General features: G+C 42.9%; 4 protein-coding genes across 12 annotated transcripts in view; 2 read left to right on the top strand and 2 right to left on the bottom strand.

The window, feature by feature from the left end:
• LOC111962710 (zinc finger C3H1 domain-containing protein) overlaps window positions 1-4214 on the bottom strand; it is an 18961-nt gene extending 14747 nt beyond the window's left edge. For all 3 annotated transcript variants that reach the window (XM_023986005.2, XM_023986006.2, XM_023986007.2), the window contains exons 1-5: window positions 3478-4214; window positions 2558-3046; window positions 2214-2401; window positions 532-883; window positions 146-363 (exon numbers count right to left, since the gene is read on the bottom strand). In XM_023986005.2, the coding sequence (XP_023841773.1) occupies window positions 146-363; window positions 532-883; window positions 2214-2401; window positions 2558-3046; window positions 3478-4030 (1800 nt within the window). In that variant the 5' untranslated portion in view covers window positions 4031-4214. The remainder of the gene's footprint in view (window positions 1-145; window positions 364-531; window positions 884-2213; window positions 2402-2557; window positions 3047-3477) is intronic.
• Window positions 4215-16036: 11822 nt separating this feature from the next.
• On the top strand, window positions 16037-27269 carry LOC111962709 (TBC1 domain family member 15). Of its 3 annotated transcripts, none has more exons than XR_011479719.1 (17): window positions 16037-16141; window positions 17934-18032; window positions 18110-18184; window positions 18578-18737; window positions 19341-19548; window positions 22820-22922; window positions 23117-23329; window positions 23645-23773; window positions 24071-24174; window positions 24432-24526; window positions 24943-25059; window positions 25286-25386; window positions 25519-25618; window positions 25846-25965; window positions 26166-26282; window positions 26423-26509; window positions 26628-27100. XR_011479719.1 is itself a non-coding variant. In XM_023986003.2 (17 exons), exons 1-17 carry the CDS (start codon window positions 16118-16120, stop codon window positions 26829-26831), a joined length of 1992 nt encoding a protein of 663 aa, XP_023841771.1. In that variant the 5' UTR covers window positions 16037-16117; the 3' UTR covers window positions 26832-27269. The 3 variants fall into 3 exon arrangements, 2 of the variants coding, with proteins under 2 accessions (XP_023841771.1, XP_023841770.1); XM_023986003.2 differs by having other exon boundaries at window positions 23645-23731; window positions 25868-25965; window positions 26628-27269; XM_023986002.2 differs by having other exon boundaries at window positions 25868-25965; window positions 26628-27269.
• Window positions 27270-32460: 5191 nt separating this feature from the next.
• On the top strand, window positions 32461-40221 carry tph2 (tryptophan hydroxylase 2 (tryptophan 5-monooxygenase)). Its single transcript, XM_023985996.2, has 12 exons — window positions 32461-32625; window positions 32757-32952; window positions 33788-33931; window positions 34015-34198; window positions 35958-36058; window positions 36839-36906; window positions 37139-37335; window positions 37653-37788; window positions 38077-38203; window positions 38346-38441; window positions 38520-38653; window positions 39153-40221. Exons 2-12 carry the CDS (start codon window positions 32764-32766, stop codon window positions 39325-39327), a joined length of 1551 nt encoding a protein of 516 aa, XP_023841764.1. The 5' UTR covers window positions 32461-32625; window positions 32757-32763; the 3' UTR covers window positions 39328-40221.
• On the bottom strand, window positions 40198-51911 carry LOC111962708 (apoptosis facilitator Bcl-2-like protein 14). 5 transcript variants are annotated; one of them, XM_023985999.2, is made up of 7 exons: window positions 51623-51911; window positions 50580-50649; window positions 49180-49477; window positions 48580-48708; window positions 47762-47820; window positions 41111-41416; window positions 40198-40944 (listed from the first exon to the last, which is right to left on the bottom strand). In XM_023985999.2, exons 3-7 carry the CDS (start codon window positions 49427-49429, stop codon window positions 40912-40914), a joined length of 777 nt encoding a protein of 258 aa, XP_023841767.1. In that variant the 5' UTR covers window positions 49430-49477; window positions 50580-50649; window positions 51623-51911; the 3' UTR covers window positions 40198-40911. The 5 variants fall into 5 exon arrangements, with proteins under 5 accessions (XP_023841767.1, XP_070299314.1, XP_023841766.1 ...); XM_070443213.1 differs by having other exon boundaries at window positions 48580-48705; XM_023985998.2 differs by lacking the exon at window positions 50580-50649.
• Between the last annotated feature and the right edge of the window lie 19237 nt (window positions 51912-71148).

Here is a 71148-nt window from a genome sequence, read left to right as displayed (position 1 = left end):
GAGAAAGAACCCCACATACCACATTGCAGGTGTTAAGCAGAGACTATACAGTTTAAAAAAGGTTCATATATAATTGAAGGAATCAGATAACCTAAAAGGAAATGCCTTGGGTGTGGGGCAAGGTCTCTCTCCCTGTCCGTCTTACCTTGCTCCGGTTGCGCGGCGGCTTAGACCCGCCCACCAGCTTCATGAAGCGGTTGTACTGCTCGTCCTGATTGGAAAGGTCCCGGATCTTGCGGATCTCTTCCTCCCTCCGGCGACGTTCTTCCTCCTCCTGTCTACGCTGCTCCTCCTGGTCTCTCTCCTGTTGGAGCTTCCACGTCCTTAGCTGCTGCTTTCGGAACGCCTGCTTTGCTGCTGAGCCTAGGGGATCAAAACCCATTTACTTTACATCACTAAAATGCATTATTAAAATACACAAGAACCAAGATGTGACCAATATTTCCAAAATCAGAATGTCATTGTGATGGAACGCTTGGTACCAACATAGAGGACAGTTTGGATCTGAATAAGCAGAAAGGCCCTTCTCACCTGGGCTGACTGTCTTCCTCCCTGGATACCCCTTAACCGGAGCTTTGCCCTTCTCCGCTGGAGGCTTTGCCCCAGCCTTGGTCTTCTCCTGGGGCTTGTTGGCCAGAGCTTTGGCCTTCTCCGAGGCAGCAGAGGCAGACCTGGTGGTGACTCTGCCCCTCTCTGGTGGTTTGGCACTGGAGGAGCTGGATGTCTTCTCCTGGGAGGGCTTGGCCTTGGTGATCTTATCTTTGCTCTCCTTCATCACTTGCTGTTCTTTCTGCTGCCACTTCCTGCTGGCTGACTGCAGGGCCAGGAGACGCAGCTGCAGCTCAGACAGGTCCTCATCTTCATTACTCCCCTTCACTCCAGGCTGCAGAGAGACAGAGGAGGGCCGGATAACCCAGATTCTAACTTGACATACACACAACTCAGACATTGTGTCAGCGGACATTTGGACAAACGTTCAAAAGAGCTGCAAACACACATCAAGTTAATATTTGTGCCTTGAATCACTTACTCTTGATCCATGCCTTAAGGGGATAGCTCGAGATTTTGGCTATCAAAAAAAAACATACCTAGAGTCAGATGAACTCATTAACCACGTTTCGATACTCAGTTTTTTATTCGAGTAAAGTCACACTGTATAAAAAATAATAATAATCACGACAGCTGTAATGGAAACAGGAAGTGTCGGTCCAATGTAAAAAATTACGACAGATCAGTTGTTTGCTCGACATGGTAGGATTTACGTCGGTAAAATGTATTTAGCTAGAAATGGCGGTGGAAACGCCTATATGCACAAATATTGATATAATAACCATCCTACCGAAGTCAACATGGAGTCAGACGATGATATGGCGTGAGGCCCTCCCACTACATCTCAGAAACCATGCAGTTTATTAGGCTACAGATTAAATTAATTATAATTCACCACCAAAAGTGCACAGTGATCTTGACGCTCCTTTCCAACAAATATCGATGGTATTATTCTGGTGACATGATGATCAATGCTTGACTGCCGTTTGACACACTCACTCTTATCCATAATAATCTCATCATGTAGACTATCCTACCCACAATGTATCTGCGAGCTGTTGGCTAGAGCGCAGGTGCCAAGACCAGAGTAGACACATTTGCTATTTAACGCAAATGTTTGTGACAAAACTATCGGTAGAGTTGAAAATGCGATGGAAACACATTGAAGTTTACATTTTTATTCAGTACATGAAAACTTAAGCGAGAAAGTACATTTGGTGTGCACTACGTCATCACACACTGATTTTTATCTGCAACAAGTCAGCTTGGTGAAAACACTACTGGTGGGAAAATGAACATATTTTCTTTATGTGGATTTTAGAATAGTCGCATGAAAATCTGTCGCCAATTGGATGGAAACCTAGCTACAGACACCATTTTTCTACCTCTGTGTGTAGTTTGAAGGAAGTTGAAGTTAGTTTCTGGAATTACTAACTAGTTTTAGCACAATAACTGGAAGTCTATGAGATCTGCTAGCGTTAGCACAATCAGCTAGCTGATCCCATAGACTTCCAGTCATTGCACTAACGCTACTTAGCAATGGCTCTAGAAACTAACTTCAACTTAATTCAAACTGTATGCAGAGACATAAAAATGGTATCCACAAGTTCACTTGACTCTGGGTAAGTAGAAAAGGTTTTTGCCTTTTTTAAATAGATTCATACCTTAACAGGGGATTTAGTAGAGTCCTCTGATGATTTGCTGCAGCACACACAGCAGACTTTTGTATCCTTCTCACCTTCTTTCTTCAGGTAATCTGATTCCCTGCTACAGCAAACACAACATATTTTTTCTTCCTTCTCCCCCTCTTTTTTGTCTGCCTCTTTCTCCACACCATCTTTTCCCTCCTCTCCTGAAAAGACAGAACACAACACACACAGGGTGTTAACACTGTGGCTAATAAAACAATACATTATTTATTATAGTCGAGTCAAATTTGCTTCACGGTGTTGCAACAGTTTGTTACCACATTGCTGCAGTGTTGTGTTATATAGTGGTTGTTACACACCTTTGGGAGTAGCAGCCGGGATAGCAGCTGGTTCAACTTGACCTTTTTCCACGTCACTGTCCTCCGTCTCTGAGTCTTTCTTTTCCGTTTTTGTTTTGAGCGCGTCAATTTCTGCAGGAGTGAGGAGTTTCTGACGTAGAGGTTTGAGATTGAACGCCTGAAAACCCCTTTTCTCCTCCATCTTCTCTGGGCCTGACGGGTCCTCTGCAGCATCCTCTGCAGCGGCTTCATTGGGAATACTGTTAGCGTCGAGTAATGGCTCGGTTTGGGGAATACTTGCAGAGACCTCAGACTCGTTCTGAGCAGGCAGGTCTTTGGGCTTCAGAACCAGGTTCTCTTCTTTTCTAATACATTCCAGCTCCAGCTGAATCTGCTTGTACTTGGTGAGCAGGTCCTCAAAACTCTCGTCAAGCCCATTCTCGATTTTGGCAACATTGTTGTTGTGCATCTGTTGGTTTCTTACCTGATTCCTCCCCATCATTACCTTCTCTATGGTCGGGGAGTGAAGGAAAGGCACGATTATGAGTTTGATGAGATGGGTAGGCTACAGACTTTGACCCTAATAGAAAAATGTATTTCAATCCAAAACCCATTTCCAGCTCAATAACACTAGGTATTTTGTTTTTGATTAATAAAAAAAAGTATTAATCAATTGTGCCTTGATGATAGGGAGGGGAATGCTGTGTAATGATCAAAAGTCATTACAAAATGGCAGATCTGTTGTTAGTTAGATGCATTATGACTACACTGAAATCGAAGGCCTATATGACTACACTGAAATCAAGGCCTATTCAAGGCTAGAAGCTACAACCAGCCAAACAAATGTTACAATGTGTAGTTACAATGTTAAGGTAAAAGCCTAACAAATGTATCACACTTTACAATTACATAGATGTCGTGAGATGAATGCCAAAGGATACGTTTGCTTCTCGAGGGAGATTCATTCTTGTTACTGTGATTCTCCCCGGGCCCATAACGACCAGGGGGAGGCCTACCAGCCTCTCTCCCTCCCCCACACCCGTCTCCCCAGCCTCCTCGTCCCCAATCCCCGCGACCGTCATCTAGTTTCCCCCGGTGCCGCAATCGATCCAGGGCTGTGTGACTTCGTTCCCAGAAACTGGAACGCGGGCTCTGGTCACAGCGTGGTCCCAGTGGCGGCCGGTCGGGTCCACTTGGTCCGCCTTGCTGTCTGTGGTTTGCGGTAAAGCCGGAACTGTGCGAATGAGGTCCGCGGTTGTATGGAATTAAAAGTCGAAAATCTGTAGGCTGGCTACCCACGACAGGTAGTACATTTCGGGCCGGTTGTTTCAATTTTCGTGTATTCCGTGAGGAGTTGCTGTTATTCATGCTACTAGGCCTCTTTTTACCCTGCTGCTGCGCAAACACATTTTCCTCGGTGTCATCATCGCAGATCTCTCCGTCTTCGAGCTCCCCTTCTTCTCTCGGAGACCGATTGATTGACTTTGAATCCATTGTGTAGTCTAATCGAGTGTGACAGTAGTTCGATTAATACGTAGACTCAACATATGTTTATAATTACAAAATTGGATTTATAAATCGGATGTTATTTCAATATTAACGAATATAAAGCTTGTTCGCTAACTAGCTACGCTCTTCCTCTTTCCCCTTCTGCCCCGCTGATCTCGCGATACTTCCCATTCCACTTGAACAAAGATTCTTCTTCTTCTTCTTCTATGAGATCATTGCAGTCCACAAACAATCGTTTATGTGCATGCCGCCACCTATTGTGCTGGAAAGTACGATCAATCATGATCTGCCCAAATCTGTTCTACCATGAAAATATATATWTTTTTTTAATTAATCCATACTAACTTCTACCACATCCTCAAGACCCTCCCCAACAATTGGCCGAGCGTCGCATGGGTTCGGCTCCATTGTAAATAAGAATTTGTTCTTAACTGACTTGCCTAGTTAAATAAAAAGGTAAAAAAAAAAAACCTACATCATGCTGAAACACGCCATCCTTATGATTGTCAACAACCATTTCAACAGTAACATTTTTGTTTTACTTTTATTTAACTAGGCAAGTCTTATTTACAATGACGGGCCTACCTCAGCCAAACCCAGACGATGCTGGGCCAATTGTGCGCCGCCCTATGGGACTTCCAATCACTGCCAGTTGTGATACAGCCTAGAATCAAACCAGGGTCTGTAGTGACGCCTCTAGCACCTTAGACCGCTGTGCCACTTGGGAGCCCATCTGTTAACCCCAATATCTCTTTTGCTGTCTCAGTGGAGGCTCCTCAGAGGAGGAAGGGGAGGAATAAAAATGGTAAAACATTTTAAAAGTTATCCTTTTCAGATTAAACTTTACTAAATATAAATCACATGGCACCAAATAATTAATTAAACCACACTATTTTGCAAAGGTCTACAGTAGCCTCAACAGCACTCAGTAGGGTAGCACATGGTGTAGCCGGAGAACAGACAGCTTCCGTCCTCCTCTGGGTACATTGACTTCAATACAAAACCTAGGAGGCTCATGGTTCTCACCCCATACCATAGACTTACACAGTAATTATGACAACTTACAGAGGACGTCCTCCAACCTATCAGAGCTCTTGCAGCGTGAACTGACATGTTGTCCACCCAATCAAAGGATCAGAGAATACATCTACTACTGAAAGCATAAACTACAGCTAGCTAGCACTGCAGTGTGTAAAAAGTTGTTGAGTAGTTGACTCAAAGACAGAGAAAGACAGTAGTTGAACAATTTAATTTATTCCAAAATGAAGGAGAAGCAAGAGAGAAATAAAGTGTCTTTTTTTTCACTTTCAGTTTGACTTACTTAGCTAGCAAATGCAGCTAGCTAGTTTAGCCTACTGAAAAACCCTGCTCAAACAGGGATGCTATGTTAGCTAGCTGGCTATGACTTTCCAACAATACTGGAACTCTTCCAAGTCAAGGTAAGCTTTTGGTTTGACTAATGTTTTGCCACCGGGGCCCGCCGGTGTAACTCCTTACAGACTGTACACTAACATTACTGCATGATTGTAGCGGGTTTACTAACAAGTTAGTTATATTAGCTATGCTGACTATGACGTTACTTTAGCTAATATGGTGACAACGATGTAAGCTGTATGTAGCGGTTTGCGTAGGTTTGGCTTTTTCGCCTGGTCACATAGAGCTGATGTGTTGTGCATTGAAGTCCACAAGTGAAGGGACATGGTGAGGAGGAGAGTGCATAGATGCGAGAAGTAAAACAACGTGGCTGCTATGAAAGTGAACTGTGTTAACACGTGATCAGGGGTGTATTCATTCCTCCAATTCTGTTGAAAAACATTTCTTAAATGGAAGCAAACGGAACAAAACAGGGATAAACATACCCGAATTTGTCCAATAGAAACTTGTTTGCAAATGTTAGACTAATGATAGGGAAAATTTGAGAATCATGTAGTAGCCTAAACTTATCACTTTTACATTGAACTGGGTGAATGAAATATGAATCCAATATGCCGTAATAGAAATGAGGCCATGCTCATTAAATGTTTTGGGGGGTCTTCCCTCATCTTAAACGGCACTGACCACCACTGGTCTCCACAATAACCTTCAACCTGGCATTTCTGCTTTCCACAACCCAAGTAATATTGTTAACACCAGCCCGACATTAGGTCCACTTACAACAGGAGCAGCCATGGAAGCTCCATCATTCCACACTGTAGTTCCACCAATCTGTCTTACAGCCTCTGCATACGATACATCAGGTATTACGGCTCAGGAAAAGACCCAGATGCAGACAGTTCAAATAATGGACGATTATTATATAAACAGGGGGCAGGCAAAGGACAGGTCAAGGGCAGGCAGGGGTCGGTAGTCCAGGGCAGAGTCCCTAAGGTACAGAACGGCAGGCAGGCTCAGAGGCAGGCAGAGGTCAGTAATCCAGGGCAGTGGCAAAAGGTACAGAACGGCAGGCAGGATCAAGGCAGGCAGACAGATCAAAACCGGGACAGCTACGAAACAGGGGCTCAAGAAAACAGGAGTACAAAAAACACGCTGGTAGGCTTGACAAGACGAACTGGCAACAGGCAAACAGAGAACACAGGTATAAATGCACAGGGGATAATGGGGAAGATGGGGCGACACCTGAAGGGGATGGAGACAAGCACAAAGACAGGTGAAACAGACATCATGACTAATTCTATACCTCTGAGCCTCTGGCATCCACCAAATGCTGCACTGTCCCCCCCCCCCCCAATTACAACACCTTCACATTGCTCCCACATTCACCATAATCATGTTACCCTCCACATTTGGCACATCTTTTCCTTTACATTGAACAGCTACATGTCCCATTCTTTAGCATTTAGAACGCTGCAATGGGGATGGGACAAATTCTCTGACATTGAAACTAAGGAATCCTACCTGTATTTTCCCAGACATAACCTTCTCAAACCTCAGCAGCATCGATAGGCTTTCACTTATTTGACCTTCTTTCCTACTGATCAACCTTTTGGTCTCAATCCCTATTACTCCCTTCACAAGGTTTTGGCCTTTCTAGGGAGTTTTTCCTAGCCACCGTTCTTCTACACCTACATTGCTTGCTGTTTGGGGTTTTAGGCTGGGTTTCTGTACAGCACTTTGAGATATCAGCTAATGTAAGAAGGGCTATATAAATACATTTGATTTGATGTTCTTCAATATCATCTATGGACATAGATATCGGGACTCTAGTGATGACTCCCCTCAATCTAGCATATCCACCGGGGAACGGTCTTTTACATTTTCAGAATCTTCTCTTGCCGAGTCTGGCAACCACATAATATTAACAATATACAATTTCCAATGAACCGAGCTAATTTGACTTCACCTACCTCCTTCTCTACGGCATTAGTTAGTCGGACAAGGTCTAAGTAAGGCCCTGTGGTCTCATTAAAAACTAACACCCCTTTCCAATCCAACACATCATTGCTCTTGCTTCCTACCTTGGCCCTCTTTATGCTTTCTTTACTAGACGCTCCACTGCTTTCTGTATCACAATCTCTCTTCTTCCCGTCTTTCCACTACCGACCATTCGGTTCCTTGACCCTCACCCCTGCTCCATACCATCAGAACGGACACCCATATTGTTCGCATTCCAGCACAGCTGTTGCTTCACCAACTTTTTCTCCGTTTCGTCCGCACTACTCCGCGCAATATGCTAATTAACAACATTTAACAAAACTGCAAATGGTTTAAAGTGGCAATCAGCAYCTGCTACAAAAATTGTTGCACTTCTAAATTAACAGTGGTGTACAAATACCCGAACCTTAAGTAGTTTGAGGTGTCTGTACTTTACTATTTATATTTCTGACAACTTTTACTTTAATACATTCCTGAAGAAAATAATGTACTTTTTACTCTATATACTTTCCCTGACATGCAAAAGTACTTGTTACATTTTGAACAGGAAAATGTTCCATTCACGCATTTAAGAAGAGAACATCCCTGGTCATCACCTGCCTCTGATCTGGCGGAACACTAAACATATGCTTCATTTTTAAATTGTGTCTGAGTGTTCCCCTGGCTATCCGTAAATAAAATAAAGAAAATGTCACTGTCTGGTTTGCTTAATATAAGGAATTTGAAATTATTTATACTTTTACTTTTACTTTTGATACTTAAGTATATTTAAAACCAAAGACTTTGAGACTTTTACTCAAGTAGTATTTTACTTTCATTTTCTGTTAAGATATCTTTACTTTTACTTAAGTATGACAATTGGGTACTTTTTCCACCACTGTAAATTAATGATATATACCCATTGATTCTTGAAGAATATAACTTATAAATGTCTCATGAGCTTAGTTCAACTGTCATACCACATCATAACCCAAAATTTAAGCTTGTTTTACTCCAATGTTCGTAGACAAAATACATGTAAACAAACACTATATAACCTCAAAACATGGTTAAAACTATAATTTTGATATAATGTATGGTCAGGCGTTTGCATCCATAGCTCTGTCTATGAATTTGAAAGTGGTTACATTTCTCCAGCCCCATCCCTTAGCTTTATACCGAAACAGGGGTAGGGAGTATGCTTTGTTTTTGTTTCTACTGCTGATTGCCACTTTAACCAAAATGCTCTCTTATCTCACAGAACAATAATGATGTAGAGATAAGTGACTCCTCAGGCTTCTTGAAACCTAATTGGGAATTTCCCATTACAGTGCCTCCCACCGGTCAGCCTAGGCCCATGTCAGGACAGCACCATCACTACGCCTAACAACCTTGTGTCCTACAGCTAGCTCTGTATAGGTTGGAGATACTTGAGGCAGTGGAAAAAGAGATGGAGAGGAAATGGAAGGAGTTGCAGAGGAAGTCTCCAGCACATACTGTGCCTTTGGAAAGTATTCAGACCCTTTTACTTTTCCCATATTTTGATAGGTTACAGCCTTATTCTAAAATTGATTCAATTGTTTTTTCCTCATCGAACTACACACAACACCCAATAATGACAAAACATGTTTGCAAATGTATTAAATAATAAACTGAAATATTACATTTACATAAGTATTCAGACCCTTTACTCAGTACTTTGTTGAAGCACCTTTGGCAGCGATTACAGCCTTGAGTCTTGGGTATGACGCTACAACCTTGACACACCTGTATTTGGGGAGTTTTTCCCATTCTCTGCAGATCCTCTCAAGCTCTGTCAGGTTGGATGGGGAACGTTGCTGCACAGCTATTTTCAGGTCTCTCCAGAGATGTTCGATCAGTTTAAGTCCGGGCTCTGGCTGGGCCACTCATTCAGAGACTTGTCCCGAAGCCACTACTGTTTTGTCTTGGCTGTGTGCTTAGGGTTGTTGTCCTGTTGGAAGGTGAACCTTCGCCCCAGTCTGAGGTCCTGAGAGCTCTGGAGCAGATTTTCATCAAGTATCTCTCTGTACTTTGCTCCGTTCATCTTTGCCTCGATCCTGACTAGTCTCCCAGTACCTGCCACTGAAAAACATCCCCACAGCATGATTCTGCCACCACCATGCTTCACCGTAAGGATGGTGCCAGGTTTCCTCCAGACGTGACGCTTGGCATTCAGGCCAAAGAGTCCAATATTGGTTTCATCAGACCAGAGAATCTTGTTTCTCATGGTCTGAGAGTCTTTAGGTGCCTTTTGGCAAACTCCAAGCAAGCTGTAATGTGCCTTTTACTGAGAAGTGACTGCCGTCTGGCCACTCTACCATAAAGGCCTGATTGGTGGAGTGCTGCAGAGATGGTTGTCCTTCTGGAAGGTTCTCCCACCTTCACAGAGGAACTGTAGAGCTCTGTCATAGTGACCATTGGGTTCTTGTTCACCTCCCTGACCAAGGCCCTTTCCCCACGATTGCTCAGTTTGGTCGGGCAGCCAGCTCTAGGAAGAGTCTTGGTGGTTCCAAACAACTTCGATTTAAGAATGATGGAGGCCACTGTGTTCTTGGGGACCTTCAAATGCTGCAGAAATGTTTTGGTACCCTTCCCCAGATCTGTGCCTCGACACAATCCTGTCTCGGAGGTCTACGGACAATTCCTTCGACCTCATGGCTTTGTATTTGATCTGACATGCACTGTCAATTGTGTGACCTTATTTAGACAGGTGTGTGCCTCCAATCAAGTTGTAGAAATATCTCAAGGATGCTCAATGGAAACAGGATGCACCTGAGATCAATTCAAGTCTCACAGAAAAGGGTCTAAGTACTTATGTAAATAAGTCCATTTTAGAATAAGGCTGTAATGTAACAAAATGCAGAAAAAGTAAAGGGGTCTGAATATTTTCCGAAGGCACTGTATAATCCAGAAAATGGAGCAGGAGATGTTAATGATGATGAAGACAATAGATGAGGAGAGGGAGAACCACAGGGTCAGGATACTTGAAACTGTGGAAAAAGAGGTGGAGAAAAAATGTATGAAGATGCAGAGCGCAGGTGAGAAGGGATATAACAGCGAGGAGCAATTGACAGAAAGTAGTTATCAAGGAAGAAAAAAACAGGGAAGAACAGGAAGAGAACAAATTGATAGAACAGATGAAAGAAAATGTCTAGATGAAATTAAGATAAAACAGGCTGAGGGATTTAAGATTGGCAGAGACATTTGACAAAGAGATAGAAAGGAAAAGAGAGGATGAAGATCCTGGAGAAGTTGGGGAAGGAAAAGAAAAGGTGGAAAAACTCAGTTCGGAGGAAGAAAAAAGAAAGAGAAAGAGAGGATTAAGAACCTGGAGAAGGAGAGGAAATAAACAGAAAAGGAGGAGAAATGTAAATTGGAAGAAGAGAAAAAAAGAGAAAAGGAGATATTGAAGATCCTTGAGAATGAGATTAAGGAACAACAACTGGAAGAGAAACTTAGGTTTGAAGTAGAAAAGGAGAGAATAAAGAACCTGGAGAAGGAGGAGAAATAAAAAGAAAAGGAGAAGAAAAGTTTGGATGAAGCAGAGAAAAAAGAACAAGATGAGAAGAAGCGACTGGAGAAAGAGAAGAAGGATAACAAAAAAGCTGAGAAAAGGTTGGCTGAAGCTGAGAAAAGGTTAGCTGAAGCTGAGAAAAGGTTGGCTGAAGCTGAGAAAAGGTTAGCTGAAGCTGAGAAAAGGTTYGCTGAAGCTGAGAAAAGGTTYGCTGAAGCTGAGAAAAGGTTGGCTGAAGCTGAGAAAAGGTTAGCTGAAGCTGAGAAAAGGTTGGCTGAAACTGAGAAAAAGAAAGCAGAAGTTGAGAAAAAGGTACAAAAGCAGGAGGAAAAAATTGAGCGCTTAAACTAAGGAAATTAAAAAGGAACAGGAAAAGAGAGGAAAGAAAAAGAGAGAGAAGTGAAAATGAAACTGACAGAGAAGAGAATGATAGAGAGTGAGGCAAAGAGGAGGAAGAGACAAACAGACATCATCAGAGGAGGATTAAGACTGGCAGATATGGAATGAGTCTGACTAATGGTGAGTGTTGAACCAAGCGTTAGCCTTCGATAGAATCTAAATAGAACCAGGTTGACAAGGTAAAAATCTGTCATTCTGCCCCTGAGCAAGGCACTCTTCCCCGGGCTTCGAAGACGTGGATGTCGATTAAGGCAGCCCCTCCACACCTCAGAGGTTGGGTTAAATGCAGAAGACACATTTCAGTTGAATGCATTCAATTGTACAACTGACTAGATACCCCCTTTCCCTTTCCCTTTAGCTACCAATAAAATCTGAATAAAGGTTGCTATGGAGTCATTTCAACATGCACCTGCTGTTCCAGATCTGTTGTCTATCTCTCAGGCTATTTAGATATGCTATTGCCTCACTTGCCAGGCTCATAACCTTATTAAACATGATTACTTCGGAACTAGAATAGATATGATAGAACAGTATAGCTTTGCATCTGAAAACTATCTGTTTCCACCTCCCTGGGTATTATTCCTATGTTTGCTATGCCATATCAGTCACAGCTGTCTCAGAAGTTATAACAATACGTGTTGAATTCTGATACAAGCACTGATAAGTGTCTTAGAACCAAGCTAACTGCTGTGTTTGTGTTACAGTGATTTGGACTGAACTTGCCAGATATGTTGGATGAAGTCGCAAGGAGAAAAGTAAATAAGAAGGCAGAGGGGGAGAAAAGTAAATCATAAAGAGGAGTAAATGGTAGGATGTGGGGGGGTGCAGGGGGAAGAACATTTTTAAAGAACCTAGGGGATTCAGAGGGAATAAAAAATAAAAAAGGACAACCACCACCCGTTCATGTCATTGGCTCATTTCTTTCTTCTATACATATTCTCATTTAGTTTGATGCCAAGTTTCACGGTTATTTGCCATGGGCTTCCAATGGCTATTCTGCTACAGCTCCTCGTCCTTCTGCTGTTTCTTGTGTCTCTTTTTTAGCTGAACATTCTTGGCTTCCTGGATGCTCTTGAGGACTTTGATGGCATTGTCCATCAGAGTCACTTTCTCTCTGAGGAGAACCACATTCTGAGACTCGGTGGGCTGCCTCTGAACAAAATGTATGGAAGGAGATGACCTTGTCAAAAAGTAAAATCGTCCTGTATGTGGACAACCTGTTGAGGCAAAATAAAACAATCAATATATAGCCAAAATAATTTACTTTACAATATATTAGACAGTTTTTGTTTGAGACAAAGCATCTAAAGATTTAACTAACTTATTCAAAATATTAAATGGCAAATAATTCACATATTTCACGGTTGGTTATACTTCTTGAACAGCTGTATGCAGAGCCGGCCCTAGCCTTTTGGGAGCCCAAAGCAAACATTTTAGTGGCCCCCCTCTTGACAGCGGAGAGAAAAACAAATACGTTTTAGAGTTAATTTCCTGCAATTCTACACATTCTGCCATGACTTTCCCAGTGTAATATGATATCTGAGTGAGTGTTAATTAACCAAATTGATAGGGGCCCCCTGGCGGTCAGGACCCCAGGGCACATACCCTGTGTGCCCGGTCGGTAATTAGACCATGATTACTAGAAGTTTAGATAGCTGGCTAGGCTAATTTACCAATCTAAAATGTTTTAGCTGACATGGGCCAATTGAGTGACTGTCAGTGACTGACATACATGTAACAAGACAGAAACTGCTGATGCACACCCACATTTCGAAATTGTACTTTATGTATTCTACTATTATAACTCTCAACAGTAAGTTGAGACCCCGACTGAGCCCCCTCCCCCCAAAAAATACAAAATGTAAAAAAAATATGGTCGGGGCACGTGGGGCCCTAAGTGGTTGCTTATGCCTAGGACTGGTCCTGGCGGTGCTACAACTACTTTTCTTCTGAAAAGCCTAATCTTTTTGCAATCCAACACAACATGCTCCTCTATGACGGAACAGGATCATGTTGATTATTTGTGTCCTTTCATTATGACAGGACACAAATACACGGAACAAAAATATAAACGCAACATGCAACAATATCAAACATTTTACTGAGTTACAGTTCATATAAGGAATAAGTCAGTTGAAATAAATTGTTGATCAGGCTGTTGATTGTGGCCTGTGGAATGTTGTCCCACTCCTCTTCAATGGCTGAGCGAAGTTTCTGGACATTGGCGGGAACTGGAACACGCTGTCATACACGTCGATCCAGAGCATCCCAAACATGCTCAAATCAACGTTTATTTGTCACGCGCGCCGAATACAACCTTACAGTGAAATGCTTACTTACAAGCCCTAACCAGCAGTGCAATTTTTAAGTAAAAAAAAAAAGGTATTAGGTAAACAATAAATAAGTTAAGAAATAAAAATAAAGAACAGTAAAATGACAGTGAAATTAACAGTAGCGAGGCTATATACAGGTGGTACTGGTACAGAGTGAATGTGCGGGGGCACCGGTTAGTTGGGATAATTGAGGTAATATGTATATGTAGGTACAGTGCCTTGCAAAAGTATTCATCTCCCCTTGGTGTTTTTTCTATTTTGTTGCATTACAACCTGTAATTTAAATGTATTTATATTTGGATTTCATGTAATGGACATATACAAAATAGTCAAAATTTGTGAAGTGAAAGAAATTAATTGTTTAAAAAAATTCAAAAAAATAACAAATGTAAAAGTGGTGTGAGCACATCTATTCACCCCCTTTGCTATGAAGCCCCTAAATAAGATCTGGTGCAATCAATTACCTTCAGAAGTCACATAATTAGTTAAATAKATTTGTTAAATAAAGTCCACCTGTGTGAAATATAAGTGTCACATGATGTGTCACATGATCTCAGTAAAAAAAAWTTTTTTTGCATCTTCAAAGTGGTAGGCATGTTGTGTAAATCAAATGATACAAACCCCCCCAAAAACTATTTGAATTCCAGGTTGTAAGCCAACAAAATAGCAAAAATGCCAAGAGGGGTGAACACTTTCGCAAGCCACTATATAGGTAAAGTGAATATGCATAGATGATAAACAGAGAGTAGCAGCCGCATAAAAGAGGGGGTTGGCGGGTGGTGGGACACAATGCAAATAGTTCGGGTAGCCAATGTGCGGGGGCACCGGTTAGTGGGTGACATGTCTGAGTATGCAGGCCATGGAGGAACTGGGACATTTTCAGCTTCCAGGAATTGTGAACAGATCCTTGTGACATGGGGCTGTGTATTATCATGCTGAAACATGAGGTGATAGCGGGTGAATGGCACGACAATGGGCCTCAAGATCTTGTCACGGTATCTCTGTGCATTCAAATTGCCATCGATAAAATGCAACTGTGTTTGTTGTCCTAGCTTACGCCTGCCAATACCATAACCCCACTGCTACCATGGGGCACTCTGTTCATAACGTTGACATCAGCAAACCGCTCACCCACATGACGCCATTCACGCTGTCTGCCATCTGCCCGGTACAGTTGAAACCGGGATTTAATCTTGAAGAGCAAACTTCTCCAGTGTGCCAGTTGTCATCGAAGGTGAGCATTTGCCCACTGAAGTCGGTTACGATACCGAACTGCAGTCAGGTCAAGACCCTGGTGAGAACAATGAACACAGAGATGAGCTTCCCTGAGACGGTTTTTCGGTTGTGCAAACCCCCAGCTGTCTGGGTGGCTGGTTTCAGGTGATCCCGCAGGTGAAGAAGCCGGATGTGGAGGTCCTGGGCTGTCGTAGTTACACATGGTCTGCAGTTGTAAGGCCGGTTGGACATACTGCCAAATTCTCTAAAACGACGTTGGAGGTAACTTGTGGTAGAGAAATTAACATTAAATTCTTTGGCAACAGCTCTGGTGGACATTCCTGCAGTCAGCATGCCAATTGCACACTCCCTCAAATCTTGATACATTTGTGGCATTGTGATGTGTGGCAAAACTACATGTATCAGAGTGGCCTTTTATTGTCCACAGCACAAGGTCCACCTGTGTAATGATCATGCTGTTTTATCAGCTTCTTAATATGCCACACCTGTCAGGTAGCTGGATAATCTTGGCAGAGGAGAAATGCTTCCTAACAGGGATGTAAATACATTTGTGGACAAAATTTGAGAGAAATAAGCTTTTTGTGCAAATAGAACATTTCTGGGATCTTTTATGTTTCAGCTCATGAAAGATGGGACCAACACTTTACATGCTGCATTTATATTTTTGTTCAGTATATGTTAGCGATGTGGTCCTGTTCCATGACATATCCAACACTTTACAGGTTTTGGCCATTTTATGGCCAATGGTTGTGACTGTGACCAAGTTTAAGGAGGTGGAGGCTGGTGGGAGGAGCTAAATGAGGACTGGCTCATTGTAATGGCTGGAATACATGGAACAGAGTCAAACATGTGGTTTCCATGTTTGATATCGTTCCATGTTTTCCCATTCCAGCCATTACAATGAGCCCAACCTCCTATAGCTCCTCCCACCTGCCTCCCTTGGTTTAGGGTAAACCAGAGCTTTATATTCCCAAGGCTCTCTCTGGGATACAGGCTATATTCAATGCACCTGCCTCTCCATCTAATCAAGAAAATCCAGAACAAAACGGGCACTTTTTAGATGGTCCCTTTATTTGGGAACTCCGTCTGCGTGGTAACACCCAAGCCTTAATTGCGCCTGCGCTGCTATGGAAATGCGGAAGATGACTTGTCACTGTTGTTGTGGAAGCTGTCAGGCACGTGAGCTGTGCTACGTCGTCGTAAGTGATAATAGGCGATATGTCGGCTGATACTCCTCCCAAGGTACTGAATGCACAACTTGTGTAATATCTTTGCGTCAGTTTTTTCGTATTCAGATGTATCTATCAATAAATGTGAATATAACTGTGGATGGAGTAGTGTCCGTTGATACAGACGCTTGATCTTCCCCACTGTTGGTGGTTTCCATCAGCTGTTTTTCTTTCTTGCTAGCTAACGTAACGTTAGCTGGCTTACCGCCCACAATGCCACGAAAACATATCAATATATCTCGGTAGTTGAATTTATGACCTCGCCTGTGTTGTACTCTGTTTCCGGTTTCAAGTTGCAAAAAACATCAATTAATCGGCCGAGTGTTTGCTCAATTAGCATCTTACTAACGTTACCTAGCTAGCTCATTGCTGGTCTATAACACTAACTAGTTACAGTAGTTTGTTAGCTAAACTGGCTGGCTATTTGGTTCAGTTATGGATTCCCTAGCTAGCCATCTAGCTACCCTCCCACTAAAATGACTGGTTTTCGAAATTGCTCTTAGTAGTACATCTTATACCGCACTGTTCTTTCTGAGATCGCTACCTCTGTCACATGAGAGCCTAACTGACCAATGAACGCAAATGTCAATAATGATGTTTCAGTGGACATCCGTATCCAACGGTCTCGTTGTTGTAGTTGGCAAGTGCACTTGGATGTAACGTGTTACTATACTGCTAGACAGTGGTGGAAAAATTATCCACTTGTCATACTTGAATAAAAGTAAAGAAACTACTTGAGTAAAATTATTTGGTTTTAAATATACTTAATTAAGTATCAAAAGTATAAATCATTTAAAATTCCTTATTAAGCAAACCAGGCAGCAGCATTTTCTTGTTTTTTATATTTACAGATAGCCAGGGTCACACCAACACTGACATTATTTAAGCAATAAGGCACGAGGGGGTGTGGTATATGGCCAATATACCACGGCTTAGGGCTGTTCTTATGCACAACGCATCGCAGAGTGCCTTGACACAACTTTTAGTCATGATATATTGGCCATATACCACACCCCCTCGTGCCTTATCGCTTAAATAATGGCTGAGTGGTGGAGTGTGACCTGGCAATCTGTAAATAAATGGCTGTCAGTAAAAATACATATTTTGTCATATCCGTGGTATATGGGTAGGGCTGTTCTTAGGCAAGACGCAACGCATGGTATATGGTCCGATATACCACGGCTGTCAGCCAATCAGCAATTATAAACTGGGTGGTTCGAGCCCTGAATGCTGATTTGGCTGAAAGCCGTGTAATGTCGCACCGTATATCACGCGTTGAGTCGTGCCTAAGAACAGCCCTTAGCCATGGTCTATTGGCCATATACCACACCCCCTCGGGCCTTACTGCTTAAACAAAGCATGTGTGTTTAGTGAGTCCGCCAGATCAGAGGCAGTAGGGATGACCAGGGATGTTCTCTTGATAAATGCGTGAATTGAAACATTTTCCTGTCCTGCTAAGCATTCAAAATGTAACAAGTTAAATTTGGGTGTCAGGGAAAATGTATGGAGTAAAAAGTACAATATTTTCTTCAGGAATGTAGTGAAGTAAAAGTTGTCAAAAATATGAACAGTAAAGTACAGATACCCCAAAAAACTACTTAAGAAGTACTTTAAAGTATTTTTAATTGAGTACTTTACCCCACTGCCAACTATTGTTGGCCAATATTCTTAGTAATAGTGAGGAAGAATAACATGTAGAATGTCAATGGTAGGCTTTTAAGGCAATATAAAAACACATAGCTAGCTAAGCTGTTTGGAAATAATATCACCTATTCATATTCCTGCTGTATTGTCTTTTTCTTCAGGTGTTATTTGAACATGAAGGTGTTTTCATTCACTCAAATACTGAAGACAGTGAAGAGCAAGATCTGCTTGTTTCTGGGTTCCTACGGATTATTGATAAGGTATCAGTTGTTGATTGTATTTATAATATTTAATTGCTGGTTGAATGATTGCTTATTGTGTTTTTAATGATTACCAGGATGGTGAAATCATCGTGGAATACAAACCCTTGGAGGACACTGTTGATCCATCCAACATGCTCTGTGCTGGCAAGGTTTGAAATGTTCTTTTTTTTAAATGTTTTACTCACTGAAATGCTACCCAGTTGTTCAGCAGCAGTGTACATTTACCACCATGTAAATTGGATGGAAAACCGGTAATGCGTTTCAGATCACAAGTGTTAAGGGTATTATCTGATGCATCTTTATAGAAGATTTGTGTGTATTTGTCAAAGTTTTCAACAATGGCTGATAGGGATAGGCTTCACAAACAACCGCCTTTCAATAACTTTCCCATTAACATTCTTTACGATTCAGAAAATTCCAGAACTCTAACAGTTAGCAGCACCTTTCACACATCTGTTTTAAGATTCTAGAATTTGAATGATAATGATAGGTAAAGGCTTGAATCYTGTTGTTAACGAGGCAAATCCATTCCATTCCCCCAGGATTCCAGCTCAGTGATGGAGTGGGCCTATTGTCCTGGGGAAGAGAGGTCGTCACCTCAGCAGGCCGTGGTGCTGGAGCAGCAGCAAAGCTACGAGACCGAGTGGGACATGATCAACGCAGTCTCCTTTCCCAAGAGGAAACCCTGCTCCAACGGAGAGGGTGGGTGAACAATTGGGTGCATTCGTTGTAGCTCGCCCAGGACCACGGTTGGAATGCAATACATCCTACATGTAACATGAGCTTTGTTGCTGAGGCTTCCTTCAGACTTATTCACTCAACACATGAGTTCATTTACAGCAGAAGTTGACTAATAGTGAGTCACTCAGTAAACCACTACTCGAGTAGAAGTCCAAAAGCAATTGGTTTTAAATATACTTAAGTATCAAAAGTAAAAGTATAAATCATTTCAAATTCCTTATATTAAGCAAATCAGGCAGCACTGTTTTTTTTATTTTATTTTTTACAGGTGGCCAGGGTCATACCCCAACACTCATACATTATTTACAATTATAAACTGAGGTTCGAGCTCTGAATGCTGATTGGCTGAAAGCCGTGATATTTCAGGATGTCATTGAAATGTGTTTCTTGTATATCCCCCTGATATATATATGAAAGAATGATAATCTCTTGCCAAGGTTTGGGCTTTCCTTTGTCAATCTCCACTTTTGGTTTATTAAGGACTGAACTTAGTTTGAATTGCATGTTGACTTAACAGATAATGTCAGAATGAAACTTTGGATTCATTCCTTTGCTTTCTTCCAGGTGCATTGAACCACACGCATGAGAAAAGCAAGTGGTCCTTCACCTTCAGTGTGTGGGACTTGAGGTCTATCACAGTGAAGGAGGAGGGCTGGTCCCGTCTGGTTTTCGGAATGAAGGAGCCACCCACCTCACTGCCATCTCTCCACTTCCACCAGGGGGGTAGTGAAGGCTTCCTTGACTGCCTGAGGAGATACATCATAATCACAGAGTGAGTCTCTCAGTGTCTGGTCTCCTAAACTAGTCTGCATGGTCCAACTGGCTCTGAAATGGAAAATAGTGGTTTGACGATTAATCAATCAAATTGATTTATCAGCAGTTGTCACAAAGTGCTATATTGTAGACACCAAATAGCCAAAGAGCCAGCAGGAGCAACTTTTCAGTGAAAAGTTGTTAGAAAGAAGAGACCTAGAGAGGAACAAGGATCAGACGTTGATTTATTCTGATTCCATCCAATACCGTGGTTYTTGCAGGAGTACAATTTTGTTTCTAAGTGGAATCGTGGATGCTAAATGATCTCTGACAATGTTATGTAGGCCAGGTAATGTTACCATAGTGGATGCAATGTAGTGAATCACCAGCAGAGGGAGCTTCTGAGCCCATTTGAATCACAGGTTGATTATTTTCTTTATTACTACTCCAAAGGACAGTGAATGAGTGACAGTGTGGACAATGACTCAGTATAAAGACACTGTATGAGTGTGTATGTTTACAGACAGTCTAAGAAAACAGTAGTTACACAGTAGCATCAATCCTATTTGTGAGACTTTCTTAGACTGGATTACAAAAAGAAAACCAGCCCCGTCGCGGATGTTGACGTCTTGCTGCCAGACAAATGAAACAACTTTGCGCGCTTTGAGGACAATACAGTGCCACCGACGCGGCCCGCTACCAAAGACTGTGGGCTCTCCTTCTCCGTGGCCAACGTGAGTAAAACATTTAAACGTGTTAACCCTCGCAAGACTGCCGGCCCAGACGGCATCCCTAGCCGCYTCCTCAGAGCATGCACATACCAGCTGGCTGGTGTGTTTACGGACATATTCAACCAATCCCTATCCCCGTCTGTTGTCCCCACATGCTTCAAGATGTCCACCATTGTTCCTGTTCCCAAGAAAGCTAAGGTAACTGAACTAAATGACTATCGCCCCGTAGCACTCACTTCTGTCATCATGAAGTGCTTTGAGAAACTAGTCAAGGATCAGATCACCTCCACCCTACCTGTCACCCTAGACCCACTTCAGTTTGCTTACCACCCCAACAGGTCCACAGACAATGCAATCGCCATCACACTACACACTGCCCATCTGGACAAGAGGAATACCTATGTAAGAATGCTATTCATTGACTACAGCTCATCTTCAACACCATAGTACCCTCCAAACTCATCATTCAGCTTGAGACCCTGGGTCTTGACGTTGCCCTGTGCGACTGGGTCCTGGACTTCCTGATGGGCCACCCCGTCAGGTGGTGAAGGTAGGAAACAACCTCTCCACTCCGCTGATCCTCAACACTGGTGCCCCACAAGGGTGCGCTCTCAGCCTTTGCCTGTACTCCCTGTTCACCCATGACTGCGTGGCTATGCACGCCTCCAACTCAATCATCAAGTTTGCAGACGACCCTACAGTGGTAGGCTTGATTACCAACAACGAAGAGACGGCCTACAGGGAGGAGGTGAGGGCCCTTGGAGTGTGGTGCCAGGAAAATAACCTCTCAACGTTGACAAAACAAAAGAGATGATTGTGGACTTCAGGAAACAGCAGAGGGAGCACCCCCCTATCCACATCGACGGGACAGCAGTGGAGAAGGTGGACTCAGTGTTCGTATCACCGACAAACTGAAATGGTCCACGCACACAGACAGTATGGTGAAGAAGGCGCAACAGCGCCTCTTCAACCTCAGGAGGCCGAAAAAATGTGTCTTGTCACCGAAAACCCTCACTAACCTTTACAGGTGCACAATTTGAGAGCATCCTGTTGGGCTGTATCACCGCCTGGTACAGCAACTGCACCGCCCACAACCGTAAGGCTCTCCAGAGGGTGGTGCGGTCTGCTTAACGCATCACCGGGGGCAAACTACCTGCCCTCCAGGACACCTACAACACCCGATGTCACAGGAAGGCCAAAAAAGATCATCAAGGGCAATAACCAACTGAGCCACTACCTGATCACCCCGCTTCCATCCAGAAGGCGAGGTCAGTACAGGTGCATCAACGCTGGGACAGAGAGATTGAAAAACAGCTTCWAGCTTAAGGCCATCAGATTGTTAAACAGCCATCACTAGCACAGAGAGGCTGTTGCCTATACACAGACTTGATATCATTGGCCACTTTAATAAATGGAACACTAGTCACTTATAATAATGCCACTTTAAGAATGTTTACATATCTCACTTTACTCATCTTATGTATATACTGTATACTGTATCCTTCACTATCTATTCTTTATCTATTGCATCTTAGCCGCTCTGTCACTGCTCATCCATATATTTTATACTTATATATTCTCATCCCATTCCTTTACTAGATTGTGTGTATTAGGTTTTGTTGTGGAATTTGTTTAGATATTAGGTTTTGTTGTGTAATTGTTAGATATTACCTGTTAGATACTGCTTCACGGTCGGATCTAGAAGCATAAGCATTTCGATACACATGGTTAGCAGATGTTATTGTGAGTGTATGTGACCAATAAAATTTGATTTGGTTTTGAGGGATAAATGCCAAAATTACCTCTTGTAGCAATGCCCACCATTAGACCAGGGGTTAATTGGTAGGTACAATTGCTTAAGCTACCTGTGTTTTTCCTTTTTTGGGCTCTGACAAAGTATTTTTTTTATCAGCTGAAACACTGGACTTTTCATGGTGTTTCTTATCTATATGCTAATGCTAGTGATTTGCATAAGGTGTATAGCAAACACTTGGTTTCCCTCTCCTGGTCCCCTCTTCTGTCTGACTGACTGATGTTGGGGTTAGCGGGCAGTTTCTCCTCATGAAAGAGTCTGGTTTTCTGTTTGAGGCAAATATCACAACAGATAATTCCCCCTATATAGAGGCACTGTGCTCCTCTATCGCAGTCGGAGCAGATAGCTGTTATTAAAGTTCTTATCATGGCTTTTCATAATGAAATTGTTTGGATTAAGTGCCGGCCGGCCATTTTCATCCAGGCGTCTGGTTAGAACTGAAAACAGGCGATGAATGACATCACATCCTGTACCATGCCTTGTCTCACATTGTATATCTTATTTTTGTATGATTAATCCTTTATTAATTGACGTGAATTTGAATAATATTGAGGCTTTCATGGGCTTTGCATGACAAAGAAATCCCTCACGTTTTTGAGGTATAGGGTATATGTTGTGTTCTGTCCCTCCCCTCATATAGAATGCCTTTATCTGAAATAGAGCTCACTTGATAGGGATGGATCTCTACTTAGGCTGATGACAACAAATACATATTTTTTAAATTCTCTATTTCCTCATGTTTTCAGGGCCCCAGATGATGAAACCTGCCTGCTGGTCAGCACTCCCAACCGAGCTCTCTCTCAGTCCTTCGAGAACCTTCTGGACGACAACAACTACGGCCTTGTTACTGTATGTGTCGTACATATACCTGTTATACGAATGGCACTTACCTGTATGGAAAAAAACTTACTGTAGCAAAACGGTTTGCACAGAATTTAGTTTTTGTTATTAGATTAGTTCAGGTAGTACATCTCTGTTTCAGTGAGTTTTTTTTTTTACCTCAGTTTGGTTGCCTAATTATTTTGACCCTGTTTCCCCAACAGAAGCTGAAGAAGGATCCCTATGTGACGACGTTGGGCGGCTTCTCCAAGGTCACCAACTACATCTTCGACGCGTTCCGCGGCCCCGAGCTGGAGCAGCAGCAGCGGCAGCCCCATGAGGAGGTAGCTGACCTGGACATCCTGGGACTGGGAGAGGTCATCCCTGGCCTGGAGATCAACCAGCAGGAGGAACCTGGCTTTGAGGTTATCACCAGGGTGAGTAGTACATAAAAACTACGGGACCATTCTATGCCTACATTATCTTTATTTCATGACTTTACTTGTGTCTTGCACCTGGACGTTGCTGTATGTGCGTACACTACATCTGATGTGATTAGTGAGTAGGGGATCCCCTGGTCTGACTATGGCTTTATCTTCCGAGGCAAGCCAGCAGCTGGATGCAGGGTGTAATGATAACGGCTGGTGGCACAATAGGTGTTTGGTCTCCAGCTGGGGTTTGTCTTTTAACGTGGTTACAGTGCAGAAGAGTGCATGGTCTTATTGGTTGCCGTTCTGTTCTGTCTATCTCAGATGGACCTGGGCGCCAGGCCAGAGGTAACCAGGAGGGAGCCACTGTCTGCAGAGGACTGGGCTAAGCACCAGGACCAGGAAGGAAGGGTGAAAAATGTCCCTCAACTCAAGAAAATCATATTCAAAGGCGTACGTTGAGTTTTGAGGGGATTTGTAAAATTACCAGAATGATGAAGCACCTTCTCTAGTAAATCTCCAGCGAAACTCTCTGGGACAGTTTCCCAGACACAGAATAAGCCTAGTACGGGACTAAACGGCACTTTAAATGGAGAATCTCTATTGAACATGCTATTTAGCCCAGGGCTAGGCTTAATGTGTGTCCGCCAAACAGACCTTCTAGATACATTGGTGTGGTAACTAACTATCCATAAAAATTCTGGGTATGTCTGTAAAGTGATTCCTGTTAATGTTGTGCTGATCCTGCAGGGCTTGTGCCATGCAGTGAGGAAAGAGGCCTGGAAGTTTCTGCTGGGGTATTACACCTGGGACAGCACCTATGACGAGCGGAAAGGCCAACAGAGGAGGAAAACGTATGTGTGCTTTACCAAGAGAGACATTATATATGAAACGGACATGTTTTTCTTTTAAGACAGGAATAGCCAAATGCAGATTTTGAGCGGTTTCATTACCATCAAAGTGGCTGTTCTTACCATGAAGGTCATAAGGTCTTTGTTGACATTTTCCTTTGTTAACCAGCAGAGCCATATGTGATTGTGAAATATCAGCAAAGTAAAATGTAATTCTGAAGATATTCTCTTCCCTCTCTTGCTTCCCCCTGGTGAATAAGGGATGAGTACTTCAGGATGAAGCTCCAGTGGAAGTCGGTGAGTGAGGAGCAGGAAAGGAGAAACTCCAGGTTAAGAGACTGCAGGAGCCTGATAGGTAATATATATATATATATCTACCCTGCTGTCTTAGGAGAGTTGTTGTTGATGATTCATTTCAAATCAAATGTTATTGGTCACATACACGTGTTTAGCAGATGTTATTGCGGGTATAGTGTAATGCTTGTGCTTCTAGTTCTGACAATGCAGTAATATCTACAAGTAGAATCTAACAATTTCACAACATATACCCAATGCACACAAATCTACAAGTCATTTGAAGCCTATTGGCTTTTGTCTGTTTCATCACTTGTGTTGTTTTTACTGTTAAATGTGTTGTGATTTTAAATGCACTTTTACATACATTTTGTTCAGGGATGCATCTGTAATGACTGCCTTAGCATGGTGTACCTTTCCTGAACTAGGCGTTGTATGGTTCTTTATTTATCATCTGTGAATGTGTTGTCTTCTCAGAGAAGGACGTGAACAGAACAGACAGAACCAACAGGTTCTATGAAGGCATAGACAACCCAGGCCTGGTGTTACTACATGACGTCTTGATGACGTACTGCATGTATGATTTTGATCTGGGTAAGTTATAGCATTATTGCCAAGACGTGCAGCAGAGATGATCATTTATATGTGAATGAAAAGGTTATCTGATTGGCATAGATGCAATCGATGTCCCTTATTAAGAAATGATTGTAATTTACCTGTGGTAACAGCAATCATGAGCTGATAACTGCATATCAGTGCGGTTTTTGTTACGATCACCTTAATTAACGTTGTGGGAATGTTTCCTTGTACTTGTCTCCAGGTTATGTTCAGGGTATGAGTGACCTCCTCTCCCCGATCCTCTATGTGATGGACAACGAGGTGGATGCCTTCTGGTGTTTTGTCTCCTTCATGGATCAAATGGTGAGTAATCAGATTAGCTTTGTTTTGTCTGCTGCTGATAGTTTAGTTTTGTTTCGTCAATGTTAACTTTGATGTGCCTGAGTGTGACCCTTTCATGACTCAACCATAACGTGTGTGTGTACGCGCGCGCAGCACCAGAACTTCGAAGAGCCGATGCAGGGCATGAAGACTCAGTTGATCCAGCTCAGTACTCTGTTGAGGCTGCTGGACCTGGCCTTCTGGAACTACCTCGGTACGTAACACATTATAAAGTATTATATACTTTTATATATTTTTATTTTGCATGAAGCCATAAAGATTGAGGCAAATCCTGAAAAGAAAACTAAGCAAATATGCAGATTATCAACCAATACCAATAGTATTTTATAGGTTGTTGTTTTTAACTAAATTAAAACTATCTTTGAAAATGAAGTAGCGACTGACTACCATCCTTGGTCCCATCTGATTTCTCCTCATCAGTGTTTTGTTTTGGTTCCTCCAGAGTCACAGGATTCAGGTTACCTGTATTTCTGTTTCCGGTGGTTACTGATCCGCTTCAAGAGGGAGCTCAGTTATCCAGATGTCCTTCGTCTGTGGGAGGTGAGTGCTGTTCATCCATCGACCTATCAGCGTAAGTGTCTCCCTTGTAATTTAGGGGGAAGTCAATCTGTCAGTCTCGCGCTTATGAGATTTATTTAATGATTCAAGTTGATGCTTTTATTACTTTTCTTTTTGACTTCATGGTTTATCTTTATGCATTCTGATGGATCTTGTTAATAAGACTTCCTGGTTCTGCTCAGGTCATGTGGACTGGCCTGCCCTGCCAAAACTTCCATCTGCTGGTGTGCTGTGCCATCCTAGACTCAGAGAAAAGGAAAATCATGGAGGAAAACTACGGCTTCAATGAGATCCTCAAGGTAACAGCTGTTATTTGCAAGTTTCAACTGGTTTGTCAGTTGAGTTCTTTTTTTAATCAGACATATTTTCAAGGTGGGTTGTTTGGAGTGTTTTCTAAGTTATTTAGTTTTAAATGTCATTGTTTTGTATGTTATCACAGCACATCAATGAACTTTCAATGAAGCTGGACATTGAAGAAATCCTTCACAAATCAGAGGCAATTTGTATGCAGATCAGAAGTTGTAAGGTACAGTATGTTCAATGATTGCTATTTATTTATACTTTCAATTAAGTCAATAAACTGCAGATTCATAATTACATATTGGTTGTATAGATCTACATTTTCTTATTTAATTTCCTTTCAGGATTTGCCTCATTCAATAAGTGAGATCCTGGGATTCAACACAGAAAGCACATTTCCCAGATTAGAAGGGAGGGAGTTTGGAACTCTTGATTCACCTCAGTCCCCCATACCCACACAGAGACAGGAGGTCTTCTCCAATGGTCACAACAGACATTACAGAGAACCCCCTACTCACAACGGCTGCAAAGTCTCCTTCATATCATAGTGAACAATTTCATTCACACAGACTTTGCAATGTCCACATACCAGAAAGAGTATTTTGGATTCAGTTATTGGATAAGTTGGTAACTGAAACCAGTTTATCAAGTACCCTTAAGAAGAAATTTGAAGAGAAAAGAATGTAAAAATGATTTCAAATTGTATTGTTTTTGTAATTTCTTGTACCATATTGTCTTTCATTGAAATGGTAAGTCATTCCTTCAATCCTTGCTAAGGATATTTTGTAAAGATGGGCAAGGTGAGTTTGCATTGTAAAGTAATAATGTGCTGTTTTTTATTTAAACTATAACCTTTTCCTGAGTCATGCACACAAGTATTAAAATATAGTCCTGGGATTTCAATGTTTATTGATTCAAAATTTGAAAAGTTAAGGAAAGGCTACAGAGTTAAGATTTGTCTGAATATTAATTTGGTAGTAAATGACAAAAGGCTGTGCAATATGTGTTGTCTAGACACTTTTAAAGATTAAAATATTTAGAACAAAACAACAACCAACATGTCCTTGTTACTCAGCTTTCCCAGTAAATAAAAATATAGCCTTTGATTGTGTACTCAAACTCCAGTACCAATGCATGTATTTAGGTTCATAAGATTGGACCTTTTCTTAGTGATGAAAGATTTAATTTTAACTCTCATATGTATCTGGTACTATATTGATAAAGCCTCTTGAGTAGAAGGATCAGGTCCGACCTCGGAGACGTGGCCCAAAAATACTATTTGAGCAAGGTTGGGTCCGGRCCACCCACATCACTTGTACGTAACATTTTCCTGTAAGACTTCCTTTGACCATATTTGGCAAAAACTAAACCTGATTTTTGGGCTCCAAAATATCAATGATATTACAATTTTGTTGACTGTTTATACCATAGTATTAAAAAATTATGTTTTGCTTGTTTTCCAACTATTTTAATTGTGGACTGTCTATCTAGCCCAGGAAGAAAACAGTAGTGAGTTCTTCAGAACTCATTGAGTTGTGGACTAATACTTAAGGCAATAAAAGCAGTTCTTTTAAGATTTATTTCAATTTATCCTGTTGAATATGCGACTGATCGTGTTACATGTGTTGTCATTTCCCAACTTTTTTTAGCCAAATTACTAAGAATAGGATGTATTTCTACTGTTTTGAAATACTCTTTTTAGTGATTTGGCTACAAATTTTTCATCTCATAGTTTGATAATGCACTTGACCTCGGATTAAGAATACGTCTCTATCTTCACTTGAAAATGAATAGTTCAGTTAAAATGAATGTACGGTAGTGTGTGTGCACTGATAACAGATCCGTATTTACAAGAACTGTTTCCTGTCACTTTAGGCATTGTCCTAATTCACATGGGGATATAGCTTTTGTGTTGTTGGTGTGTTGCAAGAAAACCTTAACCTGTTGGATTTTTTGTTGTTGCAATTTTCCGTAATGTCAGCAATCTGCATTAGCCTTTGTCTCAAATATTTACATGGTATACGCCCTTTTTTATTCAAATTACTTCTTCCAGTGATTCAGGAAGTTTTGCAGAAATGTCACACTGTGAGTCATTTCACTGCTGCTTGAAGTATCAGTAACTCACGTCTTCCCCCATAATTCCACTTAAAATGCAGGCCATGCACAGCTTCCAAGTGGCATTTCGCCCTTTCAAGTCTGATAGACGTCAGGACGTGACGTTCTTCAGCCTTGAGGACAGTTCACAGTGATGCCTGTGTCTTTGATGGAAGACATTTGGAGATGTCTCAGACATAGATTGAGGGTCTCAGACTGGGAGGGAATGGGAAGAGTGAGGTGGAGGTAGCCTGCCTATCACAACGATCTGCTCATAATGGGCAGGCAGTTAGAACAAAGCAGCAGCACCCCGGCCTCGGCTCCTGTCTCCCAACGCTCTTTCATTTCCTGTCCCACAGGAAATTGCCTCAGTCAGCCGATAGCTTATTGCCCACAACTATGATTTATTTATCTGTCATCTCCCTGGGTTTTCATTAAAGAAGAGGCTCAGGCTGCTTTGTGTTGACTGACAGGTGCTTACTCACCTATCTGTAAACATTGGGGTTGATAATGACTGAATGGCAGAAAGAGTCTGAGTATTCAGAATGGACAGCACAATTTGTTGGGAAGCCAAACACACCCAGTCTCATCAGTTTCGGTGTGATGATACACAATATTAGTTAATCCAACTATCACCATAGATTATGTAAATTGTATATGAAGATGAGAATTTTGTCCATTACATTCACCGTCCATGATTGTCTCCATGTTGTCATTTCCAGGGGTATGATGGAAGACCACACCTTATTGGATGGGGACAACAGATGTTAAACCGTATCTGAAGTACTCAATTTTTCCCCCTTTTTCCTTTGATCAAATGCCAATCATGGTTTTGTAGATCAGGTTTAAAGTACAGTAGGCCAATACCAGAAGAGGATGGTGGTATGAGCTATAGAAGGACAGGCTCATTGAAATGGCTAGAATGGCATCAGGACCACAATGGAAATACGTCCCAGACTTACTGCTGGTGTCCTTTACAAAGAAGGAGAGCTGTTCTACGAGTGGTCTAATAAAAAAGTCTATAGAGGGGCCGTTACTGCATCAATGCCCGCTACAATAGGGCACCCTGGAGGTTTTGTAACATTCTTGTGTAATTTCGGCAAAGTATAAAAAGTGGCAATTTTAGGGTGTTGAATAGCCAAAAAGTTGTTATTTGGTTATCTGACCAGAACTTAAATACCCATCCAGGACAGTAGAGAACGTGTTCTGAAATTGGACAGTGGGGTCACTTCTGTGTTTCTTGTAAAAGGTGTTGTCAACCAGTTGTCTATAACACTCATTTACATAAACAGTCCTATCCATGAGTACAACCGACCCACCCTTATTAGCAGGGCGGATAAAGGCTGACGTATCGGATTGTAAATCAAGCAAAGCTTGTTTTTCATCCTTAGGTAAATTATGGAAAGATATGTACTCCTGTTTGTTCTTAAGGAGATGAACATATTTTTCAACAAGTCTGCAATATGTCTGAATAGAGTGATTGCGATTGGCTGGAGGTAAAGAAATAATAAAATAACTTGTACTTCTAAAAGGAGTCGGAGTATGTGCAAGTTTGCAGACGACACTACAGTGGTAGGCTTGATTACCAACAACGACGAGACGGCCTACAGGGAGGAGGTGAGGGCCCTCGGAGTGTGGTGTCAGGAAAATAACCTCACACTCAACGTCAACAAAACAAAGGAGATGATTGTGGACTTCAGGAAACAGCAGAGGGAGCACCCCCCTATCCACATCGACGGGACAGTAGTGGAGAGGGTAGAAAGTTTTAAGTTCCTCGGCGTACACATCACGGACAAACTGAATTGGTCCACCCACACAGACAGCATGGTGAAGAAGGCGCAGCAGCGCCTCTTCAATCTCAGGAGGCTGAAGAAATTCGGTTTGTCACCAAAAGCACTCACAAACTTCTACAGATGCACAATCGAGAGCATCCTGTCGGGCTGTATCACCGCCTGGTACGGCAACTGCTCCGCCCACAACCGTAAGGCTCTCCAGAGGGTGGTGCGGTCTGCTTAACGCATCACCAGGGGCAAACTACCTGCCCGCCAGGACACCTACACCACCCGATGTCACAGGAAGGCCATAAAGATCATCAAGGACAACAACCACCCGAGCCACTGCCTGTTCACCCCGCTATCATCCAGAAGGCGAGGTCAGTACAGGTGATTCAAAGCAGGGACCGAGAGACTGAAAAACAGCTTCTATCTCAAGGCCATCAGACTGTTAAACAGCCACCACTAACATTGAGTGGCTGCTGCCATACATGTAAAACATGTATCACTAGCCACTTTAAACAATGCCACTTAATATAATGTTTACATACCCTACATTACTCATCGCATATGTATATACTGTACTCTATACCACCTACTGCATCTTGCCAACTTTATGTAATACATGTATCACTAGCCACTTTAAACAATGCCACTTAATATAATGTTTACATACCCTACATTACTCATCTCATATGTATATACTGTACTCGATACCATCTACCATCTATGCCGTTCTGTACCATCACACATTCATATATCTTTATGTACATATTCTTCATCCCTTTACACTTGTGTGTATAAGGTAGCTGTTGTGAAATTGTTAGGTTCGATTATTCGTTGGTTATTACTGCATTGTCGGAACTAGAAGCACAAGCATTTCGCTACACTCGCATTAACATCTGCTAACCATATGTATGTGACTAATAAAATGTGATTTGATTTGATTTGAGCAACCTACATGTTCAGTAGAAATATCACGATTAGGGGAGCTAAAGTATTCCCTTAAACGGATGATTCTAAAAAACTTAAACATGTCTACCTTAACATCAAAATCGTTGCACTGAGTTGTAGGCACAAAAGATAACCCTTTATTAAGCAAGAAGATATGGGCAGGGCTCAATATCTTGCTTGATAAATTAAAAACACTCAGTCCCGTATCCTCAATGATTTAACAAAGGAAATATGTCCCAGACTTTGTGTGTTATCCTCCATGATTTAACAACGGAAATACATCCCAGACTGTATTGTGTGTTATCCTCCATGATTTAACAATGGAAATATGTCCCAGACTTGGTGTGTTATCCTCCATGATGTTACTCATGTGCATGTATGGCTTTTTCAAGTTTGATGTGTGCTTGTTTTTTAAAAAGGCCATATTAATAAACTAAAACTAAAAACAAATGGAAACCACGTTGGACTGTTCCATTTATTCCATCCCTGCCATAACAATAAGCCTGTCCTCCTATAGTGCCTCCCACCAGCCTCCTCTGGCCAATACAATTATGATATACAATCTGATATGTCACTTAAATTGAGGATTCCTATGTATGGTTTCAACTCTTAATGATCGGCTATGAAAAGCCAACTGACATTTATTCCTGATTATTATTTGACCATGCTTGTCACTTATGAACATTTTGAACATCTTGGCCATGTTCTGTTATAATCTCCACCCGGCACAGCCAGAAGAGGACTGGCCACCCCTCATAGCCTGGTTCCTCTCTAGGTTTCTTCCTAGGTTTTGGCCTTTCTAGGGAGTTTTTCCTAACCACCGTGCTTCTACACCTGCATTGCTTGCTGTTTGGGGTTTTAGGCTGGGTTTCTGTACAGCACTTTGAGATATTAGCTGATGTACGAAGGGCTATATAAAATAAACTTGATTGAAAATTTGATTTGCTCCTCTCTCTGGTGTGAATGAATGTATATTGAGAGTCCCTCTATTCTGTTACCATGTTTGGTGGATTTGCATTCAGAAAAGTGGATTAATACAGTGAACGCCATAGGCTGCATTTATAATATTTTTTTTCACTAATTGGTCTTTTGACCAATCACATCAGATATTTTTCAGAGCTGATCTTATTGGTCAGATTAATGGGTTCACCATAAAATGTATTTCCTAATCTATTCCCATGGAGAGATGGCTCTTCACACACACACACACACACACACACACACACACACACACACACACACACACACACACACATACACGCACCCCTGCCTGGTCTATATGCATGTCAACAGCAAAGAGAGGGAGGGGATGCCTTACATCACACTATTTAAAGGAGCTTCAGTGGTGCTGGCTGGCAGAAGACGAGCTTAGTGTAGCTCAGTGGAGGAGGAGGCAGTAGTAGTATTAGTAGTAGTAGTAGCTATTGTAGAGAGTAGAGACAGGGTAGTACTGTAATAGTGATTATAGTAGACACCAAACAGGAACTCTGGATCTGGAACATCCTCTCCAGTGCATTGGAAGGTAACGCGTGACTCTCCATTATAACGTTTAGTAGAAATCAAATATTGAAAACATACTGTGACGTTTGGGTCTACAAAGAGACCGTCATCAACCTTCAACTTGAATTTGATTAGAACATTCTCTCCATGCAGGCAGCCCATGGTGATGGCGTCGTCCCAGCTGAGGAAGCGGGGCGGCGGCCCGGAGAAGAGGGGTGGCCCAGAGCCGGTGCCAAGAATGCAGCCTGCCATGATGATGTTCTCCAGTAAGTACTGGTCCCGGCGGGGGCTCTCTCTGGACTCGGCCATGTTCGACCAGCAGAAACAACACCATACCGGGGGACAGATGGTAAGTGAAAGGCTGCATGGAATGAGATCTAGTGTTCTCTGCAATGGATGGTTTGTTAGTTGACTGGTTGGTTGGTTGACTGATTGGTTGATTCATTCATTTAAACTGTCTGCAATACATGGATGGCTTGAAGAATGGGTTGATTGATTGATTGGTTGGTTGAGGTTTGAGGCTCTCCTGATAACTGCATGTTCTATTTAGTGCACACCATTTTATTTATTTTTCCACTGGACTGTATATTGCTGTAGACTTTCTTTTCTGAGTGAAGAAAACTTCATCAGTTTTCTAGGCAACCATATCTTAGTGTCCATCACTCAACCAGGGGGAGGAAATCCTCTTTCTCATGACATGTTCTTATGGCTAGCTAGCTCATCTCTCTGGTCATGTCAAAGATAAGAAGGCGTGTTAGTAGAACGGATGGTTTAAGGCACTGAGTGAGACTATTGATTGAAATACTCAGGCTGGTTTTAATGTGGCCTACACTTGGGAAAATGGTTTGGTAATCAACATTCTATCTTCATGCATCAATCACTTATCAGATCTTGTATGTGCTGTGTTGACTTGTTTATTGTGTATTAATAATTGTGTTAACAGGTGGACATGTGCTGGTGTAGCGACGGTGGTTCAGTGACCTCCGCTCGCATGATGAGTAACCTTGCCTGAGACCCGAAGATTGTTTCTGTCTGAGCTAATGCCTAGCTAGGGTTTAGCTCAGTGGGTAATCCAGTCTTGCAGCGGGCAGACAACCCCTGTTTGAACCTGATCAGTCACATTGGATTACATCTGGTCATCTGTATCGATATGTCTGTGTCACTTTCTGTTCCCTGTCCGACAGTCGCGCCGGCCCTCCTTCTGTCCAATAGATGAGAACCCAACCGACAAAGAGATCAGGGAGAGCAGGGAGTCGGGGAAGACGGCTGTTGTTTTCTCTCTGAAGAACGAGGTGGGCTGCCTGGTCAAAGCCCTACGCCTTTTTCAGGTGAGTATCTACTGTCCTGCTCCACTCCATCTGCCCCAACGACATTCTCTCCTCTCCTCCTTGTCTATTCTCTGCTCTTCTAGGAGAAGCATGTGAACCTGGCTCACATTGAGTCGCGGATGTCCAAGCGCATCGCTACAGAGGTGGAGATCTACGCCGACTGCAGCTGCAGCAAGAAGGAGTTTAACGAGCTGCTGGAGCACCTCAAAGACCACGTCAATATCATCTCCTTCAACACGCCCCAAAACCAGTGGTCTACAGAAGCAGGTATGACCCAGGAGTTTTGTTGTAGGCTTTCAGTTTGATCGTTTTTCAGGACATATTCAGGACATAAGCCACAGCTTATTTTGTTCTCAGTTCAACATTCACATCTGTATGGGCATATGTGGAATACTGAGTGACTTACAGCAAGAACATGAAGACATTTTGCTGTTCATGGTTCAGAGTGAATGTACACATCTTATCCATATCATCTTATGTTGTTTGTTGTCTCATCTTGTAGGAGTATAAATGTATCTGAATGGAGATCTGTGAGTACTGAGTGACTTTTAACCAGACAAAATGTGCTTTTGTTGACCATTTCTTCTTTGTACAATTTAGTGCTAGTGAAAACTATTTTGACATTTTATTGAATGAGAGTTCACCAATGACTACTTGCTGTATGTGAAATTCTCAGTGTGGGTAGTGCTTCAGTTGAATGTGTGTAATGCTTTACCCTGTGTATATATGATGTGTGTGTGTAATGCTTTATCCTATGTATATATGCCTATGTATATATGATGTGTGTAATGCTTTATCCTGTGTATACATGATGTGTGTGTGTAATGCTTTATCCTGTGTATAGATGACGTGTGTGTGTGTAATGCCCTTATCCTGTGTACACTAAGGTTCAAAAGTTTGGGGTTACTTGGAAATGTCTTTGTTTTGAAAGAAAAACACATTTTTTGTCCATTAAAATAACATCAAATTGATCAGAAATACAATGGAGACATTGTTAATGTTGTAAATGACAGACACCTCACAAGTCCTCAACTGGTAGCTTCATTAAATAGTACCCACAAAACACCAGTCTCAATGTCAACAGTGAAGAGGCGACTCCTGGATGGTGGCCTTCTAGGCAGAGTTGCAAAGAAAAAGCCATATCTCAGACTGGCCAATAAAAATAAAAGATTAAGATGGGCAAAAGAACACAGACACTGGACAGAGGAACGCTGCCTAGAAGGCCAGCATCCCGGAGTCGCCTCTTCACTGCTGACGTTGAGACTGGTGTTTTGCGGGTACTATTTAATTAAGCTGTCAGTTGAAGACTTGTGAGGTGTCTGTTTCTCAAACTAGACACTCTAATGTACTTGTCCTCTTGCTCAGTTGTGGACCGGGGCCTCCCACTCCTCTTTCTATTCTGGTTAGGGACAGTTTGCGCTGTTCTGTAAAGGGAGTAGTACACAGCGTTGTACAAGATCTTCAGTTTCTTGCCAATTTCTCATATGGAATAGCCTTCATTTCTCAGAACAAGAATAGACTGACGAGTTTCAGAAGAAAGTTCTATGTTTCTGGCCATTTTGAGCCTGTAATCGAACCCACAAATGCTGATGCTCCAGATACTCAACTAGTCTAAGGCCAGTTTTATTGCTTCTTTAATCAGCACAACAGTTTTCAGCTGTGCTAACATAATTGCAAAAGGGTTTTAAAATGATAAATTAGCCTTTTAAAATGATACAGTTGGATTAGCTAACACAACGTGCTATTGGAACACAGGAGTGATGGTTGCTGATAATGGGCCTCTGTACGCCTCTGTAGATATTTCATAAAAAATCAGCCGTTTCCAGCTACAATAGTCATTTACAACATTAACAATGTCTACACTGTATTTCTGATCAATTTGGTGTTATTTTAATGGACAAAAAAGGTGCTTTAAAAAAAACAACAATGACATTTCTAAGTGACCCCAAACTTTTGAATGGTAGTGTATATATGATGTGTGTGTAATGCTTAATTCTGTGTATATATGATGTGTTTGCATCCTTAGATGGGGAGGAAGTTCCTTGGTTCCCCCAGAAGATTGCAGAGCTCGACCAGTGTTCTCACAGAGTGCTGATGTACGGATCAGAGCTTGATGCAGATCACCCAGTAAGTTAGTGTATTTACTGCTTGGCCGGGTCATCATCGCAAAATTAGAATTGTCTCTCAACTGAATGACCAAAGGTAGTAAATAAAACTTAGATACATAGTGTTTTAATATATACTGAGTATACGAAACATTAAGACCTGCTCTTTCCATGACATAGACTGACCAGGCAAATCCAGGTGAAAGCTATGATCCCTTATTGATGTCACTTGTTAAATCCACTTCAATCAGTGTAGATGAAGGATAGGAGACAGGTTAAAGAAGGATTGTTAAGCCTTCAGAAATTAAGACATGGGTTTGGTATGTGTGCCATTCAGAGGGTGAATGGGCAAGACAAAATATTTAAGTGGTGCCTTTGAACGGGGTATGATAGTAGGTGTGTGTCAAGAACTGCAACACTGGACCATCAAGAATGGTCCACCACCCAAAGGACATCCAGCCAACTTGACACTGTGGGAAGCAGTGGAGTCAACATAGGCCAGCATCCCTGTGGAACGCTTTTGACAACTTGTAGAGTCCAAGCCCCCGACAAATTGAGGCTGTTCTGGGGGGGGGGGACTCAATATTAGGAAGGTGTTCCTAATGTTTGGTATACTCAGTGTACAACTAATGATCATAATTACATGATTATATATATAAAAATATATGTATATTTGTGCTGATAATACTCAAGGAATTCACAGGAACTACAGTATATCACCACTGTTGGCTGGTTGACATGACAGATAACTCTGTGTGATCCTGTTCCTTATCTAACTTCTGATCCCCTGCTCTGACTCCAGGGCTTCAAAGATAATGTATACCGCCAGAGGAGGAAGTACTTTGTGGAAATGGCCATGAATTACAAATAGTATGAGTAGTCTCTTCTCTTCTCTTTCTGTTGCTTTACTGTGGAAACACTCTGGTAACCTGTTATTTTCTTACACTAATACTGTTATACTAATTGCAGTGTTAGCACACTTTTGTTGGTATTACAATGTAAATACAGATAACAAATAAAAGCTCAGTGTGCATATGATATAACAAAATAGTGTAATATAAGTGTGGTTATATCCTTATCTGCGTCCACCTCCATTCCCCAGTGGCCAGCCTATCCCCCACATCAAGTACACCCCAGAGGAGGTGAGGACCTGGGGCGTGGTGTACAGGGAGCTCACCAAGCTCTACCCCACACACGCCTGTAGAGAGTACCTGAAGAACCTACCCCTGCTCACTAAGCATTGTGGGTATCGGGAGGACAACATCCCCCAACTGGAGGACGTGTCCCTGTTCTTGAAAGGTATAGGCTGATGAATACCTCTAACAACCCTGATGACCGTAACAACACATTGTTGTCACCATTATCAGTGTACAGTAGAACCATAACACATTCACTCATAACAGGAAGACTGAATCAGCCTCAGATAGCTTGGTAACACGTTCGTCCTCACTGACACTGTGTCTCACCTGTGTAACCTCAGGCTGACCCTAAAAAAACACATCTGTCATTGAAACTTCGGTCCAAAGAAGAAGACATTTCCTTCCTTCAAAGTTCCCTAAAGGCATTGGCCATAATGATCATATATTGATCCTGTTGTTTGTGTGCGACTGTTTCAGAGACGTCTGGGTTCACGGTGAGGCCTGTGGCAGGATACCTGTCTCCTCGGGACTTCCTGGCCGGTCTGGCTTACCGGGTGTTTAACTGCACTCAATATGTCCGCCACAGCACTGACCCGCTCTACACACCCGAACCGTGAGTACATCATCACCAGAGGTATAACATGTTCCGAGTTTCACAGCATTTGGCATCGCATTACTTGTTCAAACTGAAGCGCTCAACATCAAAGTAAAATAAACTATTGTATGATTATTCGAGAGGGAGAGAGAGATGGATAACGATAACAGAGAGAAAGAGAGAGAGAGGGGATAACGATAATGTGTAGTTTAGTCTGTAGCATATTGTTAGTTTCGATAGATGCCGTTTGCATTTCACTAGGCGATATCTAATGATATCAGAATATTATCTGATATCTGGATACAGGGACACGTGTCATGAGCTGCTCGGTCATGTTCCGCTCCTGGCCGACCCCAAGTTCGCCCAGTTCTCCCAGGAGATAGGCCTGGCATCTCTAGGGGCATCTGATGAGGACGTACAGAAACTAGCCACCGTGAGTACAACACCCTGATAATGCACCTAATGCAGGGTGATTTGTAAAAAAGAATACAAAAATAAGCGTGATTTGGATTTTGTTACTTTGATTTATTTTTTTATAAAGGCTGACTGACTGTTTCGTTCTATGCCGTTGACAGTGTTATTTCTTCACCATTGAGTTCGGCTTGTGCAAACAAGACGGCCAGCTGAGGGCATATGGTGCAGGTTTGCTGTCATCTATTGGAGAGCTGAAGGTAAAGCGCGCGCACACACACACACTCACACTCACACACTCACTCAGACTCAGTGACGGGCTGATTATTTCCTCACAGCATGCCCTGTCTGACAAAGCCTCAGTGAAGATGTTTGACCCTGGAACCACCTGCTACCAGGAGTGCCTCATCACAACCTTCCAGGAGGTCTACTTTGTCTCTGACAGCTTTGAAGAAGCCAAAGAGAAGATGAGGTAAAACTAAGGGCAACCCAATGGCTTAATGGATAACAGTTTATTTTTAAGGATTGGGGCAGTACCACTCCTCTCACAATTATTTGTTTGAAACCCATTCTGCAGCGGTATATGTGTTCTGGAGGCAGCGACTTAGGCCAGACCACCCTAGGACATGAAGGTTGTGTGTTTGATTCCCACATGGGCCACCTATACTGAATATGAGAGTCTAGGAATCAGGACAAAGTTATTAAAATTGCTCGTAAAAACTGCATGCTCTGGTTTAGTAGGTTACTTGCTGACAAGACAGGAGTCCACTGGTTTAGTAGGTTACATGCTGACAAGACAGGAGTCCACTGGTTTAGTATGTTACATGCTGACAAGACAGGAGTCCACTGGTTTAGTATGTTACATGCTGACGAGACAGAAGTCCACTAGTTTACTAGGTTACATGCTGACAAGACAGGAGTCCACTGGAGTAACTCTTCTTTGCAGTCAAGTATATTCCTTCTACCAACAGGGAGTTTGCCAAGACGATCAAGAGGCCGTTCTCAGTGTACTACAACCCCTACACCCAGAGCATAGACCTGCTGAAGGACACTAGGAGCATCGAGAATGTGGTGCAGGACCTTCGCAGTGACCTCACCACCGTGTGTGATGCCCTGGGCAAGATGAACACATACCTGGGAATATAGCACTTGTGTATCTTGGGCATATACTTCTTGAATATAACATCTTTGTGGAAATGAAACAGACATGACCTGTACAGTGCACAGATATCTCTTAAAATAAAAATAGATAAAATAGTAAATGTTTGAAGTGACATGAAAAATAAATCAGATCTATTTTCCACTCAGAGTTTATTGTATAGAGCAGGGGTATTCAACTCATACCCTACGAGGTCCGGAGCCTGCTGGTTTTCTGTTCTACCTGATAATTACACCCGTCTAAATCAGTCCCTGATTAGAGGGGAACAAATAAAAAAAATGCAGTGGAATTGGCTTCGCGGTCCAGAGTTGAGTTTAAGAGGGATAGAGTATAATACATTAAATAATACATGGATATGTTATGCTTGAAATATATAGTATTTGAAATTGTTGGGGGAAATTTTGAGATATTTTTGACTTATTCTGTACAGTGCATCAAATTTGAAGAATACAACAGGATATTAATGAGCTTTGCATTGTTATGCAGTCAAAATGTGTCACAAATATGTCAAATGTAACTTGGCTGCCATTTGCTTTGAAATAAAGAAATGTCCCAAATGTAATTCAAATACAATACAAACACTAGGAAAAGAGAATCATTGTTCTAATATTTTTAATGTCAGGCTTCTCTGGCCTTAATGTTATAAGTATATGTATACATGTTATGCTTGGACTGGAATGGTTTATTCTCTCTGATAAGGTAACTGATTTAATGTTCCATTTGGAATCTGTGTACTTTTGCTTTCATGTATCGTTCTACTATACTGTTTTCACTGCACATTGCAAATGTATAGTCTTCATTCACAGCTTTACAAAGAGGAAGACAATTATATTCAAAATAATACAAATGAATGACTATTAAATGACAAAACAAATCTTTAATTCCTTTATGGTATCAAATAATGTGTACTTTATCACAGTAACACCACTGGAATAGCAACATATCTCATTAACACTACTTTCTGTTGTAATATAAAAAAAACTGTTTGTGGGATAGAGGTTCATACACAATTTCCAAAACGAACAACCTAAAGATGATTATTGTTTCATCACATACCGGCTGCAGAAATGTATTAACCATTAGATTTATTTTCCACATACAACCATTTCAAGGCAATTCATTGATAATCCACACTAAGCAGTTCATTCATAAATCACAGGTTCAATGTCATTTTAGAGTTTAAGATAAATCCAAACATCAAGAAAGCTATACATTCAGTATAGGCCCTAATATTTAAAAACTTGAGATAAGGTGACTTAACATGGACTTTAGTAAAAAAAAAAAAAAACTTTAGTCCATGTTTTAATGACTTAAGTCCATGTTAAGCCTGTTTATTTCAAGTCTAAATTGGGACCAATGTTCAGTATCTAACAGTACATAACTTTTGAAGGATCTCTTTAACATGAACAAAATGTAGTCAGTTTCACTAAGAAACAGCCTTATTAATGTAAGAACAGTAAGTGAATCCATAGTTTTAGGAGCAAATTAAACATTTAATATTCAGCAAAATCGTCATAAAAATGTAAATTGGTTCCCATGAATGGTTGAAGCAGCTGAAATGCCTGGCAGGTCTAATCAGTGTCTTCACTGTCAAACACGTTATTCTGGAAGGAAGAAAAGACAGAATTACAAAATGTAGAAAACAATACATTGTTTTCCCCTGTTCATTTTTCTATCTTTTCTCTCATTTAGGAATATCATCTACTTTAAGCTGTTATTCCCCTTACACTCTCCTGACAGACGACCCTGCTCTGGTTCTGCAGTACTCACCCAGCCTCCGTGTTTCTTCACCCAGGCCGTGTGGTGCTCCTGGAGGTAGCGTGTCCCAAAGCCCATGGCCCGGCTCATGGGGTGGAGGTCCAGGGCAGATAGCTTGCTAGTCACCTCGCAGGCCAGGGCAATCTGCTCCCTCTGGACCCTCTCCTCCTTCTCAGGGGCAGGGTAGCCTGTCTGGGCTACAGGACCATCACCCTCTACCCCTGTCACTCCCTGGAGCAGGGTGGAGGTCACCGTCTCAAACAGACTGTAAGTGAAGGAAGTCTGGAGGTGCCTCTGCAAGATGTGGTTACTCTTGATCTGAGATGGGGGAGGGAGGGTACCGGGAGGGTGAGGTCAGTAGAGGTAGAGGGAGTTGAGAGGAAGGGAGACATTTGAACACATAATTGTGAAAGAAGAGTGTACTGTACCTGGTCTTGGACAGAGTCTTATACAGTATTTGGTATTTATGCATTCGTAACATACTGTATACTGTATGCTGTTATTGAGAGTCAAGGGATGTTTGACTATGGAACAAGCTGATCATGGACTACAGGAAAAGGAGGGCCGAACAGGACCCTATTAACATTGACGGGCTGTAGTGGAGCGGGTTGAGAGTTTCAAGTTCCTTGGTGTCCACATCACCAACGAACTATCACGGTCCAAACACACCAAGACAGTTGTGAAGCGGGCACGACAACACCTTTTCCCCCTCAGGAGACTGAAAAGATTTGGCATGGGTCCCCAGCTCCTCAAAAAGTTATACAGCTGCACCATTGAGAGCATCCGACTCTCTCTTCTCTGTTTACATCAATGATGTCGCTCTTGCTGCTGGTGATTCTCTGATCCACCTCTACGCAGACGACACTATTCTGTATACTTCTGGCCCTTCTTTTGACACTGTGTTAACAACCCTCCAGGCGAGCTTCAATGCCATACAACTCTCCTTCCGTGGCCTCCAACTGCTCTTAAATACAAGTAAAACCAAATGCATGCTCTTCAACCGATCGCTGCCTGCTCCTGCCCGCCTGTCCAACATCACTACTTTGGACGGCTCTGACTTAGAATATGTGGACAACTACAAATACCTAGGTGTCTGGTTAGACTGTAAACTCTCCTTCCCAGACCCACATCAAACATCTCCAATCCAAAGTCAAATCTAGAATTGGCTTCCTATTCCGCAACAAGCATCCTTTACTCATGTGCCAAACATACCTTGTAAAACTGACCATCCTACCAATCCTCGACTTCGGTGATGTCATTTACAAAATAGCCTCCAAAACCTACTCAATAAATTGGATGCAGTCTATCACAGTGCCATCCGTTTTGTCACCAAAGCCCATATACTACCCACCACTGCGACCTGTCACTCTCGTTGGCTGGCCCTCGCTTCATACTCGTCGCCAAACCCACTGGTTCAGTCATCTACAAGACCCTGCTAGGTAAAGTCCCCCCTTATCTCAGCTCGCTGGTCACCATAGAGCACCTACCTGTAGCACGCGCTCCAGCAGGTATACTTCTCTAGTCACCCCCAAAACCAATTCTTCCTTTGGACGCCTCTCCTTCCAGTTCTCTGCTGCAATGACTGGACGAACTACAAAAAATCTCTGAAACTGAAACACCTATTCCCTCACTAGCTTTAAGCCCCAGCTGTCAGAGCAGCTCATAGATTACTGCACCTGTACATAACCCATCTACAATTTAGCCCAAACAACTACCTCTTTACCTACTGTATTTATTTATTAATTTATTTTGCTCCTTTGCACCCCATTATTTCTGTCTCTACTTTGCACTCTCTTCCACTGCAAACCAACCATTCCAGTGTTTTTTAGTTTTTATTTTACTTGCTGTGTTGTACTCACTTCGCCTCCATGGCCTTTTATATTTTTATTTTATTTATACATATATTTGTTTGCCTTCACCTCCCTTATCTCACCTCACTTGCTCACATTGTATATAGACTTATTTTTTTTCACTGTATTATTGACTATATGTTTGTTTTACTCCATGTGTAACTATGTGTTGTTGTATGTGTCGAACTGCTTTGCTTTATCTTGGCCAGGTCGCAATTGTAAATGAGAAGTGTTCTCAATTTGCCTACCTGGTTAAATAAAGGTTAAATAAAAAAAATAAAAATAAAATCCTGACCGGTTGCATCACCACCTGGTAAGGCATCTAACCGTAAGGCGCTACAAATTGTAGTGCGTACGGCCCAGTACATCACTTTTGTATTTAACCAGGTAGGCCAGTTGAGAACAAGTTCTCATTTACAACTGCGACCTGGCCAAGATAAAGCAAAACAGAGTAACACAAACAAACGTACAGTCAATAACACAATAGAAAAATCTATGTACAGTGTTTGCAAATGTAGAAGAGTAGGGAGGTAAGGCAATAAATAGGTCATGGAGTCGAAATAATTACAATTTAGCATTAACACTGAAGTGATAGATGTGTAGATGATGATGTGCAAGTAGAGATACTGGGGTGCAAAAGAGCAAGAGGATAAGTAACAATATGGGGATGAGGTAGTTGGGTGTGCTATTTACAGATTGGATGTGTACAGGTACAGTGATCGGTAAGCTGCTCTGACAGCTGATGCTTAAAGTTAGAGAGGGAGATATAAGACTCCAGCTTCTGTGATTTTTTTCAATTTGTTCCAGTCATTGGCAGCAGAGAACTGGAAGGACAGGTGGCCAAAGGAAGTGTTGGCTTTGTGAAATATACCTGCTGGAGCGCGTGCTACGGGTGGATGTTGCTATGGTGACCAGTGAGCTGAGATAAGGTGGGGATTTACCTAACATAGACTTATAGATGACCTGGAGCCAGTGGGTTTGGCGACAAATATGTAGTGAGGGCCAGCCAATGTGAGCATACAGGTCGCAGTGGTGGGTAGTATATGGGGCTTTGGTGACAAAACAGATGGCACTGTGATAGACTACACCCAATTTTCTGAGTAGAGTGTTGGAGGCTATTTTGTAAATGACATCGCCGAAGTCAAGGATCGGTAGGATAGTCAGTTTTATGAGGGTATGTTTGGCAGCATGAATGAAGGAGGCTTTGTTGCGAAATAGGAAGCTAATTCTAGATTGAATTTTGGATTGGATATGATTAATGTGAGTCTGGAAGGAAAGTTTACAGTCTAACCAGATACCTAGGTATTTGTAGTTGTCCACATATTCTAAGTCAGAACCATCCAGAGTAGTGATGCTAGTTGGGCGGGAGGGTGCGGGCAGCAATTGGTTGAAGAGCATGCATTTAGTTTTACTTGCATTTAAAAGCAGTTGGAGGCCATGGAAGGAGTGTTGTATGGCATTGAAGCTCGTTTGGAGGTTTGTTAGCACAGTGTCCAAAGAAGGGCCAGATGTATACAGAATGGTGTCATCTGCGTAGAGGTGGATCAGAGAATCACCAGCAGCAAGAGCGACATCATTGATATATACAGAGAAAAGAGTTGGCCCGAGAATCGAACCCTGTGGCACCCCCATAGAGACTGCCAGAGGTCCGGACAACAGGCCCTCCGATTTGACACACTGAACTCTATCTGAGAAGTAGTTGGTGAACCAGGCGAGGCAGTCATTTGAGAAGCCAAGGCTATTGAGTCTGCAATAAGAATGCAGTGATTGACAGTCGAAAGCCTTGGCCAGGTCGATGAAGACAGCTGCACAGTACTGTCTTTTATCGATGGCGGTTATGATATCGTTTAGGACCTTGAGCGTGGCTGAGGTGCACCCATGACCAGCTCGGAAACCAGATTGCATAGTGGAGAAGGTACGGTGGGATTCGAAATGGTCGGTGATCTGTTTGTTAACTTGGCTTTCGAAGATTTTAGAAAGGCAGGGCAGGATGGATATAGGTCTATAACAGTTTGGGTCTAGAGTGTCTCCCCCTTTGAAGAGGGGGATGACCGCGGCAGCTTTCCAATCTTTGGGGATCTCAGACGATACGAAAGAGAGGTTGAATAGACTAGTAATAGGGGTTGCAACAATTTCGGCAGATAATTTTAGAAGAGAGGGTCCAGATTGTCTAGCCAGCTGATTTGTAGGGATCCAGATTTTGCGGCTCTTTCAGAACATCAGCTGTCTGGATTTGGGCGAAGGAGAAGCGGGGAGGGGGGCTTGGGCAAGTTGCTGCAGAGGGTGCTGAGATGTTGGCCGGGGTAGGGGTAGCCAGGTGGAAGCATGTCCAGCCGTAGAAAGATGCTTATTGAAATTCTCGATTTTCGTAGATTTATCGCTGGTGACAATGTTTCCTATCCTCAGTGCAGTGGGCAGCTGGGAGGAGGTGCTCTTATTCTCCATGGACTTTACAGTGTCCCAAAACTTTTTTGGAATTAGTGCTACAGGATGCAAATTTCTGTTTGATAAAGCTAGCCATTCGCTTTCCTAACTGACTGAGTATATTAGTTCCTGACTTCCCTGAAAAGGTACATATCGCGAGGCTATTCGATGCTAATGCAGAACACCACAGGATGTTTTTGTGCTGGTCAAGGGCAGTCAGGTCTGGAGTGACCCAAGGTCTATATTTGTTCTTAGTTCTACATTTTTTTGAATGGGGCATGCTTATTTAAGATGGAGAGGAAAGCACTTTTAAGAGCAACCAGGCATCCTCTACTGATGGGATGAGGTCAATATCCTACCCGGGCCAGGTCAATTAGAAAGGCCTGCTCGCTGAAGTGTTTTAGGGAGCGTTTGACAGTGATGAGGGGTGGTCGTTTGACCGCGGACCCATTACGCACACAGGCAATGAGGCAATGATCGCTGAGATCCTGGTTGAAGACAGCAGAGGTATATTTAGAGGGCAAGTTGGTCAGGATGATATCTAAGATGGTGCCCATGGTTACAGATTTAGGGTGTACCTAGTAGGTTCACTGATAATTTGTGTGAGATTGAGGACATCTATCTTAGATTGTAGGACGCCCGGGGTGTTAAGCATGTCCCAGTTTAGGTCACCTAACAGTACGAACTCTGAAGATATTCACATATGGTGTCCAGGGCACAGCTGGGGGCTGAAGGGGGTCTATAACAAGCGGCAACGGTGAGAGACTTGTTTCTGGAAAGGTGGATTTTTAAAAGTAGAAGCTCAAATTGTTTGGGCACAGACCTGGATAGTATGACAGAACTCTGCAGGCTATCTCTGCAGTAGATTGCAACTTCGCCCCCTTGGCAGTTCTATCTTGTCTGAAAATTTTATAGTTAAGGATGGAAATGTCAGGATTTTTGGTGGCCTTCCTAAGCCAGGATTCAGACACGGCTAGGACATCCGGGTTGGCGGAGTGTCCAAAAGCAGTGAATAAAACAAACTTAGGGGGGGCTTCTAATGTTAACATGCATGAAACCAAGGCTTTTACGGTTACAGAAGTCAACACATGAGGCAACACATGAGAGCGCCTGGGGAATGGGAGTGGAGCTAGGTGCTGCAGGCGCTGGGTTAACCTCTACATCACCAGAGGAACAGAGGAGGAGTAGGATAAGGGTATGGCTAAAGGCTATAAGAACTGGTCATCTAGTGCGTTCGGAACAGAAAGTAAAAGGAGCAGGTTTCTAGGCGCAGAAGATAGATTCAAGACATAATGTACAGACAATGGTATGGTAGGATGTGAATACAGTGGAGGTGAACTAGGCATTGAGTGACGATGAGAGAGGTTTTGTCTCTAGAGACATCATTTAGACCAGGTGAGGTCACCACATGTGTGGGGGGTGGAAACAAAAGGGCTAGCTAAGGCATATTGAGCAGGCCTGGAGGCTCTACAGTGAAATAAGACAATAATCACTAACCAAAACAGCAATGGACAAGGCATATTGACATTAGGGAGAGGCATGCATAGCCGAGTGATCATAGGATCCAGTGAGTAGCTTGGCGAGCTGGAGACACGGCGATTCAGACAGCTAGTGGGCCGGAGCTAGCAGGATAGCAGAAGGGCCTTCGGGGGACGTCGCAACAGAAGAGGCAAAGCTTTCTGACATCCTGGACCTATATACTAGGCAGTGTCAGAGGAAGGCCCCAAAAAATTGTCAAAGACTCCAGTCATCAAAGTCAAGTTGTCTGTTGTCTCTGCTCCGCACGGCAGCGGTACTGGAGCGCCAAGTCTCGGACCAAAAGGCTCCTTATAACAGCTTCTACCCCAAAGCCAAAAGACTGGTGAACAATTCATCAAATGGCCACCTGGACTATTTACATTGACCCCCCCCCCCACCCTTTGTTTTTACACTGCTGCTACTCGCTGTTTATTATCTATGCACAGTCACTTTACAAATTACCTCGACTAACCTGTACCCCCGCACATTGACTCGGTACCGGTTCCCCCTGTATATAGCCTCGTTATTGTTATGTAAATATCTTGTGTTACTTTTTGATTTTTTTAACTTTAGTTTATTTAGTAAATATTTTCTTAGCTCTATTTCTTGAACAGCATTTTTGGTTAAGGGTTTGCAAGTAAGCATTTCACTGTAAGGTCTAACCAGTTGTATTCAGCATTTCACTGTAAGGTCTACACCAGTTGTATTCAGCATTTCACTGTAAGGTCTACACCAGTTGTATTCAGCATTTCACTGTAAGGTCTACACCAGTTGTATTCGGCGCATGTGACAAATAAGATTTTATTTGAAATGGGTAGTCCAATTGCATTCGAAACCCTTCCCCTTTCTCCCCATGAAAAAACACACACACCTCCTCATTCAGCTTGTCTCCAGACGCCTTCAGCAACTCCACTAGTCTTCGGATGACATCTGCAGGGAGACAAAACCAATCAGTAACTGTCCATTCACATCTGTGGCATCAGAAAAGCACTAAGTTCAAGTTCAACTTTATGCAAATCATTGCATTACCCTACTATATCATGAAAAGTACTTTGAAAGCTACAACTGTAAGGAAAATCATATTATATGCTACACATATAATCTCTCAGAATTTCTCCCCTATGTGGAAGCCAGGTAAATTGCAACAGCACTTAGCTGCATTCAAAACACATCTCCCCCTACCCCGCATCCTATTTCCCCGTAACATGGTGGTGACTCACGCTTGAGCCTTTTACTTTTGGTTTTGGTCCACCAGCTTCAAACAGCTGTAAAAATATATTTTAGGGTTATTGAAAAATATATTTCTCAGCGATTTAGATGGTACAATAATTCCCTACACAATTCAGTGATTGATTTCTCACATAAACTGAAATTGAACAGTGTAGAATTTTTGTAACCAGGAAATGACAGAGTGACTTCTACATTGGCCGCTTGACCCATTTTCCACTAGATAACACAGCCACACAGCATTCCCATTTTGACAACAGATGCTGCTCCGGTGGGAGAAATCAATAGGCGAATATCACAGCCAATCACAACACTGGCCGGTAAGTAATACTGTGAAACACTATAATTCCACTATTACTGCACATATATTATGGCCATTTTCTGAAATTACAATGCATCTTTAATAGATCGAATCCATTTATTATCATAAACGTTATTGCTGTAAGCGTGAAAGAGACCCACCATGTTGATCATCTGTCCCGTCTGACTCTATGTCGTCTGTTTTGATCTGCACAGAGTCTGCAATCTGAGTCAACCTGTCTGCTACTCCATTCAAGTTATTGCCCACTCCTCCTGCAGCTCCAGCAGCTGCTTTACACACACACCACACACACGCACACACCACCCACACGCATGCCACGCACACGCACGCACACACAGTGTTTTTAGTTGCAGGGGTTACATAAATGTGTATGTTCTAAGTAGCACAATATTCTGTGATCAATCCATATATTTGACATATAATATTCTATGGTTCCGCACCAGAGGAGGCTGGTGAGAATATCTATAGGAGGCCGGGATAATTGTAATGGTTGGAATGGAACCAATAGAATGGTATCAAACATACGGAAACCACAGGTTTGACTCTGTTCTATTCATTCCATTCCAGCCATTATAATGAGCTTGTCCTCCGATAGCTCCTCCCACCAGCCTCCACTGTTCTGCACAGAATGTTCCAGTGCACAGAAACATACCTGTAACTGTATAGATACTAGGTGTGGATACATCCCCCTGTCTTTGTTGCTCCCTTTCCCACCACCACTGTTTTCAACTACCTCTTACCTGCCACTCGGCCATGTCTGGACGGAGCACTTCGAAATCCTCGGTGTATGGGACCGGTGTCATAAAATGTAGCATTATGTCTGGATGGAGGAGGACCTTCTTTTTGAATGAGGCCTTGAAATTGAGGCATTGGGCCAGACCGCTGCCTCTTCCTCTTGCCACAGTAAGCCATGAGCAGCCGATACTCATCGCTACGTTGGTCCACTCCGCATGCATCCACGGCGGCCCCTGCTGTTGCATGGTTCTCCATCTCACTGCCACGCCACACACAACCAGACAGCCTGGAACACTGCAGGATCTGCAGAATTAAATAGAAAAATAAGAAATGTAATGTTGACTTACATTGGTCGCTAACCATTTTAAAACAATAATCTCTAGTATAAAACAGGCGCCGTTTCCCTCTTCAATAATCTTTCTGGGGGACCCACAGACAGTGCAGGGTTTTGTTCCAGCACAGCAGGATAGGCTATTAACATCTGATTCAAATAATAAAGTGGAATCAGGTGTGACATATTACTGGGCTGGAACAAAATGTTACACAGCATGTGGGTCCCCAGGACCGAAGAACACCAAACACTTACTTAGGCCTACAGTGCAAAATTAGCCTCCCTGAAGGCTGTGGTGGACAGTGGCAGCGCGTGGGCAAAATCACTAGGGAAGCCAAGCCGAGCCAGTAGAAAAATCCATATTACAACCTATGTGGTGATATTTGCTTTGTTCTCTCTATAACCCATTCGTTCATACGCCACCGTGATGCACAGTACAATAAGGTTGAGACAACAAAAAGACAACACACAGTGGCGGAATAACTTCAACTATGTTTGTTTCATCACAAAACTGGAGAGCAACATCTGTCCACAAAGCAAATATTGTATTAAACAGTTACATAACCTGAAGCATGGTCAAGAAAGTTAATGTTTTCGACAGTTTACTAAACTACTACTGATCAGGGAGTTACCGCAAGTCAGAACAAAAACAACAGGAGCACTGCCTCCACTATTCCAGCACCCTTTCAACTTAAACATCATCAAATCAACTGGGCTACATATGCTTAGTTTAATACACTGAAAACAAACTTAAAGATACCAAAAACAACTTAGTCATATCGATGTTCCTAAATATCACGTGGCTGTCCGTGGTAGGCCTACTGATTTCGGTCCGTGTGTGTGTGTCAGTGGAGGCTGCTGAGGGGAGCACAGCTCATAATAATAGCTGGAATGGAGTCAATGAAATGGTATCAAACATGTAGTTTCCATGTGGTTGATAATGTTACATTGACTCCATCCCAGCCATTACTATGAGCCATCCTCCACTCAGCAGCCTCCACTGGTGTTTGTGTGAGAGAGTATGTATGTGCGTGTGTGCACAAGTAATTTAAAAAATAACAATTGTTGACTCACGCTAGTTGTAGACTAGTTGAACACCAATACCATCCTCCTCTCTGTCATGTTGGCCAAACGGTCCATGGCGCTGTCATACAGTACACTTTTAGTTTTTGTTTTCATAGGCTACCTAGCTAAAATGCTTGCTAGCCTAACTTCCTCGCATGGGCAACAATGAACCAGCTAAGTTACCTAGCTAGTTAACGTGAGTCTACTAGGCTACATCTAGGCTACATATTGAACTTCAATCTTCTCAAGCCAGTGGCACAATATATTAATTTATGGTTAGATAAATGGATGTGATTTGATTGGTGTGAAGCCAAATTCAAACTGGCCTCCCCTACGGGGAGTTTTGCTGCGCCAGGGCAACCCACAGTTGAGCTCACCTCAACGCTGATTGGCTAATTATTTTATATTTTATTTATCAAGGGAGGCCAAATCAAGTGCTTCACCAGCAACATGTCATACTCTTTTGGTCCAGACAGCATCAGATACGTGGGCTACCCATACTGAGACAGAGGGGCGCTGTTTCCCTCGCTCAGATGATTTTTCCGGTGAAAATTGTGAAAACACAGAGAGACCAAAGATAAATCATTTTATAGGTCAAATATTTGGGGAAGCATGGCATCCATGAATACACGCCACTGGTGGTGGACAAACTTTATTTGATGTTATTTAATTTTTTGGGCCTTTGTTTTCTAATTTTGGTTCACCATATTACAAGCTTCAGGGAGTTATGAAAGGTTTTGGTATTGTTTCACATCAAGTTAGTTTCACTTTCATGGTGAAAGTCAAATAGCGGATAAACTTGACATGTAATTGCTTATGCAAAAACATACTTACTGTAGCCATACAGTATGCCACGTAGACTAAATAATTTGCTGCTCGGTTACAGACACCGAATGTGGGTTACCTACTTGAGTAAATAAGGTTACTTTCACTGTAATAATGGAGTAATCACTTTCTCTGAAAAATCGATGTGGCTGTAGGACAGTCTACACAAATAACATCGACAGAAAACCAAAAGCATACAAATAGTAGGCTAAACCGTAAACACTTACCTATAAATTCTTTCACCAAATATCTGATGATGCTTTCACCTTGAATAAGGAACCATAACTAGATTTGAGATTCATAACGGGGCATTCCACGTTACATTCTACTTCCTCCTAKATTTTTCTGGCGAAAACTACTCTGTACTGCCACCCCCTGGATGTGATTAACTATATTTATTGGGCGCGTTCCTCTAGTCTGGCTAACCCCGAACTCTCATGTCCTCCTGACTTTAGAGTCTGATATGGCTCTTTGATGTTTTTCTTCTTCTATGTTATATTGGCGTTCACAGAATACCGGGTGGAAACAGGATTCTCCCCCCAAAACGGAACAAACTACCAAAAAAAWAATAATAAAAAAAAATACTAAATCAAACAACTTTTCTGTTAAAAATAGGTCATATCTGATCCCTACACAGGGGCGGGCCGTATTCCGGCGCTTGTACCGCTTGCAAGTCTTCAGATGTAAAATCGTTAACTCCCAAAAACGTTTGTGGCAGGCAGCCACAATAATGTCCAGTTCCTTTGACTTCTTTGAGACTTGAGCCTTACAGTTTATAACTGTGGCAAAGAACGCCACAAAATCCACCATTTCAACACACAGGGTATCTTTTGACTGGCAACAAACATTTACTACAGGCTGTGGTGCATCCACTACCATATCTTCACTAGTGTCACTTTTAATGGCCTCTGTATAGGAGATTCGATTGACTACTCAAACTTTTGCCGCCTCAATCTCATTCACCCTTAAAGGCATTACATGGTCAATCTGCTGTCTGCATTGGCCGTGCAGAATTTACAGTGATGCGGCTTCTGCAGAAGTCAGGGCATTCATAGTTCTTTCTTTTTGCGGGAGCAGCGCAGAGCTGCTGTTGCACAGAGCTGAGCACACTGCTGAGCACAGCTGTTGTGCGCTGCTGTTGCACTGTGCTGAGCACAGCTGTTGTGAAGGAAGTTGTCAAGGAAGTGAGTTTGTGTTTATACAGGACCTCCCGCCCCCACCTACTGTCAACCAATCAATGCGGAGCCCTCTGGATTGTTTGAATTTGAGAGGCACACAGCGATGCGGTACTGAGCTCAACTTGGCATCTACATGCCTCTAGAGGCTCCACAATTGCATCACACCCTCCATACGGAGCCTCTGACCACATTTTCAGATCAAGCATAAATTGGCTTTTACAGGGCACTCCAGGAACTCGTGATCATGATCCCCACCACACTTGCAACACCGTCGTCCTTCTACACACCATTCTTCAGTACACTCCATCCATCTGCACACACTTGAAACATGGCCAAATTCTTTACAATTCTTACACTGCTTTGGTTTGGGGACGAAAGCACTTACTGTAGTATCATCTAAAATAAGGAGGCACGACAACAAGGTTCTAGCTTCAGTATGTTTACTAGCCTAGTCTGCGCATGTCATACATAGGTACGGATACCCACAAGGGCCATCCTATTACGTCTTCCCTCTCAAATTAACAAGAATTCAACATTCATAACCACAGGAGCATAACTGAATTGGAAGCCAGTGTTATTCTCTTTAACACCACATCCTGAAATAGTATGAAAGCATTCAATGACACAGTCTGAACTCCTATGCATTAACTTAGGTACAGTCTCTTTTAGCTGGGTATGGTCCCCAGCAGTATTTCAGCCACTCTGGTGGCTTCACATCCCCTTTTGGGTGAGCTTGTGGCTCTGTGAGAATGCTCTCTCCTTCCCCCTCTTTTTGTGCATTGTCTGTGGCCTCCTCAGCCTGTGTGGCTGGTAGATCTGGAAGAGCTATGAGGTGTGTTTTCTTCCTTCATACCTCCTCTGAGCCTGTGTCAACCACATAGGGGCGTGGGGCATCTGCTTTCCTCAGCACTATTGCTGGTGTCTTTGAGTTTGTAATCCACACACGGTGTTGCTCCTCCACACACAGTGTGGATTAGCACGGTGTCTCCAATTAAAGTCTCCAGTTTGTGTTTGTTTCAGTTATTTGTCCCTCTCAGCGAAGACCTTCCTGTTAGGCCATTTTGGTTTCAACTGAGCCGGCGAGACAGGTAATGGAGAGCGCAGCCTCCTGCCCATCAGGAGCTCGGCAGGCAACAGCCCATGATGCAGTGGTTTAACTCTGTAAGCTAACAGAGCCCTGTAAGGATCCTTGTTCTTTTTCAGCACTCCCTTGACTGTTTTCACAGCTCCCTCTGCCTCATCATTACTCTGTGCATGGTAGGGGCTACTGGTCAGATGTGTGAAGCAGAAAATAAGCTATTGGAGAACTGGGGAGCGTTATCTGTAACCAGGACCTCAGCGACCGCTTGCCTGGAAAAAAATTGACTTTAATCCATTGATAACACCAGCTGATGTGGTTATGGGTGTCTTTGCTATTTCAATGTATCTTGAAAAGTAATCTACCACTAGCAGATAAGTGTCATTTTTCCAATAGAACATATCTGCCCCTACCTTTTGCCATGGCAAAACTTTGTTGCCATCATTGGTTCAGGATGACAATATTGACATTTTGCACACACCTCACACTAGACCACCAGCTTGGCAATCTGAGTACTCAGACCAAGCCACCACACCGACTGTTGAGCCCTCAGTCTGCATTTGGTTATCCCCATGTGTCCCTCATGTTTTCCTTTCATGAGAAGGTCTCCATTACAGTGGAAGTCACTTTGGTGCACCCAATAGAGCTTCAGCAGCTGAGGCAGTTCCTCCTGCCTGGGCCATCCCTTTTTGCACTGCTGTACTATCTGTTGGCAGATGAGGTCTCGCTGTTGCTCCTCTGCAATCTGCTGCAGTTTGGTCTGAGATGCAGGTAGACTGTCTCTTACTGCATTAATGGACACCTGTACCTCACCCTCCAGACATTGCTCCTCCTCTGTTAATGGACGTTTAATTGGGGCATAGAGAGTGCGTCTGCTGTGATCAGTGCCTTCCCTGGGACATACACCATCTTGTAGGTGAACCTCAGCAATCTGAGGCAGAAGCGCAGAACTCTGGGAGGCAAGTCATACAGTGCTTTAGTCACTAACAGAGCCAACAGTGGTTTGTGGTAAGTCTCTGCTGTAAACTGCAGGCCAATAAGATATTGGCAAAGCCTTTCACATGGCCATGTAATAGCCAACGCCTCCTTCTCCACTTGTGCATACCTTTGCTCCGTGTTGGATAAGCTTTGTGAGATGTATGCTATTGGACACCACTCTATGTTGTCCTGCATCTGTGTGAGGTCCGCCCCTAGCCCAAAGGATGATGCATCTGCTGACACCTTTGTCTTAGCATGGGGACGGTACTGGGCCAGCACTCTCTGTGAGGCCAGGTCTCCTTTGATTTTGTCAAATGCCACCTGTTGCATGTAACCCCATAACCAGTCATTCTCTTTGGCTATTAAGTTTTCAGGGGTTTGGTTGTATCTGAAAACTGTGGGAGGAACCCAAATATGTGGCCATTCCTAAGAAGGTCCTGATTTCAGCCACGTTCTGGGGGATGGGCGTATCTGTGATGGTGCTGATCTCCTCCGGGTCCCGCTCTATTCCAGCTGCACTGATTTTATGTCCCAAGAACAATACCTTTGACTATGCATAGCTGCATTTTTCATTAAGTGTCAGGCCAGTCTCCTGGAGTCTGGTCAGAACTGCTGTGAGCATTTCATCATGTTCTGCTCTATCCCGTCCGCACACGAGCACGTCGTCCGCATGGACTATGACGCCACTCAGCCCATCCATCAGCTGGGACATGTGGACTATGTTGCCACTCAGCCCATCCATCAGCTGGGACGTGTGGACTATGACGCCACTCAGCCCATTCAGCTGGGACGTGTTGGACTATGTTGCCACTCAGCCCATCCAACAGCTGGACGTGTGGACTATGACGCCACTCAGCCCATCCATCAGCTGGCGTGTGGACTATGTTGCCACTCAGCCCATCCAACAGCTGGACGTGTGGACTATGACGCCACTCAGCCCATCCATCAGCTGGGGCGTGTGGACTATGCGCACTCAGCCATCCAACAGCTGGGACGTGTGGACTATGACGCCACTCAGCCCATCCATCAGCTGGACGTGTGGACTATGTGCCACTCAGCCCATCCATCAGTGGGACGTTGGACTATGACCACTCAGCCCATCCATCAGTGGACGTGTGGACTATGATTGCCACTCAGCCCATCCATCAGCTGGGACGTGTGGGCTATGTTGCCACTCAGCCCATCCAACAGCTGGGACGTGTGGACTATGACGCCACTCAGCCCATCCATCAGCTGGGGCGTGTGGACTTGACGCCACTCAGCCCATCCATCACTGGGACGTGTGGACTATGTTGCCACTCAGCCCATTCCAACAGCTGGGACGTGTGGACTATGACGCCACTCAGCCCATCCATCAGCTGGGACGTGTGGACCTATGACGCACTCAGCCCACCATCAGCTGGGGCGTGGGGACTATGACGCCACTCAGCCATCCACAGCTGGACGTGTGGACTATGACGCCACTCAGCCATCATCAGTGACGTTGTGGACTATGACGCCACTCAGCCCATCCATCAGCTGGGAGTGTGGCGACTGTTGCCACTCAGCCCATCCACAGCTGGGACGTGTGGACTATGACGCCACTCTAGCCCATCCATAGCTGGGACGTGTGGACTATGACGCCACTCAGCCCATCCAACAGCTGGGACGTGTGGACTATGACGCCACTCAGCCATCCATCAGCTGGGACGTGTGGACTATGACGCCACTCAGCCCATCCATCAGCTGGGACGTGTGGACTATGACGCCCACTCACCCATCCATCAGCTGGGACGTGTGGACTATGACGCCACTCAGCCCATCCAACAGCTGGGACGTGTGGACTATGACGCCACCAGGCCCATTCAACAGCTGGGAGTGTGGACTATGACGCCACTCAGCCCATCCATCAGCTGGGACGTGTGGACTATGTTGCCACTCAGCCCACCATCAGCTGGGACGTGTGGGACTTATGTTGCCACTCAGCCCATCCATCAGCTGGGACGTGTGGCTGAGACGGCCACTCAGCCCATCCAACAGCTGGGACGTGTGGATATGACGCCACTCAGCCCATCCATCAGCTGGGACGTGTGGACTATGACGCCACTCAGCCCATCCATCAGCTGGGACGTGTGGACTATGACGCCACTCAGCCCATCCATCAGCTGGGACTGTGGACTATGTGCCACTCAGCCCATCCAACAGCTGGGACGTGTGGACTATGACGCCACTCAGCCATCCATCAGCTGGGCGTGTGGACTATGACGCCACTCAGCCCATCCATCAGCTGGGCGTGTGGACTATGACGCCACTCAGCCCATCCATCAGCTGGGACCGTGTGGACTATGACGCCACTCAGCCCATCCAATCAGCTGGGACGTGTGGACTATGACGCCACTCAGCCCATCCATCAGCTGGGACGTGTGGACCTATTGACGCCACTCAGCCCATCCATCAGCTGGGACGGTGTGGACTATGACGCCACTCAGCCCATCCAACAGCTGGGACGTGTGGACTATGACGCCACTCAGCCCATCCATCAGCTGGGGCGTGTGGACTATGACGCCACTCAGCCCATCCATCAGCTGGTGACAGTAGGCAGACATATGACGCCCACCAAGCCCATCCATCCCAGCTGGGACGTGTGGACTATGGTAGCCACTCAGCCCATCCATCAGCTGGGACGTGTGGACTATGACGCCACTCAGCCCTCCATCAGCTGGGCATGGTGGACTATGTGCCACTCAGCCCATCCATTTCAGCTGGGACGTGGCCTGGAACACTATGTTGCCGACTCCACGCCGTCATCCATTCTCAACTGGACTGTCCTAGACGGGACTATGACGCCACTCAGCCCATCCATCAGCTGGGACGTGTGGACTATGACGCCACTCAGCCCATCCATCAGCTGGGGCATGCGTCTTTGGAAATGCTCAGGACCGAAAGCGATTCCAAATGGCAAAACGTTAAAACAGTACCGCCCAAACGGTGTTATAAACGTGAGCGCCCTACTCTCTGGTGACAGGGGTATCTGCCAGAAGCCTGAGCGGGCATCCAGCTTTGTGAAGACTTGTGAGCCATCCAACTGAGCCAGCGACTGCTCTACTGATGGTAAGATGTGTCTCTCTCTGCAGAGTGCCTCATTCAAGTTAGTCATGTCCACATAGATCCTCATGTCCCCATTGGATTTTGGGACCACCACCATCCCTGTACACCAGTCAGTGGGACTCTCTATTTAGACACAGACCCAATTTCTTCCATCCTCCCAACTCTTCCTTTACTTTGTCCAATAAAGGGATAGGCACCCGGCGGGGGGTGGTAAGGGCATAGGGGACCGAATCCTCTTTCAGGCAGATTTTGTGGTCACCTTCTAGCCTTCCTAGGCCAGAAAATACTTTTGGGAATGTCTTTTTGAAAACCTCCCCTGGGTCTTACAGTTCGCTCACTCTCTCAATGAGTTGCAATGCTTCAATTGCTGGCAGCCCCAGCAACGGTCTGGCCAGAGAGTCAATGACGAAGACAGGCTGGATGGCACTTTTGTCTTTACTCACCAACTGCCCTACCACTGGTAATATCTTATTACTGGGCCCGTACAGTTTTTTGTTTGTAGGGAGTAAAGGGCCATCTCTGCACACAAGGGCCATCCTACTACACTTACAGCGTGTTTTACATAACCAAGCTTCACATGTGTAGGTAGGTGCTCTTTATAAAAAAACAACAAGACTGACTATCAGACCTCAGGATAACACCCAGATGTAGACAGTTCGAAATAACAAAAGGTATTTACAAAAAGACAGGTCAAGGGCAGGCAGAGGTCAGTAATCCATGGCAGAGTCCGTAAGGTACAGAACGGCAGGCAGGCTCAGGGTAGGCAGAATGGTCAAAAACCGGGAGAACTAGAAAACTGGAACAACCGGGAAACAGGAGTAGGGGGAAAAAACACTTGTAGGCTTGACAAGACAAGACGAACTGGCAACAGACAAACAGAAAACACAGGTATAAATGCACAGGGGATAATGGGGAAAATGGGCGACACCTGGAGGGGGGTGGAGACAAACACAAGACGGGTGAAACAGATCAGGGTCAAGCGCAGGGCACCAACCAGATCAGGAATTCTCTTCAGGTATTCAACCTGAACATCCATCGTCACCCCTGAGATGACTCCTTTGACGGGTGCTCTGCTCCGAAATTCAAAACACACAACTTCTGTTGTCCGGATTCTTTTGAGGCCCACTGCAATCTTCCTCTGTTCTTCAGAAATACAATTAATCAAAATAAGACCATGAGCATTCCCCTGTCATTGAGGTTGCTTGTAACAGTACAGGTGGTGATCTACGCAATGTGGAAAGTTGTCTTTGTCTTCACACACATAAAAACAGGGAGGCTTCAAACACTGAGCTCTGCTAGTCTCTCTAGACAGACGGGTTGCCTCACAAAATGTACCCACAATATACCACTGTTCCAGCCGTAAGTCTCCGCTGGGCCTAGGCCTACATATATCAGGTTTTAATTGAAGTTTTCAATTATTTTAATAAATAATAAAAAGTAGCCAACCTTATGAAGTCTATGTTTTGGACGATAGATTAAACATAGCTTAATATGAAACATTGGGGATGTTTTGAGTGAGAGAGAGGAGAGTAGGCCTACAGGATAGAGTCAGGTAGCCTAGGCTGTCAATTCAACTTGACATTTAATGATCACAGCCTCAATGATTTGGCCTGATGAATAATAAAGTGATATTCTATTCTATTTGACATTATGCTGACACTTGCATTGAATTATTTGATAAATAACACAACCATAGGTTTAATTGGAGTTTGTTTATTTGACAGTGGGAATTGGTCAGATGTTCCTCAACATTAGAGGAAGATCAGTAAAAAATTGGCATGTACTGTCCAGTTCTTGTCAAGCCCATCATCATCACCAGTACCTCTCTGCTATGCCCTCCATCCACCGGGGTAAGGGTGGCCGGGGCCACATGAAGTCAAGCCGCAGAGAGAACACGGGCTCCCCGCGCTTCGTGAAGTCTGTCACCGTCCAACTGGCCTCCACGTCTTCATCCGTCCTAGGCTTGACCCGGGACAGGACCCGCACGTAGCGCCGCCCTTTGAACTCCACCGACAACAGCTCATTACTGTCACTATGATCTTCGCTGGTTGGTGTGGAGCTAGGCAGGTTTGGTGATGACCCTGACCCATAATGCGGGGACATGGCGGCTGACGCCCAATGAGCACTCCGAGGGGACGGAACGGAGTCCAGAGAGGCTGCAGATGGACATGTGTAGAAATTCTCTGAACCGCTGCACAGAGACTGCTTGTCACTGCCTCTCAAATCTGGAGAGTCTATTACTGGAGAATCTTCAGGTTGTCCTGCTGAATAAAAGCAGCCCTCTGGCGAGACAGAGTTTGAGACAATCCCCGCGGGCGCATCATCTCGTGCTGAGCCCTGTACCTCTCCACCGTCCTCTCCCAAATAAAAGCAGCTCAATGGAGGAGTGAGGAACACCCCACTGTCTTCGTCTGGTTTGTCGGCAGGCACCGATGGCAGGTTGTACACCAGTAAATGGCCATAGTGAAACAGGCCTACATGTTCCAGTGTTGTGTTGAGTCGTGTGTGAAGGCCCGGAATGCTGAAGGAAAGCGACTGCAAGTTGTCCGGTGTCAGCGGGACCCGCAGGCGGTTCGTCACGCGCACATCCACTCCCTTGCCCCAGGCGAAGCTTATGTCTTTGCCTGGCAAGAAAGAGAAGAGGTTGATGTTACTGTATGTGATAAAAACTTAGTTCCAACTTATAAGCGTGTTTTAATCAAGGGCTCAGCATGAGCTCATAGGTCATCATGCAACAAGATCCCTACGTGCTCTTGCATCATACCAGCAGAATCATCCTTTGAGTCAAGCATTGTTGTGTAGGTCAAGGTCATCAAATATCTATCCGGGCAGGGTGTTAAATAATCCATTTTTTGGCTAAAGACCCTGCCCTACCACCTTTACCCGCTTTGGAAACTTCCCGAGCGCAATTACCCAATCAAAAATAATAGAGTGTATGGGGATGGGGACTTAGGTCAGCAGTCAGGTGTCCCAAGAGGACAAGTGGTATGTTTCTTACGTTCCAAAAAAGAATTCTGTCCATGGTAGCCAAATATGACATCATAAAGACAATTAACTCAATCTTCCATTTAAAGCGGTAATCAGTGGTAAAATAAATATCTGAGGGATGGAGCTGGAGAAATGGAACCACTCTCAAATTCATAGACAGAGCTATAGATCCAAAATTATAGTTTTAACCACGTTTTGAGGCTATATAGTCTACTGCTTGTTTACATTTTCTTTGTTTACAAACATTGGTGTAAAACAATTTTATATTTTGATCTGATGGGGAACAACAGTTGAACTAAGCTCATTAGGCATTTGTAAGTTATATTCTTCAAGAATCAATGGGTACATATCATTAATTTGTCCAAAAATGGATGTAGCAACTGCTGATTGACACTTTAAAGGTCCAATGCGGCCATTTTTATCTCAATATCAAATCATTTCTGGTTAACAATTAAGTATCTTACTGTGATTGTTTTAAATTAAAATGGTCAAAAAGAAACCAAAATTGCTTCTTAGCAAAGAGCAATTTCTCAAGCAAAAATGTTGCTAGGACTGTCTGGGAGTTGTCTGAGTGGGGAAGTGAAAACGGAAAACTAGCTGTTATTGGCAGAGAGGTTTGGAACTCTCGATCTTATTGGTCTATTAACTAATTTACCATCTGGTGATGTCACCCAGCAGGCTTAAATTTCAGGACGTTTTTCCAAACACCTCTTACACTAAAAAGGGCTTATCATAATTATCACAATTTCGTTATAGTGTGGAAATATACATAAAACACAGGAAAATCACATTTTGACTGCACTGGGCCTTTAAAAACTGACAGACCCTAGGGTTAGGCTATTCACATGTAAACTGCATGTCTGTCAGAATTCACTAAATGCCGACATACAGTAGCGCAAAATAACTTACCTACAGCAGAGCCAAGACTACGACCTTCAATACAATGGGCCATAAGTACAATGGGCCATCATCAACTAGCAAACATTATCTTGTGTTTGTATATGGCCTACACTTCTGTATTCTGTGATATCAAACCAACAATATCCATTGATCAACATCCTAGTGATATACCTATTGAGCAACATCCCTTTGTATCTGTGGTATTATGGTGGTTCCCCTGGAGTTGCAACATGATGAGAGCCATACAAAGATAAAGTAAGGTGAAGGATGAACGTAAAGGCGAAGAAAGAACAACTAGTGTTGTTGAGAGACTTTCTTCTTGGTGTGAAGTTACCAACCCACATTGTTTCTGTGTTTCAGGGGATATTTGCATGGTGTCGTTTTAGTCAGATTCAAAATACAAAACCGAGGAGAAGAAAAGCCCTATACCTGTCCTGGCCCCTCCTGGGTCTAGCACCTTTTCCTTTTCCACAAGTCCATCACAGGAATATGCTCCCTCTCTCTTTCTCTCTCTCTCTCTCTCTCTCTCTCTCTCTCTCTCTCTCTCTCTCTCTCTCTCTCTCTCTCTCTCTCTCTCTCTCTCTCTCTCTCTCTCTCTCTCTCTCTCTCTCTCTCTCTCTCTCTCTCTCTCTCTCTTCTCTCTTCTCTCTCTCCTCTTCTCTCTCTCTCTCTCTCTCTCTCTCTCTCTCTCTCTCTCTCTCTCTCTCTCTCTCTCTCTCTCTCTCTCTCTCTTCTCTTTCTCTCTCTTTCTCTCTTCCTTCTCTCTTTCTCTCTTCTCTTCTTCTTCTCTCTCTTTCTCTCTTTCTCTCTCTTTCTCTCTTCTCTCTTTCTCTCTTTCCTCTCTTTCTCTCTCCTCTTCTCTCTCTTTCTCTCTTTCTCTCTTTCTCTCTTCTCTCTCTTTCTCTCCTTTTCTCTTCTTTCCTCTCTCTCTCTCTCTCTCTGACAAATTACAAATGCAAAGAATGAGGGGAAGGTTAGACACATTACATTTAAGTCATTTAGCAGACGCTCTTATCCAGAGCGACTTACAAATTGGTGCATTCACCTTATGATATCCAGTGGAACAACCACTTTACAATAGTGCATCTAACTCTTTAAGGGGGGGGGGGGGGGGGGTTAGAAGGATAACTTTATCCTATCCTAGGTATTCCTTAAAGAGGTGGGGTTTCAGGTGTCTCCGGAAGGTGGTGATTGACTCCGCTGACCTGGCGTCGTGAGGGAGTTTGTTCCACCATTGGGGTGCCAGAGCAGCGAACAGTTTTGACTGGGCTGACTAGAAAACAGACAAACACTGTAGTTACATCACAGAGTCCTCATCAGCTATCCACCTTCATCTATCTGATCAGGTTAGTTCCCTCTTTTGTATACTAAATCGCAAGTCTTCACTTTTCAATTACAAGAGATAAGATAGTACTTATTAATCCCCAAAGGTGGGAATTTGTATGTATCAACTGGTACAAACAAATTTCCCCTTTGGGGATTACAGATGTAGGATCTTAATTTGTTTCTAAGAATTTTCCTGTACTGCAGGAAATGCAAACTTGTAGTGTATTCAAGGTTTTAAAAGTATTCTAAAGTTTGTAATTTCCACTTTAAAACATCAGACTTGACTTGCCAGAACAGAAAATGTATCAACCCTGGTATATTTCTCCATTTATTATACCCACATAATAATTCACATTTCCTGATGCTGCAGGATTATTTTCCTGCTGTAACAAACTGGCTCAAATTAAGATCCTACACCTTATAATAAAGTACTATTTTATAATGTAATTATGATGTATAGGGTTTATTACTTTGGTATCATAAGTTAAAGAACCTTGGAATTATATTGTTCAATGGCTTGAAGGTTGCCCTATAAGTAGATTTTTGTGAACAATTAAGATGTTCTGTAAATGGATTTCATTATTTTACATTTTGAAATACAATCTCAGGTGTGAATGTCAGGATTGATAAGCCTTATTTGTTAAATCTCAATGTATGCAGAGTGGAGGGGAGTGTTTGAGACTTACGTCAAAATGATTGAGATGCAACCTATACATAAGAGATTGATGACTTCTTAAGTGTTAATTGATTGTAAATAATAGTTATGATATCCCATTACCACAGGTGTTTCCCCCATTCACTTTGAATGGTTGGTGGTACTTTTCCTTATAAACATTCATTATTATGTAAATAAGGATTTGCTTTTGTCTACTGCAGAGGCTTCTGATACGTTTCCTCAGAAGAGACACCATGGGCATCAATAGCACTTCCTCCTATGGGGGTAGCCCTACGCCACCACCCTGCAACATAAGCAACACTTCTTTTTGCGGGGACCATAACTCCAATAGCACCAATAGTTTTGCCACGTCATTTGTTGAATTTTTCTGGTCATTCTACGGCGTAGATAGCAGCATAGACGAGGTGATGCAACAGTGCCACATACTTGCCGATTCTATTGTGTGGTTGAGCATCAAGATCTTCACCCTGCTGACAGGTCTCCCAGCCAACGTGGGCCTGCTGTGGCTGTTGATGAGCAGCAAGAAGGCCCTGTCAGCCTCCAAGGTCCTGGGCCTCAACCTGTCCATCCTGGACATCCTCTACTGCCTCTGCCTGCCCATGGACATCTACACTGCCATGCACCACGACGCGTCCCAAAAGATGCTCACGGCGGCCGAAGCCCTCTCCGCCCTCAACATCTTCGGATGTCCTCTCCTGCTGGCCTGCATGTGTGTGGAGCGCTACCTGGCGGCAGCCCACCCCATGGCCTACATACGGCTGGGGAAGTGGGAGTACCGCGCCGGGGTTTGTGCCCTGGTCTGGCTCCTCACCCTGGTGGTGATGCTGCTGGCCTACTTCCAGGGGGTGTTCTCCATGGCTCTGTATTTGGCCCTCACCACTTCAGTCCTGTTCCTGATCATGCTGATGTGTCTGGTGGGCATTGTGTGGGTGCTGTGCCAGAGCGGGCCTGGGGAGGGCTCTGGGTCAGGGTCTGGGGGCAGCATGAACCTGAAGAGGAGAGCTCTGAAGAACATCTTGGCCGTGTTGGTACCCTCCGTGGTGGCCTACACTCCTCTGGTGGCCCTGGTGCCCTTCATGTCCATGTGGCACCTGGAGGAGGCGTACCAGGAGGCTAACCGCATACACTGCCGCATCCTTCAGCTTCTCCTGGCCTTCCCCAACTTCGGCCTGTTCATTGGACCCCTGTTCTACCTGGCCCGCATCAGGCAGCTGCTCCCCTGCTGCAGGAATGGAGATAATAAAGCACTAGCAGACACCAAGACACAGGCAGAATAGGCAATCTTTCAGGTGTCTTTAGATACACAGTAAATAGTTCAATATTCCTGTGCTCCAGTATGAAATGTATATTTATGACAGTTACCAAGGTAAAGATGTTTTAATCACATTGATATTTTTCTTGCCTGGGCACCAGTCTATTTGTGTCATCATGCTACTCCTTGCCACTCCTTGTTATGAAAAATATGATGAGGAGTTGACATGATAGCACAAACAGATCTGAGACCAGGCTAATATATTTATAAGTTTAATGATATGAAGTTTAATATCATATGGAATGTTTTATTTAAAGCTGTCATCCAATTTAGTAAAAATTATGAAAAAACATGTTTTTGTTGAGATGTTGTGGTTTTGTTGCCTCACGACCTCCCTCTCCACTTCCTCCAGGCGCTCACCTCGCAGAGTCAACAGAGTTAAAAGACCATGAAAAGGTTTGCTTAATATTTTCTTGTGACGCACCGAGGACTCATCCTCATCTTTTTCCATTCAGTGTGAAACTGAACCATGCAAATATCTTAGAAATGATAAACATTTGGATCTGCCGTTTCACTCAACTCACAGAAACTGAGACCAATTTGCCTGCTGTATAATGAGCAGTGTGCTTTTTCTCTGTATAGTGCTTTCATAGAGTTAATAGATGGAAACACCACATGTACAATTCCACAGAGGTTACTTTGTCATAAAGTAATATAAGCCAATCTGTATGAATCATCATGCGCATAGGAAATCAATTGCTAATTGTAGGAACAAGTTGTCGGCTCATCAAAGCTAGCCAGTGTTTGTCTGTGTTACTACATGACCTGATGCATTGTGATGATTACAAAGCCAAGACATCAGATGAGGGTATGTTGAAATATATTATTCAATTGAATATTTTAAAATGAGAAAATACAGAGTTTTTGTTCAGCACACATATTGTGGCTATGGGTTGGTAGTAGAGCCACACACACAATCACTTTAGGTTTGGGCATCTCATGAGCCCTCTGGCGCCTCAGACTTGAGGCTTGAGGCCTAACCTTGGGATAAAACGTTTCTATAACCTCCACACAACCGTCTTCGTGGACCACCTCCTCAAGCTTTGGTCTGTCCAGCAGCCTCTCCTTTAAGTCTACCGTATGCCTTGGGCGTGACTATATGATGACAATGCACTAGCAGTACTAGCGAAGGGCTCCCCCACTGTGTTGTAGACGGCCTGGTACTCATTGACACTCAGTCCATGGATGAGCAGAGACGGTCAGTTGGCTTGGTTGGCTTAGTGGCATCCCTTCTGCACACTTCAGATAGCAGTAGAGTTCTATATCTCCTTTGGGATATGGAGGGTAGACACTTTACACTGCTTTAATGGAATTATACATACTCCCCTTCTCATTATTCTTTTTTTCCCCCCTCTTTCCTTCTTCAGCTTCTGTACAAGAAGAAGAGTGAACAGAATGTGAACAGATGGAATAGAGTACTATTCAAGTTGTCAGTACAGAGGAAGAGAAACTGCAATCCCTCTGGGACAGATTTATTAAGCAATTGCATCTAGTGCAAAGTTGGGACCAAGCTAATACAGTAGTTTACATCATAGAAAGAGTAATTTGGGCCGGGTGTTTTTAGCACTGATAACCTAGTCTCAGATCTCTTTGAGCTTTCTTGTCAGCTTTGGTATGACAATGATTAACCATAGGAGTTCACAATACATCATAAACAGATCTGGGACCAGGCTATAGTGCAGTCAGTGTAGCTCATAGAATTAGGAATTAGAAAATGGTGTAGCTTACCTGTCTCTGGGGATGGATGGCAGCCTGGTCTACAGCCTCCTCTGGTCTCCCGGTGGTTGGATTCAGAGCCAGGCATGGCTGTGTACCAACACTGACCCCCAGCTCCTCCTGCTAACCCCTGGCCTGCGTGGCACTGCCTTTTTTGACCTGGCTGTTGTTTGAACCCTGGCTTAACCTTAGTGGCTGCTTCTGCCAAAGAGATAATGATAAGACATATTATTATGATTATCCATATGACTTCATAATCCGTTATTTAAAATGTTTTATTTTGTCTGGGGCTACTAACTGTAGCTAGGCCTAAGCACTATTTAAATCTGTCCAATATCAATAGATGTTATGGAAAATGCATTTGATTTAGAATGAGAAATTAATTTTACTACATTAACAAGCTACTAACTGGCTACTGTAGCCTTTTTCTAACTCAAGCTGTAATTATTTATTAAATATATCAATATAAACCATAACAATAAAACGTGTTTCAAATGCACAGCAGCAAATTATGCTTCTTTGTGAGACTAATTGCGTTATAAAACACCATTACAATAGAAGAGATTGTTTTCCCATCTCAACCATTTCAAGTTATTTCAGTGAAAAGAGCTTCAACTGTTTCACACTTATTTTTTCAGCGACTTGTTTTTTCTTAACTAACAAAAACACATTCAAACGCTTGTATGTTCTAGAATTTGTGGGCTGATATAGAATTCTAGTCTTGTGCAATGAATGCAGTAACACATAACAAAAGCGTCATGTCAATAACATGCACCCCGTCTCACAATGAAATCCCATAAGAATGAGGAATTAAAGGGGCTATAAAACCAAAGTCCATAATTCAGACAGACAGAAAGTTTGTGTATTTTCCTCCCTACAGCGAAGGACATTAAGTCACAATCAAACAGAGTAGATTGTGAAAAGCAAAAACTGCCTAAAGACCCTTCAGCTCAATCAATATGTGCCACCATAGAGCTATTATTTCAGCCTGATGGCTACAATTCAAGCTACATTGTTTTGAATTGAATGAATTCACAAGACAATTGAGTCATACATTATCAAGTCCCTCCATGGACAACGGCTATTGACACACTGTTAGTGAGTGTAGGCTTGTACACTGTTAAAATGAAGTGCTTTGTAACACCAAAACTAGTGGCAACTGAGCAGCCACCAACTTGAATGAGACAAAACCTTAACTTTGCTGGAGTTTTGAAACACATCATTCTGAGGTGTTTTGAAACAGTACATGGCGTGTTGTAACAACACTTAATAAAGTGTTGTGCAACACCTTGCCAGGGACTGGGAACACTAACAGAAAAGGGTGAAAATGCTATTTTGGTGTTTCGAGTCCTGTTTAGTGCAGAATAAGATCCCTTCTCTTTTGATGTTGTTTCCTCCCTCTAAAGCTTGTAAACACCATTATGATGTTTTGAATCCTGTCTAGTACAGAATTAGATACATTTTTCAGATGTTTCTTAATGTTTAACATTATTTTATGTATTTGATTATTTGCCACTATACTGTATGCCGTTTTGGCAGGCATTGCCAAGCACAGTGTTCAAACTATCAGCAGTAACTGGAGGTTGAACGGCAAGAACTGAAAATGTTGCAATTTCCTCTTCCATTGACAATCATGAATGTGGGAATTGGTGCTGTCCTTACTAAATATAAATTTGCCTGAATGTATATATATATACGTTCATCGTGATCCATTAAACCACAACAATCTTAATACTAATATAGACATATACTTTTATTTCTTCAAACATGCATACAACATTGTGTGAAAGAATCATAAAGTCTAAAAATGTTGAATTACCCACAATCCTAAAAACAGAGTCACGTTGCAAGATGGAAAATTCAAGGTGATTAAAACCAAAGACTTCTAATTAGTTCAATCACCCTATCTTTGTTTATCCTCATGAAAGATACTTACATTTTGAGCAAAATATTAAAGATGCACTATGCAGAAATCGCTCTGCCACTTCCTGTTTGCTAAAATTCTAATAGTTCTCCTCATTTCAATTTATGTGACAAAACAAGCAATGTATAGTGTAGAGAATCATTGACCCATCTAAACCACTGTGAAATATATTTTCAATAAACAAAAATATTGTATTTTCAGCTGTTTGAAGCTGGTGACAAAATCAAAAGAAGCAAAAACTAAACATAAGAACGGGAACCATAGAAATAGAGCACATAGTACAGATCTACCGCTTCTTAGACATGCTTTCAATGAGAGTGATAGATCTTTAACACACATTTCTATGTGAATTTGGTCTGGTCGCCCAAAAAGTTACATATTGCAGCTTTAAATTAGATTTACATTATCTTGGTAAAATTGAATGAACAAATCATTGAAACCACTTGCATACATACATTTCTTTTTTGTTTTGGGGTATTTTTACACTTTATTGAGACTGTTATGAAATGACAGAGGATTTACAGATATGGGAGAAACAGATTGAAGGGTTGGAGCGGGGGTCTTCGGTGGGAAGCGAGGTGACGTGTCTAAGCCAGGTGCGTTACCACTAGGCCAGGGGCTCTGCACGACTTGCATTCATTTTTATTCATTATATGTATTTTTTTCCTTCAATTTCAATTCACCCCAGAATAATTTCTGACAGTGTGGCTGTGTGGTTGAGTGGGTAAAATTTCAACAAAATGTAACATCTTCCTTGCACTTTCTTTATAAACTTTCAGAATAAAGCATACATTTTTTGGGGGGGGGATTCCACAAAAAATATTCTCCATAGACCCTTATCATCAATCAATATTTAGGCTATAAACTATTTGCATTTCTAAACCATTGATTGTATGAGAAACACAGTTTTTGTGTTTTGATGCTGCCCTTTACATGCACTGAAACCCCAAAAAGTGTTTACTGCACTCTCTTAAAAACACCAATATTCAGGTTGAATAACCAATGTGGGTGTTTCAGAGTGCTACATTTCTGTTTTAAAACATACTCTGTGTATTAAAACACTTACTTCGGGTTTACATTCAATCACCCTTCAAACACCAGATCTCAGTTTAGATGCACTACTCTTCACGGTTTCATTACACAATCATGGTGTTTTGAGACTTTTTATTTATACAGTAGGCCCAGAATGTACCCAACTAAAACAGCAGAGGGTGATCAAATGCAATGTATTGTTGTCTGTGTAAGAAATCCTGCTTTCACATAGGATTTACGGTATTTTGCCTGTAAAATAAATTGGGCAATGTTTATGACCCCCTTACATACAGGCCAATTTTTACCACATTCTTGCCTGCATAGGCCTTTTATACCTCATGCGGTGAGGCGTGGTAGTAGTGGTGTGCAGATTTGGGTGGGCATCTATTTTAATAAATCCGTTGAATATACACCATAACAAATAAACCATTATTAATTTGTTTAGGCAGGTCCTAAGAAACATAATACGAATAATAACATGTATTTCCAAACCAATAGAATGGCATATTTATAGTTTAATTATGTTACTTCCAAATGAATGAGATCAATAGTTCATTATTTTAATCATTAAACAGACAAGACACACCCACCCCATCACAGTCAACACATACAGTATATTTTGTGGTAAGAATATAATGGAATATAACAGAATATAATACAAATAATATATTTCCCACACAACTTGTGTCATGGGAACGTGTGGAACCGCTGTCATAAAAAAGCAATATTTTGAAACAGAGGCAAACACCATGCTTTTTTTGTATCCATGTTTCATCTCTTTCCTACCCTCACTCCACTTTGTTAGGGAGTAGCCGTAGGGTTTTACATTTAGAGTATCTTCATCATGATACCAATAGAACATAATAGCAATCCTATTTTCAAAAGCATTTGAGTCTGGTGTTCATATTTCACAACCTCTGCGGGATTTAGGACTTGCCTATACACAATCTAGCATAATAATTAGCAAAATAATAAGCCTACACTGGGCTACATTATTATATGCTAAACGTTTCTGATGAGCGAACGAGATGAGTTTATACCACCGTCACTTATTTGCCCAGCCATAAACCAATTAACCAAATAGGCCTAGCCTATAGGCTACAGATGGAGATTCAGTGATACAAAATCACATTGATTGAGACAAATCAGTGAAGGCACAGGCTTTTGTTCGGGATTAGGCCTAGATGCTAAACAACTGCGAGTGAAGAGTAAAATAATCTACTAGGTAAACTACATGACATGCAATCAAAATGTTTTGATAAATGATCCAACTAGACAAGATTATCATGAGCAGTACTCAGGTAAACGTAGCTAATATTTCCCTAGCCTAATTGTAGCCTAACCAATATCCAAACTGAGATTCAGTGAAAAGAAAATCTGACATTGATTGATTTATCAGGAGGAGTACCCACGCTTGACTCAAAGCAGCGCGATGACGCTGTCCCAATCAAAACGGCGCCGAAATTATAATCTAGTTGACCACACGCGGGTAGGCTATTGCTTCAAATGTATTACATAGAATGGATGATTTTGGGAGTTTCAGTAAGCAACAATTTGA

This window comes from Salvelinus sp. IW2-2015, linkage group LG4q.1:29 (genome assembly GCF_002910315.2).
Source record: "Salvelinus sp. IW2-2015 linkage group LG4q.1:29, ASM291031v2, whole genome shotgun sequence".
Lineage (NCBI taxonomy): Eukaryota > Metazoa > Chordata > Actinopteri > Salmoniformes > Salmonidae > Salvelinus > Salvelinus sp. IW2-2015.
The sequence above is the reverse complement of the archived record's forward strand: the minus strand, read 5'-3'. Positions and strand labels throughout refer to the sequence as shown.

What these genes read in the sequence shown, in the direction of transcription:
- LOC111962709 (XM_023986002.2), top strand. Translation starts at nt 16,118, where the DNA reads ATGTCGGCTGATACTCCTCCCAAG. An exon ending in GGCCAACAGAGGAGGAAAAC is followed by an intron (nt 24,175 to 24,431) that starts GTATGTGTGCTT and finishes CTGGTGAATAAG; the next exon opens with GGATGAGTACTTCAGGATGA. An exon ending in CATGTATGATTTTGATCTGG is followed by an intron (nt 25,060 to 25,285) that starts GTAAGTTATAGC and finishes ACTTGTCTCCAG; the next exon opens with GTTATGTTCAGGGTATGAGT.
- tph2 (XM_023985996.2), top strand. Translation starts at nt 32,764, where the DNA reads ATGGTGATGGCGTCGTCCCAGCTGAGGAAGCGGGGCGGCGGCCCGGAG. An exon ending in AGCTTGATGCAGATCACCCA is followed by an intron (nt 36,059 to 36,838) that starts GTAAGTTAGTGT and finishes CTCTGACTCCAG; the next exon opens with GGCTTCAAAGATAATGTATA. An exon ending in ACGTACAGAAACTAGCCACC is followed by an intron (nt 38,204 to 38,345) that starts GTGAGTACAACA and finishes TGCCGTTGACAG; the next exon opens with TGTTATTTCTTCACCATTGA.
- LOC111962708 (XM_023985999.2), bottom strand. Translation starts at nt 49,429, where the DNA reads ATGGAGAACCATGCAACAGCAGGGGCCGCCGTGGATGCATGCGGAGTG. An exon ending in CAGACATGGCCGAGTGGCAG is followed by an intron (nt 48,709 to 49,179) that starts GTAAGAGGTAGT and finishes GTGTGTGTAAAG; the next exon opens with CAGCTGCTGGAGCTGCAGGA. An exon ending in CGGGACAGATGATCAACATG is followed by an intron (nt 47,821 to 48,579) that starts GTGGGTCTCTTT and finishes GTCTCCCTGCAG; the next exon opens with ATGTCATCCGAAGACTAGTG.